Source organism: Rhinatrema bivittatum, chromosome 1 (assembly GCF_901001135.1).
Source record: "Rhinatrema bivittatum chromosome 1, aRhiBiv1.1, whole genome shotgun sequence".
Taxonomy (NCBI): Eukaryota; Metazoa; Chordata; class Amphibia; order Gymnophiona; family Rhinatrematidae; genus Rhinatrema; species Rhinatrema bivittatum.
The window spans coordinates 542,388,703-542,460,791 of record NC_042615.1 but is presented as its reverse complement, the minus strand read 5'-3'; the positions used below and the strand labels follow the sequence as shown (position 1 = coordinate 542,460,791).

Here is a 72,089-nt window from a genome sequence, read left to right as displayed (position 1 = left end):
TTTTGATTTTGTGTTCTGATCTGATATTTTATGTTTGTTTTATTGAAAGCCACCATTGAGCATTGGAGTACTGTAGATTACACATTTGTAAATAAAAACTCTTGTAAGAATCAACCAATACAGTGAATCCCCTCGCATATCTTTGTATATTTGCCTGCTTGGTGGAACACATTATAAGGCTAGCAGGATCTTAGTTACACTCCTGTGTTTTTACAGGCTTGATCTTGGTGGGGGGAAGGGGCAGGCTTAAAATGTGTTCTGTCCCCAGCAGTGGGTACATGTTTGTGTCTGTATATACTGTAGCTTAACTGCGCTTAGTGCAGTTCTTACTTTCTGTAACCCACGATAAAAACCTGTGAGCCTTGCCTTTAAGGGAACTTGCCCTTGAGAGAAGTTCCCTCCCCCTTGCTTTCTCTCACTTGGGAAGAGCTTGAATGCCCTCTCAATCTAACTTGAGTCTTCTTAAGTGCCTCATAGGCTCAAGGAGCTGTCCTTCATGCTGCCCCTGTGTCACATGGGTCCTAGGTTCATTGCCATTGGACCTTGCCCCCCCCCCCCCACCCCCCGCCTCCAGCTTCTGGAGGTGTTTCCTGTAACAGCTTTCTGGAAAACTTTCAGTCTAGTCTAGCCCATGCGGCTTCAAAGCCAGGAGCACCTGCAAGCTCTGTGAAATGATTGGCTTTTTTTACATTCCTTCTTATCGCTTTATTTCTAAAGATTAAATCAGCTTCAGAACCCCTTTTGTCTTCTCATCTTGCACCCCAAGAAACTCTGTTCTCCCCTCTCCTACCTATTTCCAGCTACAAAGATCTCTGCCTGGGGCTACATGTTTGGAATGCAACAATTGTAAGTAATAAAAAAAAAAACTACTTGTACAATAAATAATTTCAAACTTAAAGCATCTTTGTCTGAGGACTGATTGGGAAGGAAAGTTAGCTGTCTGGATGAGAAAAACTCGGATGTTTTTATTGAGCCAGCACAAAATGATTGTTGAGTTTAATTATCAAAATCTCAGGAGGGTCCCCTATGGGTCCCAACCAGAATCTTTTAAGTATTAGCAATGCTTCCCTCCACTCCTGTCCTTTTCAGGGAACAGGAGGGGAGGGGTTGAGGATGGAGTGGACAGTTAGAACAGATCAAAGCTACTCTGCTCCATAATCCAAACTCTCCCCTCCTCTCATTCTCCCTCCACCACCATGGCTACAGAAGGTGCTGCCTTATGCCTGGGGACAGGAGTGGAGGGTTTGAAGAAGACACCACAGTAGACAAAAGAGACCAAGGCCAATGTGATTAGAAAAAAAACACCCAGACTGCAAAGGTAGAGAAAAGCATTTTATTTTCAGTTTACTGATTGGAAAATATAATGAAATGATCTAGGATGACTTCTAGAGTAAACTGGATTCTTTGAGGGCTATGACAGCTTTTATTGAATCAATTTAAATATATAAAATATTGTAATGTGCTATCCAGACCACAGAGGTCCCTTCTTCAGATACAAATAATGTCTTTTAGGGGAGACCCCAATGCTTGCTGAGTAGCTAAGATGGATTCTCTGATGTCAGAAAATTGGATATTGGCCTACGTTGCTGCAGCCAATTGCAGAGATGAGAAACTGTGCCAGTTTGCTGTGCACGTGACCAGCTTGACAGATTTATGGACTCTTGACTTCTGGGAAGGTGCCCTGGGAGTATATAAGAACATGAGGACAATTGATGCTGTATGAAAATGTGAAGACAGAACACCAGGGGACTCGTTTTGTGAACAACTGGCAGATTTCAAGCTGGTCCCTGCTGAATCTGGAGGAAAGAGCATGAAAGCACAGTCAAACATTTAATTGTGTATTCACCTGACTATACATGAGGCCATTGAATATGCATAGGTGAGCCCTTAAAAGCAGCAGGGAGCAAGCGCCAGGGAGTCGATCGCCACCCATCAAGTAGAAGAAGACGACCCATCCGAGTGCTGCCTGCATGTCCCTGCATATGGGCTGAGAGAGAGACTGACCCTGGAAAAGTGCATCCAGAACTGATCCCCATCATTTATAAATATAGGAGCAATGAACGGCCGGCGCCATCTTTAAAAATGGCGCAGGCCATCCAGTGCACCTACCATGTGACAGAGGCCGACCAATGGCACCGATAGCCCCTGTCACATGGTAAGAGCAAAGGGCCATCGGCGCCATTTTGATTAGTGGCAGCCGACAGCCCGAGCGCGGGAGAATGCTCCCGGGACCCCCGCTGGACCACCAGGTATTTAAAACTTTTTTTTGGGGGGGGTGGTTGGAGGGTGGGGGGATACTAACAAACTCATTTTAAAGAGTCAGGTTGTGTTTTTAGGTTGTGTCCTTTCTTCCCGCTCCCCCCCCCCCCCCATAACGATAAGAAAAGCCACTAAATTAATCATGGGGTTTCCTATCGCTATCAGTGACCCCCCGATATCTGACGAGATTGAAAATATCGGACGATTTCAATCGTCAGATAAACGATTCACATCCCTACTGCCTACCTTCTTCCCCTAGCCCCATGCTGGCCCAGAGGAGAGAACATAAGAATATGCCATACTGGATCAGAACAAGGGTCCATCAAGCCCAGAATCCTGTTTCCAACAGTGGCCAATCCAGGCCATAAGAACCTGGCAAGTACCCAAAAACTAAGTCTATTCCATGTTACCGTTGCTAGTAATAGCGGTAGTTATTATCTAAGTCACCTTAATTAAGAGCACTTAATTAATTAATGGACTTCTCCTCCAAGAACTTATCCAATCCTTTTTTAAACACAGCTATACTAACTGCACTAACCACATCTTCTGGCAACAAATTCCAGAGTTTAATTGTGCGTTGAGTGAAAAAGAACTTTATCCGATTAGTTTTAAATGTGCCACATGCTAACTTCATGGAGTGCCCCCTAATCTTTCTATTATCCGAAAGAGTGAAAAACTGATTCACATCTACCCATTCCAGACCTCTCATGATTTTAAACACCTCTATCATATCCCCCCTCAGCCGTCTTTTCTCCAAGCTGAAAATTCCTAACCTCTTTAGTCTTTCCTCATAGGGGAGCTGTTTCCATTCCCTTTATCATTTTGGTTGCCCTTCTCTGTACCTTCTCCATCGCAATTATATCTTTTTTGAGATGGGGCGACCAGAATTGTACACAGTATTCAAGGTGCGGTCTCACCATGGAGCGATACAGAGGCATTAAGACATTTTCCGTTTTATTCACCATTCCCTTTCTAATAATTCCCAACATTCTGTTTGCTTTTTTGACTGCCGCAGTACACTGAACCGACGATTTCAATGTGTTATCCACTATGATGCCTAGATTTCTTTCTTGGGTAGTAGCACCTAATATGAAGCCTAACATTGTGTAACTATAGCATGGGTTATTTTTCCCTATATGCATCACCTTGCACTTGCCCACATTAAATTTCATCTGCCATTTTGATGCCCAATTTTCCAGCCTTACAAGGTCTTCCTTCAATTTATCACAATCTGCTTGTGATGTAACTACTCTGAACAATTTTGTATCATCTGCAAATCTGACTACCTCACTTGTCGTATTTCTTTCCAGATCATTTATAAATATAATGAAAAGTAAGGGTCCAAATACAGATCCCTAAGGCACTCCACTGTCCACTCCCTTCCACTGAGAAAATTGTCCATTTAATCTTACTCTCTGTTTCCTGTCTTTTAGCCAGTTTGTAATCCACGAAAGGACATCGCCACCTATACCATGACTTTTTATTTTTCCTAGAAGCCTCTCATGAGGAACTTTGTCAAATGCCTTCTGAAAATCCAAGAACACTACATCTACAGGTTCACCTTTATCCACATGTTTATTAACTCCTTCAAAAAAGTGAAGCAGATTTGTGAGGCAAGACTTGCCTTGGGTAAAGCCATGCTGACTTTGTTCCATTAAACCATGCCTTTCTATATGTTCTGTGATTTTGATGCTTAGAACACTTTCCACTATTTTTCCTGGCACTGAAGTCAGGCTAACCGGTCACACACTGGATTGCAAGAGGGCCCTGGCCTTCTACTTGGACTGTACAGTGGGCCATAGGCTGTTCACCCAGCTTTTTATCTCATTTGATTCCAATCAGCTGGGTAGAGCTGTTACCAAGCAGACTCTTTCCACCTGCATGGCAGACTGTATCTCTTTCTGCTATGGCCAGGTGGGCCTGCACCTGGAGTGTCCTGCTATGGCGCACTCCGTCCATGCCATGGCAACCTCTGTGGCCTACCTCTGTGCAGTTCCGATGGGAGAGATTTGCAGGGCGGCAACGGAGAGTTCCCGTCACACTTTCACTGCACATTATTGTCTGGACAGGGATGGCCAACGGGATAGCAGATTTGGCCAGTCTGTCCTGCACAACCTTTTTCAGCTGTGAACCCATCTCTTCCACTGGGGGCCCCTGGTTATTTTTGTTCAGGCTGTCTCCGAGGTCACCACCAGTGCCTATATTGTTGTGCCCGTTGGCACTAGGGATGTGCATTGTTTTTTTGATGGATGAAAATATTGTATGGTATTTTCTAATCTGTCATGTCTGAAAATGATAGGAAAACCCCACCAAATTTTCGTGAGGTTTTCTTATAGTTTTTTTTTTGGGGGGGGGAGAAAGGGCACACAAAAAAAAAAAACACCCCAAACCCACCCCGTCCCTTTAGATCTAATTATTTACAATCCCCCACCCTCCTGACTCCCCTAAAACTTTCCTAAAGTACCTGGTGGTCCAGCGAGGGTCCCGGGAGCGATCTCCCACTCTCGGGCCGTCGGCTGCCACTAATCAAAATGGTGCCAGTGGCTCTTTGCCCTTACCATGTGACAGGGGCTATTGGTGCCATTTGCCGGCCCCTGTCACATGGTAGGAGCAATGGACGGCCCGCGCCATGGGAAGGGCAAAGGGCCACCGGTGCCATTTTGTTTACTGGCAGCCGACGGCCCGAAAATGGGAGATCGCTCCTAGGACCCCCGCTGGACCACCAGGTACTTTAAGAAAGTTTTGGGGGGTCGGGAGGGTGGGAGATTGTAAATAATTAGATTTAAAGGGTCGGGGTGGAATTTTTTTTTCGGCTCAGGACAGCCGAAAAAAAAAAAAAACATCTGGACCGCGGGAAACGGAATTTCCCACGGGTCCATGATACCAAAACTGGAACCGATTCTGGCACCTGATTCACATCTCTAGTTGGCACCTGTTTTTGGTGTCTGTTGGTTCCCTTAAGTCGGGTCAGGCCTGAAGCTAGGGATTCACCCATGTGTGAGGACTACCATCCTGCTTGTTCTAGGAGAAAGCACAGTTGCTTACCTGTAACAGGTGTTCTTCTAGAACAGCAGGATGTTAGTCCTCACGAAACCCGCCTGCTGCCCCATGGAATTGGGTTCTCCTAGTTGGTTTGTTTTTATCCTAGTTGGTTTGTTTTTAACAAGAGAGACCCTGCGTGGATGCAGGGATAGTGGCATGCTGGGCATGCTCAGTGTGCTAGCCAAAGTTTCTAGAAACTTTGACAGAAGTTTTCTGTACTGGGCTCCATCTGATGATGTCACCCATGTGTGAGGACTAACATCCTGCTGCCTAGGATAACACCTGTTACAATCTTGAATGGGATACAGTACTGAAGATCCAGATTATGGAATACACAGCAGAGCAGCACGATCTCTGTGATTATGAACAGGGCATACAGTAAAAGGGCATACAGTAAGTCCCCCTATTTAGTCTAAACAGTAAAATATACTTTTAAGAACTCCAAAGGTGCATTCTTTTATGTAGCAGGTAGAAAATAAGGCCTGGTTGTACCTCTTCTCTGCTGGCAAGTTGGGAACAGTAACAGGCATGAGAAGCTAGGTCTTGCAACTGTATCCTGAATTTCCTGCAAAAAAGACAGAATGGCTGCATCATTCACATCACCATGACTTGTGCTATTGCTGCCAACCCCAAGATTGCTACTATACACTAGAAGCTAAACTCTAGCTTAACAGGAGCTTTAAAAGGGTCTTTCTGAACCCAAAGTTCATGCCGCCTTTTGCTGTGACACTATATGTGTGCTACAGCACTTGCTTATGCTGTGTTAGATCTTCCAGAATTTAAAACTGCCTGTGGGGTTCCTACACAATGTGTCCAAGTCATAACCAAGCTATTGCTACCTATTTCTAGCATTCCTCTAACACTGAAGCTGCACATCACAGCTGCCACACATGTCATTGCAGAAAGACTTCAACCTTGTGGTAAGATTGTTCATGCCCCTGGCTGTTCTGCAGTATGTCCTCCAGAGACACACATTTGTCTGACATGACATAGTAACTAGGATTGCCCCAACAGGCACAGCCCCCAGCTTCAATATATCCCCTGTACTCTGACATCCTGGCTGGCAGAGCACTAACAGGGCACACCTGACCTGGGAGTCCCTGCACTGTGGACATTTCAGCAGCTCCAAGAGGGATGATTTGAACAGCCACTTGCTTAAAGTTAACAACAAGTAGAAGGTCTATAGTGCTCGTCGATCACACACACAGCTTTGTGGTAAGTGCCTTGTTTAGGCATGCAACGTTAGCAGGACTCTCTGGCATGGAAAGAGAGAAAGCTGGGCCCTGGCATTATGGCTTGTAGCCATAACTGTGGGGTTCAGTGGATCGGGCCACAGGAATCGGTCCTTATGCAAGCACAGAGGCAAGAACATGGGGGCTTGGGAAGCACTGTGTGGAAGGTGGAATTGATGGGGTCTGACTGAACAGGTTGGGGGTGAAATTGTTGAGGGTTGTCTCCCCTGTCTAATTTGAGGTAAGACAGCCCATGAAAACCGGTCACATAATAACTGAAGATAGGGATAATAATTCAGGGAAGCTAGAGAAAAGAACATTTAAGGGCAGGGCCCCAGGGAAGAAGAACCTCCTCAGTCAACTGGCAGAGACCTTATGGGAAAAAGAAAAGTTGGAGTTTCAACTGGAGGAGGCTCTGAGCCAGTTGGAATCTGAAAGGAGACAGCGGGAGCAGTTAACCCAGTTTCTGAGAGATTTCACTGACCAGAATAAGGCAGTCTCTGAAATGCTGACAGAAGAGTTGAAGAAAACTGAAGGGAGATGCAGGAATTCCAAGCTAAACCTCAGGAGAGCAAACAAGTCCAAACAGAGCTAAAAGAGAGGGTCAGTCAGCATACTGAAGAGCTCAAAGTGATGAGAGCCAGGGGAGCTGAAGAAACTGTAGAGAAGAACCGTGCTCTTAAAAAGGTACAAGAGCTGCAAGCCCAGGTGTCAGAATTACAAGAAAGTTGATGCAGAGAAGGTTTCCTATAATAAAGATGAAGAGTAGGGAAAAACCCTGAACCAGCTAGTGGAGACACTGAAGCTAGAAATAAAGGAGAATGAGTTTGCAGAAGAAGTTGTGCAATTAAAGAAAGAGATGTGGCAGTTAAAAAAAAGCAAACCAAGGTAGTGGATCCAGAGAACACACTCCCTGGAATCCAGGCTTCTCAGAGAACTGAACGGAGGCAGCTGATGGCTGGGATGCATGAGACTGCAGCAATGACCCGGAGGCAACTCGCCAAAGAGAACACTCAATTAATGAAGGAACTGAGGAAAAACTCCCAGCCTGCCAGAGTGAAGCCAAGCAAGAGCTCAGGGCTCCTAGAAACTGAGGAAGCACAGCAGCCATCTCAATCACATGACTGATACCTTGCCCTTCAAAGGGTCAAAGCTGCAAAGGAAGAATAAAGCATCAAAAGGGGCTGAAGCCAGAGAAAAGCCTATGGACGGTGTGATAAGAAAGCCTAGAAGAGAAGCTTGACTTACAAAGACAGGCACAGCTGAGTCCAGGAAAGAGAAGAAGAGTCAGCTGATGGGTGCTGCGGTGACTATTGTGTCAGAGAGCTCAGGGAGGAGCCTTACAAAGTGCCCTGAAGACGCCAGTGTAGAGTGGCCAGTTGGAAGCCAAACAGATTGGTCGGCGGAAGCCAACATGAAGATGCCAGAGATAGGCTCTGTAAAGAGTCCAGAAAGAAGTATGGAGGAACAAGAGATTGGCATTGCAGAGTGCCCACAGAGAGGCACTGCTGAGTGCCTGGAAAGGGGGCCAAAAAAAGCCACTTGGAGGTGCTGCAGAGGAGCCAGCAAGAGGTGCTATAGGATGGCCAGAGGGACTACAGGGAGCCCAGAGTGTAGCGCTGTAGGGTGCCCAAACCAAACCACTGCAGAAGTACCAGAGGGAGGCACTGCAGGTGGAGATGGCACAGAGAAGTCGGAAGACACCTTTGGTAATGTTGAGAGAGAGTGGAAGCCTGAAGGTGGCAAGTGATGCAGCAAAGAGAATAGAAACCACCACAGGAACTCACACGTAAAGTCTATAGAGTCCAAGCTGGGAAAGAGGGGAACCCGGAGCAACGTAACATGCCATATTGCGTCAGACCAAAGATCCATCAAGCCCAGCATCCTGTTTCCAACAGTGGCCAATCCAGGCTATAAGTTCCTGGCAAGTACCCAAAAACTAAGTCTATTCCATGCTACTGTTGCTAGTAATAGCAGTGGCTATTTTCTAAGTCAGCTTAATTAATAGCAGGTAATGGACTTCTCCAAGAACTTATCTAAATCTTTTTTAAACCCAGCTACACTAACTGCACTAACCACATCCTCTGGCAACAAATTCCAGAGCTGAAAGGGACTCAGTTGAAGGACTGGGATGCCGCCACTTGTCCTAGGATGGACAGTGCAGGAAAAAACGAGGTGAGCATGAGAGGTCACAGCCGTCTGCGACCGGGTGTAACAAAGGGTCCACTAACGCAACAATTTTACTGTTCTTAAAGCTCCTACTTTTGGCTGAAACCTTGGTATCTCAGAAGGAATAGAACATCAGATCAAAAATCTAAAGACCCCGGTTCAGGCCCAAGCTGTGGTAGTAATTATTTGTTATTTGTAAAACAGCTATTCTTAAACTGTAAAAATGTTTTTTTCATTTCTTAGGAGTCTCCGTGTTTGTAGGTGGTGGGCTTTTACTTCTCTCCTTCCCTGAACTCAAAACCGCGGGACAGAAATGCTTTTGTAGCTCAGAGGTGGAGAGCATTAGATGCCTCCAGATTTGGGCAGTCCCTTTTTATTTCAAAAACTAAATAGACAGGATCCAGGCTGGATTATATTTTAACAGATGGAGAAAGGTTTTGAAGGAAAAAGGAGTAGGAGCAGAATTGTACTGTTTAATGTTAAACAGTGTTTTACCAAAAGAGAAAAACACACACTGGATTATTTTTTCCTCAAACAAGCACAACAGGCAGGGCAGGATTGCAGGAAAATATCGGCCCTTGCTGCTTCTGGTGAGTGCTATTGGCCTGGAAGGGAAAGGAGTAGGAGAGTTGCTGGAGAGGGTAAGTAAAGGCGGCTTTTTAAGTTTATTTGTCTTGATTGACTGCCATTTTAATTATTGGATATTATGCAATGTCTGCTGTTTTGAAATATTTTATAGATATTTGGACATGTTTTAATAATTTTTATGTTATTCTGTTCAGCAGCTGTTTTGTAACATTTTTAGTATAGCTTTACAATTATTTCTGTGTGGGAATCTAATTCTGTTTTCCTAATAGGAAGTGTATTAGTGTTTAGGGCCTGGTTAAATATTTGTAATGTTGCCTTTTCATAGGTAGGGTTGTTACTGTTTGGGGGGCTTAGTTTGTGTGCATTATTGCAGATCCTGGGACTATGTTAGGTGCTATATTTCTCTTTCCATTTCTCCAGGTTTGCACTGCATGCAGAGTGGCCTTTTTGGTTTTCGATTCCAGTTTCTGTCTCCATATTTATAATGTGTGGTCTTTCTGTACTTGGTGAAGGTCGGTTCTGTGTGTGTGCCCAAGGTGAGGTATTTTACTAGCATGTAGGCATTTGCATCAATCTTATTTGTTGTGTTTTCTCAATGGTACATGCATTAGTGGTAAATTACTGTCTTTTCATAAGGAGGGGTATTGTGCCTACATGTAAAGGGAATTTATTTTGCTTTTACTGAGATGTCACCAGAACATTGTTTTTATATGGTAAGTTGTATAGATAATGCCCTAGTTCTGCTCTGCACCCATTTTTGGGGGTCTAGGGGGTTCCTGAGGATGCAGAGTGCATGTTTACATTTAGCCCCGCGACGGTCACATGTTCAGTGTGGCACGCATGTGAGAACCATCTGTCAGGTGTGTCCCGGCCAAAAAAAAGGTTGAAAACCATTGCTCTATGGTAGAGAGTTAGCTTTCTTTAAGCCATCCTGTGACTCTATAAACAAAACACCTGCCCCAAACCACACAGACCCCAGTTTAAATCCAGTAAATATACTTTTTTCCCCTGACATTTTTGTACTTTCACCCCTCCACCTCCTGTAAGAGTCTGTTACAGGGTACAAAAGGACGATGCTGAATGAGATGCAGCAGAGCTGGAAGGCAGCATACGTCAGGCAGCCTGATGTCCCTAAATATTTGCTGCCCTAGGCACAGGCATAATGGGTGTCTGCTGCCCCCGGGAATACTTTCACCCTTTTTACAAACAGTGCCACAGATAAAATCTGCAGTTTATAATGCTCTCCAGCATCACCACTCATTAAACAGAAAGTATCTTTAGTGCAAGTGAGTTTAATTTCCACATGCACACTGTTGAATAGCAGTTTCTTTGGAAAAAAAACAGGTCACTGTTTAGATGCCCCAAGAGCTCCACCTTCCAGCTAGTGGCTGTAAAATCAGTTCTTTCCGAATAAGTGCTGTTACACCCTCCCAGTTCCACCTCTTTGTGGTGGCCTGTGGTGTCCTTATAGAATAGGCCACTGGTAAATTGTGTTAAGAGGGGTCCTTCGCAGTAATTCAGCAACAATTCCATAAGGGCTCTGTAGGAGTAGCAGTTGTTATTTTGGCTGATGATCCAGTCTCCTGTAAGACAGCAGATGTTGTGTTTACATCTCTGTGTTTAAATATTTTTATTGAGTTTCATCCAACAGGTACAACCAAATGTGCAATAAGGAACAATATTAAACACAAACAAACCGGGAGGTGCATTGCTTATTTTTCCCAGCACCCCTCTACAAGTAGGCACATATCCTGAAAATTCCCCCTCCAGTATTCCCCACCCACTATCCCCATCCCAGTTTTCTTAGCATTTACCAGCAATCCTCCAACCACCCAATAGGAATAATCCAATCTAATAATCATTTAAAAATAAGGCTACGTACTCTGTGCACAATGATTGAATATATACATCCCAAACATATAAAAAAAAGCTTTAGATTTGATAGTGACATCCATCTGTTCAACGTACTTTTCATTAACACACAAAAGATTTATTTAATTCCGCCAATATGTAAAATTTGGCGGATCCTTGTCCACCCAATAATAAAGAATAGATTTCTTGCAAGCAACAAGACCTTCCTAATCCAAAACCATTTAAACCTCTGCCCTAGGGCCATAACTTCGCAGCTGGTGAAAAAGAAGCACATGAGTATGCAAAGGTAGCTGAACGCCCACAACCTGATATACATATTGGACTATCGCCTGCCAAAAAGGCACAATCCTTGAGCAACCCCAAAACCTATGTCCCAGAGTGCCCGGCATTTGATGGCATTTCTCACAGGTCGGGGAGGCGGCAAGCTTCATATGGAAAGCCCGCACCTGTGAATAATAAGACCGCATCAAGAATTTATACTGGATATCCCTGAGATCCTGACCGCTGGTAAGGGATGATATGCATTTAAAACATAACGCATATTGGGAAGCATTCATGTCTAAAGGGAGTGCCTTTTTCCAATTAGATACCATGGACCCAAAATCCAAAGGTGGCTTTAAATCAGAAAGAAGCCTATAAAAGTAGGAAATTTAATGTTGAAGAGGGTCCTCCACATCAAATATATCAGACAACATTGCCCTTTTGTCCCCATCTCAATCGTTCACCTAAAGGAATTTAATATAGCTTTTAACTTGCAAATAAGCAAAAAAGTGTTTATCATCCAACCCAAACTCTTCTGCCAGGACCGAAAAAGGTTTGATCCCACCATTGTTGTTTAGAAACTGCAATCACCCGCAGTCCCTTGGCGGCCCAATAACAGAATGTCCCACTAGTTGACCCTGGTTGAAATTTCACATTACCCATCAGGAGTAAAAATTGAGAAACATTACTCTCTAAGTTTAGGGAAGCACAAAACTAGCACCATGATAAAAGCAAAGGAGTGAACAATGGACCATCTTTCAAAAGCTTTGGAACTTCCCTCAAGGAGGAGTATAAAAAATACCCTAAACTAGTGCCAGAAGAAAAAAGGTCCTGTTCCAATTCAATAGGGGTATAAAACTTAGTTTTAAGTAGCCAGTCAGCCACATGGCGAAGATTACAGACCACATTATACAACTTCAAATCGGCTAAGCCTAAGCCCCGGGCCCCCCATTTCCCACTTACATCAGAGCGCAATCCAAGAAACACGAGGTTTCTTGTTTTTCCAAATATATCGCCATACCAACTTATCTAAGTGAGACATCTCCCACTTAGAAAATTAATAAGGGATAGTTTGAAATAAATAGAGTCACTTGGGCAGAGTGACCATTTGAAATAAATGTATCCTGCCAGATAAAGAAAGTGGGAAATCTTGCCTCGTACGCAGAGTTCGCTTAGTCAACTGAAGCAATCTTTGAAAATTAATCTGACCTAAATGCACCAAATCAGTAATCAGCATAATGCCTAAGTACGTAAAAGAATCAAAGAGCCATTGTATCGGAAAGTCTCCTTCCCAAATCCACCTCAAAGCCTGGTCAATTGGGGGGAGCCTCACATTTGTCAAGTTTCAATTTGAAGCCTGCCAACTTTCCATATGTCTCCACCTCTAGTAAGAGGGCCAATATGGATTTTCGCAACTCTGAAACATGTGAAAGGATATCATCCGCGAAAACGGAATTTTAAAACAAGCTCATGCACACTCTCCTATTGGGATCCCCACAATATCTCTATTATTGCGAATCCTATAAAAAAAAAAAAGGGTTCCAAAGAGAGAATGAACAGCAGTGACAACAGGGGGCAGTCCTGCCTGATCCCCCTTCCCAAAGAGAATTCTTCCGAAATACTCCCATTGACTGATACAGAAGCCTGGGGATCATGATACAAAGTATGCACCACCCAATGGAAATATCCCAAGATGCCAAAGGTGTCCAGTGCTTTAAACAAAGTTTCATTCCAACCTATCAAATGCCTTCTCAGCATCCAGACTCAATAACATGAATGGAAGGTTATTATGTTTACTACTGATCAAGGATACCACAATTATATGCATATTCATAGTGATATAACGACCAGGGACAAAACCAATTTGCTCGGATTCAATGAGACCCGACAAATATTTTCCCAATCGGTTGGCCATAATCTTTGCCAACAATTTTACATCAAAGTTAATAAGCAAAATGGAATGAAAAGAGGCGGGAGTAGTTAAGTCACGCTCCTCTTTAGGTATTTCCGTTATCATGGCACTATTTGCAGCCAGAGGATACCTCTGTGTATCAACCAAATGCATCAGCATTTCCGCCAAGGGCACTATCAATTTTGACACCAATAATTTATAAAATTTGGCGGGAAGGCCATCCTGCCCTGGCACCTTGAGGAGCTTAGCTGTCTTAATTTCCTGTGTGATCTCTTGCGATTAAATAGGTCGATTAAGCTGCTGCAGCTGGTCCTCGGACAACCAAGGTAGCCCTATAGAACCCAAATAATCAGAAATTTCTGTTTCAGAGCCTGGGGCCGCTGTGTAGAGGTCTTGGTAGATGTCCCTAAAGATTTTACTAATGTCCGACCCGGAGTTTACCAAAGACCAACTCTATCACGCATGGCGGTGATATTCTTAGCTCCCCCCCCCCCCCCCCCCCCCAAGGTCTGGTCAAATTCACCTTACTATCATACCGGAAAAACTTCCCCTTATAATACATCAGTCCCTTCTTCTTCCTTTGGCATAATAGCAAGTTTAAAGCTACTTATATGTAAAAAATCTAACACCGTGTACTGACACTCCGGTGGAGATCATATCTTTTTTTTTTTTGCGTCATAAAGATGCTTTCCCAGAGAAAAAATTTCGAATGTTAAAGACCTCTTCTTAGCTGCCAAGTAGGAAATAATGTCCTCCCATAACACCGCATTTGCGGTTTCCCCAGAATAATAGCAGGGATGCTTGGAGTTCCTGGTTAAAAGTGACATAATCATCCTACTTTTTTCTGTAGAGAGGAGTGGAACTGCATGTCATGGTATAGGAATTGTGGAAAACACCATTTATTACTTATCAAAACTGGCCTGAAGCCATCCAAATCAAGACAAACAGGCACATGGTTGGATATTATCAGGGGCCCAATTTGTGCCTCTATCACCCTCAAAAATGTTCCCTTGTCTGTCAACAAGTAATCAATCCTGGATTGGGTGTTATGCGCCCTAGAAATGTGTGTGAATTCCCTATCTAAAAGGTGCAGTGCTTGCCAACTATCAACTAAATCCAGGGCAAAGCATAAATAAGGGATCCCCTTATTTAAGGCCTGTGGCGGTGAATGCGTCTTTTGCAATCTAAGCTGGCGTCCATTACACAGTTGAAATCCCCCAACAACTACCATTGGGATATATAGGAGTGGCACCAGAAGGTGCACCACGTTCTGGAAAAATACATGATCATAGTTGTTAGGAGCATATATGTTACACAATACCACTGGCTTCCCATACAAATCACCCTCAACTATCACATAGCGACCGTCAGGGTCTGTGGTGACCCGCGACTCTTGAAAGGTACAGACTTCCCAACTAATTCCGCCACCCCCGCTTTCTTGGAATCTGATTGAGCAGAATATACCTTCCCCACCCATTGCCTACATAATTTTTGTTGTTCAGCAGCATCAAGGCGGGTCTCTTGCAGCAATGCGATTTGTACTTTCCACATCTGCAAGGCTTGTAATACTTTGAAGTGCTTAGTCACAGATCCTAAGCTTCAAACATTCCATGTAGCACATCTCGGGGTTGTAGCCATTTATCCCCCTCTGAGCAGGCCTAGGATATAATAAAGCTGTTGTCCTAATATACAAAAGAAAAACCTGGCAGGGCCCCCCAGCCTAGGCCCTAACCAGGATGTACACTCCCTCTGAGCAATTCTAAGCTTTGGAGTCTGCATGGACAGCGGGACAACTCAAAACCTATGCAATACAGCCCCTAATCCCCTTCTTCCCCCATCCCTCACCTGCTCCCCCACAAAACATATCCCCTTGTAACATCAGAAGCTCAACTATGAGCAACAAGGAAGTCACCTTATCTCATGCAGTAGGGCCCCACTCCCTACTTAAAGAGAAAATACAATCATGAATAACCCCCATCACCCTTTCTCCCCCCCCCCCCAGTCAGGAACCCCAAGCGACCCTCACTATAGGGCCCCAGTAAACCAATAGTGCTGTCCAGTCCAAAAACTGGATACTAGCACATAGAAAACTCCATAACGAGAGTCTGTTGTAACAAATCACCAGGCCAACTCCAATCTCAGGAAACGCCAACTGCTGGCCCTTCTGTTTCCTTCAGCTTGGCATGAAAGAAAGCTTGTGCCTCCAACGTTGAATCATAAAAGTAGACTTTGTTGTCATAAGGCACCTTAAGCCGTGCTGGATACTGAAGAACAAATTTGACCTGATGCTGCACCAACTTAGAGCACAGGGCGCAAATGTTCTCCGTCATGCTGATACCGCTAGAGAATAATCAGGAAACATTTAAATTTTGTGCCCCTCGTAATCCAGCAAACGATGCTGTCGGAACATACTTAAAAGTTCTTCCTTATGGCGAAAATTTAAGATTTTTGCCAATACAGGCCGCAGCTTGCCTTGTTCTCCAGAGCGGTTTCCCACGTGGTGCGCACGCTCAATCCGCAGTCCAGCCAGCGTGTCCGGGGAACTCAGAAAGTACGACAGCCATTCCTCTAAACGATTTCTCAGGTCACACTCCGGAATAGCCTTGGGGAGCCTGATAACCCGGAGATTACTCCGGCGTGAGCGGTTCTCCAGGTTTTCTAATTTATGCTCGTGCTTTACCAGTTCCGCCCTGGCCACAGTCAGATTGCGTCCGAGGGTCCTGTATCCTGTCCTCCGCCTCAGTTTGTCATCCATTGCCACTAGGATCACTGCCACCAGGCTGTCTGACTCTCCCGCTGTCTTCGGCGGCGAGGAAGGGGCACTGGGTTGAGTCGCCATATTGGAAGCTGTCCCGGATTTCTGCCTTTCCTTTTGAATTGATTTAGCTGCCATTTGCCACTTTCAAAAGCACAAAAAAATAAACCAGGCAGTCCCCAGCTACTAAATTAGACGGCACGGGTAGGAAAAAGAAAACCTTCTAACCGTCCCAAGGGGGGTGGGTCGATGGTCACCGATAACGGGAATGGAGCCCTGGAGCAACACAGAACACATCTGAACTCCCTCACTGTATTGCGTGATCCCCCATCATGAATACCTCTCTAAACAAACCCCTGCTGTAGCCATTGATCCTGACAACATGCTGAGAATACCTACTCTGCTCCAGGTTGTAGCTAGCTGGTCAGAGGACAAGTGCAGGGAAATCCTGAATGATTTATTTCCCCTTCACTGTAAAGCTGAAACCCCCCTGTGGAATTTGTTTGGGTTTTTTTTTGTTGTTGGTTTGGGTTAATGAGAAAAACTTCAGTTAAGTTTAATTAGTGCTCTGACAGAGCTAGGATTTTATGAGGCCTTTGTATGTAGTGCAAGAGAGAGAATGCATAGGTGGGAGTGAATTAGGCTGCAGCCAACGTGCTTAGGAATGCTGCCTAAAGCAACCACCAACCACACCCTGCAAGCTGAGCTGTTTACAAGCACTGCTGCAACTCTTGACTCTACACCAGTCCTAGTTTTATGCTGGAATAATACTGCTTTCAAACGGAAACAAACTATGACTTTTGTGACAAGGCACTCAACTACAGGTCCCTGTCCCCATGTGCATGCTGTTGGAGCAGTGCAAGGACATTTGAGTGATACTGAACTGTTTTACTGTCTCTTAAGCCACCTATAGTGAGGCACTCACAATCAGCTGGCAGTCTACGACTCCAATAACTAGAAACAAAAATAAAGGAACTGTCTGTGAGTGTTATGGATGTGTTTCACTGCTCTGCTGAAAATACAATAGATCAATAAGACGCCACTGGATTGCACGGGAAGAGAGGAAACTTTTTGCCCAGTCAGGAAGGAGAAAGCTAGAAATGTGGGCTTCTGTCTGTGGTTTTATGATTAAGACTACAGAGGGAGAGAAAAAAAAAAAAAAAGAAAAGAAACAATGGCTGTTCTAAGGCTGAGGAAGGAAAGGAGCTGGGATTTATGTAAACAATGAACACTAACCCTAGGAAGGGCAGGGTTTGGGGAAGAAATGCCAGCGAGAGAGAAGTGTTGGAACTGGGGCTGGAGTCAACCTGCCATGGGGCTCCTCCTTATTTACCCTCAGGCTTGTCTGGAGATGTTGGTTGCAGCCACACAGTGAGGAGTCTACTTCTGCTGCACCAGGGAGCAAGCTGAGATAAGTAAATCAATCTACATCCAGACACAGGAGTGCAGAGGAGAAAGATTTCCCCTATACATGTTTCCTGGCACTGATTCCCTACATCGCTCTATATATTATACACAGCCTTAATAACTTTTAACTGTGCCAACTGTCTACACTTTACTTTGAATACTGCAGCATTTATAGACTAACTACAGTCCATCCCTGCATCAACGATATTTGCTTTTAATAACTGGGACATCTAGTTGGCACTTGCTTCAGAACATGTTCATATACAGTTAAAAGCATATACCGGTACCCAGGAGGGCCCTCCTCTATTAACCCACTGCAGCATTTGTGGGCAGTTTTGTTTTTCAAGGAAGTCTGGGGTCCTGCATTGTTTTGTTCATAATTTTTGTATGGTGTATATACACAACCTGGACTGAGGACTGTGGTGGGCAGATTGGAATACCTGTTCAGTGCATCCATGCAAAAGTTACATCAGTGTTGGGGTAAATGTTGAATGCTTTTAGGATATAACAGGTTACACTGGTCATCTTGCAGATTAGTTACATTATAGGGATGTGCATTCGTTGATATTTGTGCATCTGTTTGTTTTCATTCATTTTGTGGTTAAGCGCGTATATAACAAATGGATGAATGTGCGCACAAAATGAACGGTGCTTACATTCATCCATTCATTACATACACACTTAACCACGAAACAAATGGGGCAGGTGGGGTCTTCTGTCACAGCCCACCTCCCTCTATTAGTGGCAGGCTTTCCCCCATCACCTGAGAGAGGCACTACACTTTCTAAACTGATACATATAATTTGCTTTCAAGACTGTTAGGGCCATGCCCTGAAGTGAAAATCATAGGATGTGGGGATGGTGATCTCCCTTCAGCCCCAACGAGCTTTAGGGCATTCCCAAGGAATTACAGGCCTTTGTTGATGAGTGCTGCTAGAGATGTGAATCATGTGCCCGATCGTTTTAACGATCAGGCTCGGATGGTGGGAGAAAAAAATCGGATCGTTAGAGATGTGAATTGGAATCGGTTCCGATTCCAATTCACATTGTTAATTTTTTAGTGAGGCCTGAGCAGATAAAAAAAAACAAACCCCACCCCGACCCTTTACAAATGACCCCTTTGCTCTCCCACCCTCCCCAACCCCCCCCCCAAAATGTTAAATTACCTGGTGGTCCAGTGGGGGGGGGGGGTCCCGGCGCGATCTCCCGCTCTCAGGCCATCGGTGCCATTTTGGCTACCACTGATAAAAATGGCGCCGATGGCCCGATAAAAAAACCCCCACCCCGACCCTTTACAAATTACCCCTTTGCTTCTCCCACCCTCCCGACCCCCCAAAAAAACCTTTTACATGTACCTGGTGGTCTAGCGGGGGTTCCGGGAGCCATCCAATCATACCCTCGGTGCCGGAGTTTTCAAAATGGCGCCGATCGCCTTTGCCCTCACTATGTCACAGGGAGTGACTGTCGCTCCCTGTGACAAAATGAGGGCAAAGGCGATCGGCGCCATTTTGAAAACTCCGGCACCGAGGGTATGATTGGATGGCTCCCGGACCCCCCGCAAGACCACCAGGTACATGTAAAAGGTTTTTGGGGGGGGGGGGGGGCCGGGAGGGTGGGAGAAGCAAAGGGGTAATTTGTAAAGGGTCGGGGTGGGTTTTTTTTTAATTGGGCCATCGGCACCATTTTTATCAGTGGTAGCCAAAATGGCACCGATGGCCCGAGAGCGGGAGATCATGCCGGGACCCCCCCCCCCCCCCCCCACTGGACCACCAGGTAACTTAACATTTTGGGGGGGTTCGGGAGGGTGGGGGAGGGTAAGGAATTGGTTTTAAAGGGTCGGGGTGGGTTTAGGGGTTGTTTTGGTGTGCCGGTTTTCCCACCCTCCCTCAAATAATTCCCGTGCCCTATTTAACGATACAATACAAATGCCCCTGATGATAAATAGGGGGCATTTGTATTGTATCGTGCATTCTAACGATTTAGAATGATTCTAAAATTATCTGACGATAATTTTAATCATTCAAAAACGATTCACATCCCTAGCTGCTACTGGTACTGTGAAAGCATGTTTGCTGTGACAATGTATACAGAGGCAGCTAAAAGAACCCATATTTGCCATAACCTCTAGGGAGAAGAGCAAAGTTTATCCAGGAATGGTTCCAGATAACACCTGCAAGGGGATCCCAGGGCCTTTCTGAAGGCATTGGAAAAGAGATTTTAAGAAATCTTGCCCAAGCCAGCTTCTGTTACAGCCCCTACAAGGGAACTGGCATCCATTACCAGCAAGATCCAGACTATTGCCTTATCCAAGACTGTGTCTCTCAATACCCTGAGCCTTTTGATAGCGCTAGAGATCAACTATTTATTTTATTTATTAGTTTTTCTGTACCGTCATTTGACAATGCCATCATAATGGATCACAATTAGTGCATCAATAGTACTGCATTTAAAAGTTAATGTAAAACTATGTGGTGTTTGATAGAGAGATAAGATTAACCTAAAACAATTCATCAAGGCAAAATGCACATCTGGGAAATACAGTAACATTTCTTAAAATATACAAACCAGGTTTAACAATAATAAAAGCATCTTAAAATAAACATTACAAAAGTACAGATATCGCTTGCCAGCTTGGGGCTGGCAAGCGATATTGCACGCTCGCGTACTTGAATGAGTTGAGCTGAACGGACAGAAGGTATTGTTAGTAGTCCTTTGTTTGCTGAGTGGAGATTTCTTTGTGGAATGTGGAGTCTAACTGCTGCATTCAACCAGTCGGTTCGCGCTTCGTATATGATTTTATGTACCAAAGTAAGGGTTCTGTATTCTATTCTTGATTTCATTGGTAAACAATGGAGGGATAGTAATGTGGAGGTGATGTGTTCGTGTTTTCTGGTTCCGGTTAAGATTCTTGCTGCTGTGTTCTTCAGGATTTGAAGGGGGCAGATGGTAGAGAGGGGTAGGCCAAGGTGAAGGGAGTTGCAATAGTCTATATTTGCAAAGTTGAATAATTGTAACACTGTCCTGAAGTCAGTAGGATTTAAGAATGGTTTAAGTCAATGGAGAGTTAATTTGTGGAAGCTGTCTTTTATTTTTGTTGCGATGTGCACTTTGAAATTCAGTTCGTTATCTATAATAACGCCCAGGTCACGAGCATGGTTACTGGGATGAGTTCTGAAATTTGGCATCAAGTTTCAGGGGGGGAAACATTGTTAAATTGGATTTTCTCTGTAGGGGTATAACAATTGTTTTTTCCATGTTGATAACAAGTCTCATATGATTAAGTAGTTGTTATATGAGCAAAAGGTACATTGATGTTTTCTTGTAGGTTGAATCTATGGTGTCATGGATCGGTATTAATATCTATGTCATGTATATGAATATCATGTATATGAAGGAGGGATTGTGTGTATGAGGGTGCTAGCCTGTATGAAGGGGTGCATGAGAGAGACATAGGTAGCCCTGTGTGAGGGTGTATGTGTGAAAGAGAAAGGGAGCTTGTGAGGGTGTGTATGCAAGAAAGAGGGTCCTGTCTGAGAGGATGTGTGCACGCACAAGAGTGAGGGAGCCTGTATGAGGGTATGTTTGTAAGGGGCAGTACTGAGAATGGGGTTAAACTCTGGGAGTGGCGAGAGTGGAAAGGGTTGCACCTAGAGGAGGCAGGAAGCGATACTGGCAGGTGGAGGAGTTGAGGCCTGAGAGGGCAAAGGGGTCAGGAGAGTAAAGAGAGCAGTGGCAGGGACATTTGTGAATTTCTAGAGAAATTCTGCTCAAAATATTTAAAATTCCTCAACTTTAATTAACATTTCTGTATTAATTTAAAATGTATTAAAGACTGTGACATAAATTGTGTTATTTTGACCAATATAAAGCTTGCAGAATTTTGTGGGCAGAATTCCCCCAGGAGTAGGCAGGAGTTGTATTTGCATCTCTAAATAAAAGCCCTTGCTACCTTCATGCATCTGTCTGTTGTTCCTGACAAACGTGCCTAGGGGAAGCAAAATCCTAAGTCCTTCGCTGTTGGGGGTATATTTGCTGCTGAAGGCCCACATCCAATATGCCATGGACTATGGAGGGATAAAGGTGTTTTAGCAGCCTGGCCAGAACTCATGTTACCAACCAAGAACATTTTTGGGGGGCAGTTGCCCATGCACATTTTCCTAGGCTTTGTGAACCATGATGCTTTTAGTGGGCCTTGCACAAAATCTCCTTCCCATTTAAGGATTACAACATAAACTGTGCTGTACCTGGCCAGCAGACAAGTACCAGGCAAGCCTTTACAGCTGGACTAGTGCTGCCCCCAACAAGAGATTTAATAGAATTGACCTGTAGAGCTGATTGAAAAGTAATATGTAAAGCCACTCAATAAGTAGCTTACTCTGAATGCTAATAATTTCCAATCCATATCAATTCAACTCTTTTAGTTTAAAAAGTAAAGAGCAAAAGTCTAATAGTTAGATCATGTCCCTTGAGAAGTATGCCTGAACAGAAAACCAACATGGAGAAGGAAAATCCCCAGAAGCCTCTGCTATTCTTTAGCCTGCCTGGACTGAATGAACTGAGTGACTTTGAGCATGACGTTGCAGAATGTCCCTGAACAGGCAGACAAACTGGCACCAGAAAGGCGAGGCCTATTCATTGGGTCACAAAGAAGAAACTAACGGCAGGAGCTTCAGGCACTATTCTGTTAATTATCTTGTCCAGTGAGATTTTAACAGAACAAAGGATTATTTGGAGAGTGAGGGCAAATGGGCCACACCTGTGTAAACTAATCAGGGCAGTTCAGAGATAGGTTGTCATGTCAACAGCATGATGTGACTCTGTAAATGATTCTTTGGGCAGTCACGTAAGTCTAGAAGCTTCCACAATATTGTATGTTTATCTATAAAAGAAGGGTCACTTCCTGTATACAGGGAGATGCTGGTCAGTTTGTAAGACTAAGGGCATCCAGTACCCAGCATCTCCCAAGAACACTTATATTGCCTAACAAAAATACTTTACCTTTTACTGAGTCTAAGTGTTCTTGTGTCCCTGGCCCTAAGCATAGAGTAATATTTACACCCTCCATCTATGACCTCATGACAGGAGGCACACCAGCAGCCAGACTGACATGATGCAGGTAACAGGAGTGGAGAGCTAGTATAGTTGAATCTGATAGGTGTAAAGGTTTTTCCAGTTGGGGCTTGCTTTAAGTTTTGGCCCATTCCATTTCAGGCAGAGTAATGGATTTAGTGTGTGCTATTCCATTGTACATGTTAAAACCTGTTAATGGCTGGGAAAGTGCACATTGTATAGAAGAGAGTGTGTATGTCCTGCCATATGAAACACTTCCTGGACAAACACAGCCACCATTCCCACCTATGTACAGCTCGGCATTTATCCTTTTGATTGTTACTATAGAACTGAAATCATAGTAGCACTATACCTTCTTTATGAAGGTCTAAATGCCACTTCACCTTATGGTTAATATAGATTAGGAAATTGCACCAAAAACTGCTGCAAGTCTCTTGACTTCTTCCACCTCCCTAAAAAAATTCAAGGTAGCATGGACACTATTTTAAACCCACTTATTTTTAGCCATAACTTACATTTTCATGCAGGGTTAAAAAGCTGTGCAGGAAACACTGCACCATATAGAACAGGAGTTCTCAGCCAGGGATACAGGACATCGTAAGGATTTGCAAGTGTTTAAGGGTTTACCAAACCTAACAGAAATATGCACATTAAGCTAATTTATATACAGAAAAAATAACTGTTAGAGTGGTGGGGGAAGGGGATAAATAATTTTAACAAATGAGGGGTCCTTAAGGCAAAATGTTGAGAACTCCTGCAGAATAGCACTTCGATGCAAACTAATTTCTACCAGCAAGTTTGCACATTCTCTTCTTTGGGCAACCCCATTATAATCTGGATCAGGTTCCCTCTTCATCTGTCACTTAAGCAAGCTAATAAAACCTCAGTCTCAAAGGCCACTATTCAAGCCTGCAGCTGGATAACTCACATGCTATCTGGCTACATTTTTGAATACTGGGCCACTTGTGTACCTAAAAATCTAGCTGGATTAAAAAAACAAATTCAGGACAACACTTGAATGCATTTATCTAGCTCACTTAGCCAGATATGATTCAGAACAGGTCTTTAGTTATAAAGTCTTGGTAATCTGAAAACTTTCCATGTAACCATATATCTTTAACCCTATCCAGTTAAGTGGCCTGAGACCCAATTCCCTACCCCCCCCCCCATGTATCAAATTGCTCTACCAAGCAAGCCATGGCCCCCACCCCTATAGAGAAATATGGCAAAGTGTTAGATTGGGCAAGAACATTGGTGGGGGCCATTGTTTTAACATTTAAATCAAACTAGCAAATGCAGCCCCCCCCCCCTTGCAAGCTCATTCCTCAAGCCCCACCCTCTGGGAACACAGGCAGGAGTGAGGCGGCTTATGCTTTCTGCACTGCAGCAGGCAAGTGAATACCTTACTGCTGGCTGGTGTTTTCAGGGTCCAGGGGGAAACAGCTGAGTGAGGATATAGCCTGACTTAAGACATGGGGGCAGGTGGAGCTGTACAACCGTAAAGTTATTTGTGGGAATTAGGCACCAGGCCCAAACAGGTTTGTTTGGTTTTTTTTTTTTTGGGGGTGGGGGGGGGGTTCCTCCACTGCACCACTTAACGCTGGATTAAAAAACAAAAAGCTGGTTATGTTTTAAATATAATCTGAGTATATGTAGCCAGATAACTTCAGGCAAGTATTTGTAATGGGCATTTATCCCATGCAATATCAGGGATGATTTTTCCCCACATTCAATAAGCTATGGCCCCACCCCCTGAAACTAAAGGAATAAGAGGCTACATTGTTTAAAGAATTTTATTTTACCATTTTATACCTAGCTCCAAAAATAGGAAGCCAAAAAAATGCAGGCTGCAGCCCTACTTAGAAGTAGGTTACAAGCAACCAGTATTCATAAATAGAAAAAGTGTTACAAGCTATTATACATGGTGACTAGCATCTCATTAACAATGTTCACTATAGAGTCCACATTCATGTCAACATTTCAGCTCCTCAATCTTGGCCTTCAGTGCTGCTTCATTGGCTCCCTTAAGTTCAGCTACCTGCCAAACAAGAAAACATCACATGTTTACTAAAAGAAAGCAAGCATGCATGAGAGGAAAAAATGGAGTCTCTGCAGGCTGCAAAAACACATCTCAATCTACAGATTAAGAGGGCCATGAGCTTTCTAGGCCACATAGCTCCTCTTCCGATGGCCTTGGAAGCTCATGTGCCACAACATCTTTGGCTTAGTTCAATACCTTCTTTTAGATTGATGTGAGTTTACCAAATCTAGTCTGCCATGGTTACTGCTGCCTTGACAGAGACCCTGAAGGCAAGGCAGCAACACAGTATAAGGAAATTCATTTCAAACCAAAAACGTGACCGATGTGGCAGTGAGCACAGACTAGCAGCTTGGGTTGGATGCAGGTCAGGGGCTTCCCTTCAAGCTCAGACACAGGCAGGTAGGATCTGCATTGTATCCAAAGTGAATTACCCATCTCTAGCACTTCTTAGGCCCAGTCCAAAGCAGTCTGGCTTGGGTTCTATTGTCAGCTGGGATCTTCGGTCAGAAATCATAACCTGAGACTGCAACATGTCATTGCCTTCCAGGTCCTAGCAAGCCTACTTCTTTCAGAAATAGTTAACAGATGTTATTGCAGTGGTCCTCCCACTTTTATTACTGTAGGATCTGCTCAGTTTGTCAGGTTGCATTGGAGTTCTGCGATACTGGTTTTATGCATTTCTGCATGCACAGCCCACTCTCTCAGCTTTTTCACAGAGCTGAAAGTATAAAACTAGCACTGGTAAATTTCCAAATTTTGTTGAGACGAACTGGTGATCAAGGGGCAAGCACAGTATGGCCATGCAGAAGATCTGGATTCAGTTCCTGGGCCATATTCACAGCTCCTAGGAGGGTGTGAATCCCATCATTGGTCACTATGTTTCACTATAGTGCAAACTGGGTTGCCAACTGGCTCCAGATTTTCAGGACAGGTTGATTCAGTCCTGTTTTACTCCCCTGCATGCAGGTACTTATAGCCTTGCTTATCTTAGGAATGCAATAAGGAAATCAGAATAAGTCCCAGCTTGCAATTGGGTAAAACCAGGACTGGATCAATTGTGTCCTGGAAATCTGAAGCCAGTTGGCAACCCTACTCAGGGTCTACAAAGTTTGTTCCAGAGGAAGCTGCAATTTGTGGCTTTGGTTGCTAGCTTGCTGCATTGGCTGGACTAAGTGAGGAGGGAGTTATAAAATAGGGGAAAAGGTCTAGGTGATTGTGATTAAAGGCTCACGGTACTAAAGAGTCAGACTAAGAGGCTGGTTCTGACTGAACTGGAATCCCAAATAAGAAAAAGGTACATCACAGGTTCCTGCATAATGCTGCAGAACCCACTTCAAGAGTCTAGACACTTGCAGTCAAACAACCTTATTCCAGACATCTGTGTTAGAGTCACTTGAAGATTCAGTTCTTTTCCAGAGACAGCAGGAACACGGCCATTAGCCGAGGGCTATCCCAATCCCCCAGGACTCTAGCCAACCTCTCAAGAGGTAGCTTTTGCAGATTCAAATCCCGACCCAAAGGCTATGGGCATTGTCTGCTTCTTCGGGGTCTGGGTGAGCTTTCTTTCCTGGCTCCCCACATGGTTCTCCTTTTCTGAAAAGCAATCCTCTTAGAGGGATGCTGACAAACCTGGTAGCTTTGTAATTTGCCCCTGCTGTTTCTCCCAATTAGTACACCTTTCTGTAGCATTTAGCCTAATTGGGTCTCTGCCAGGAGTTTCCAAACTACATTTTTCAGCAACCCAGTGCTTCCTGTCCCCTCTGGCTTTACAATCACTTAGCCAACTTTGGTTTACTATTTAGTTTTTCCCCTTGAAAGTGTTCCCCCAGCCTTCTGGAGTCTCAAATTCTCCTGTCTCTAGGCTTCAGTGTGTGAATCCCCTGCTTCATCAAAATAGATAGATATATATGCAGATATGATATATACATTGTCTATACTGTATCTCTGCTTAAAGAGAGATGGTATTTTGGCCAGCAGATCTGAATATGACATTTTCAGTAGTGTGCACACAAAACAGACTATTTGGAAGCATAAGAAACACAAACAAGTTGACATTGAAGATTGTGCACACCTGTAACTGCATAGCAGCCTGTTGCCCGTTGCTAAACAGGAAGCAAAGCCATAAGTGAGTTGCTGACTTCATAGAACTTTTGGGAGTTTCAGGTATACTTTAACACAACCCAAAAAAGCATTCACCACCTCCCCCCACCCATAATGGAAGTGTATGCACATAAGTGTCATACATTTTAGGTGAAAGTCAATCCACATTGCAGGCATAGAGCAGAGTTATATCTATTTTTTTTTTAATTAAATGTAGGTATTAGTATTTCAGCATCTTTCATGCTCATACCTTCTTGCCTTTCTTGAAGAAAATGAATGTTGGCACGGATGAGATTTTCCAGGCTTCTGCTAGATCCTATAAATGAGATACATAGGGTGAGTAAGAGAAAGCAATCCAGTGCTCTGCAGGTTCTGTTGCTGAAGCCACCATGCCCCAGTGTCAGTGCCCCTGGATGTAGTCTGACAGATTTAGGATTTTTGCTGCCCCCCTCCCACCCCCAATATAAAAGGTCAGACAACAGGGAGCAGAAGGTGTAAAGCACAGCCCCATGGCTTCCTGCTCAGAAGTCCTCTGGAAACGTTTGATGAAGCACATTAATTTTAGTGTGTAAAATGAATGCTGGAAGTGTTGGAAAAATGACTAACATTGTTGTATGTAAGTTTTCTTTTTAGTAGAGGAGGAAAAAAAAATGATCTCAGGTATCAGTACAGGGATGGGGAAAATAAAGAAGACGACTTGGAATGGGGTGATGAGAGTATGGGAAGTCTCAATCTTACAGTTTTGGAAAGCTGCTATTGTAAAGGAGTTTTGCTTTTTCCTCTTCTCATGAACTAAGGGGAGTGGAGACCTCTGGCTGTTTCTCTATGCCACTCTCCCTCAGTTGCAGCTACAGTGAAAGGGTTTGGCTGCCTTCATTTTCTTCACTCTTAAGTCATAGCTCCACACCATTGGTGATCCCCTTGCAAAGAGTCACTGGTAAATAAATCCCTGAAGTTTGCTTGCTGATCCAGCTGCAGAGCATCTTACATTGGGAATGGTAGTAATGAGGGCCATTTTCAAGAGGTATTTCTATGGGTAAATAATCTTTACCACCCAGAACTGGCTTGTTGCAAAATTGTCTGCCTATAGCCCGAATACTCCTACATTTATCAAGACTGAGGGCAGACATTCCCAGGGTCAGGATTTGATCTGCATGCCAACTTTTGGTAAAAAGTTTCAGATTATCCCAATTACATCTTAATTTGTGTGCAGGATGGTTAGTGGGATTGTTTTCAAGTTGAACTTAGGCACTTATGAAAGCTGTAGTAACTTATGCAAGTCTTTCCTGGTACATGCATGAGGGTTCTTACAGAAATACCCCCTAAACATATGTCTTTACATCAGATGCTCAAAGCAAAACAATTAAGTCAAGAATAGAGATATTTGTATGGATATATTACACAGGGTAGGGTGAAGCAGTGTGCTACTTTGACATAGCACAAAAATATTCCCCATATGACTATTCATGTTGAAGTGTTTCATACCTAAACACCATAATCTACAGCAGAAAGTTTCCTGCTCTGGCCAGCACCATATCCACTTATTCAGGATGTCTTACAGCAGTGTTTCTCAACTTTGTTGTACCAGGAACTGGCTAGCTACCTTAAATTGACCAGGTACAAGGCTCACCCATTAAAGTGACCAGCAAGGATTCCCCCCCCCCCCCCAACCCCTCAAATACAGACCAATACTGGGGATGTGAGTCAGGGCTTCAGACTATTGAAAATAGTCAGAAATCAGGGGCTCCCGGTGGGGAGGGTGGGAAAAATGGCACAAAGATAACCCCTAAACCCACCCCGACCCTTTAAAAAAAACTTGCTTCCCCCAAAATGTTTTACAGGTACCTGGTGGTCCAGTGGGGGTCCTGGGAGCCATCTCCTGCTATGTCGGCTGCCACTAATCAAAATGGCGCCGATTGTCCTTTGCCCTTACCATGTGACAGGGGCATCCGTGCCATCCAGCGCTCCCTCCATGTGACAGGGGCATCCGTGCCATCCAGCGCTCCCTCCATGTGACAGGGGTATGCGTGCCATCCAGCGCTCCTTCCATGTGACAGGGGCATCCGTGCCATCCAGCGCTCCCTCCATGTGACAGGGGCATCCGTGCCATCCAGCGCTCCCTCCATGTGACAGGGGCATCCGTGCCATCCAGCGCTCCCATGTGACAGGGTATCCGTGCCATCCAGCGCTCCCATGTGACAGGGTATCCGTGCCATCCAGCGCTCCCTCCATGTGACAGGGTATGCGTGCCATCCAGCGCTCCCTCCATGTGACAGGGTATGCGTGCCATCCAGCGCTCCCTCCATGTTACAGGGTATGCGTGCCATCCAGCGCTCCCTCCATGTGACAGGGGCACCATTTTGATTAGTGGCAGCTGACGGCCCGGGAGTGGGAGATCGCTCCCGGGACCCCCACTGGACCACCAGGTACCTGTAAAATGTTTGGGGGGGGGTGGGTGTTTGTCGGCTCAGGTCCGATGAAAAAACCCACATGTGAATCGGAACCCAAACCAATTCTGGTTCCAATTCACATCTCTAACCAATACCAAACTGGGAAAGAGGGGAGCCCCCTCCAATCCCATATAAAGAAAAAAAAGGCTTCTTTTATACCGATTTCAGGTTTAAAATGTCTGGCTCTCCCTCCCCTCAACCATTTTTCCCCTCTGTTTTGGGTTTGGGTTTTTTTTTAGTTAAATACTTGGCTCTCCCTTCCTCTAATCCTGGCCATCTTTTTTTACACCCCCCCCCCCAACAAACCATGATGGCATGAGATGTGCATGCCCTGCACACTCGCCCCTTCTCCCAGCGATCTTGTCTGGCAGGTTTATGGTCTAAAGAGACTCCAGCAGCTTAATAGCAGCTGTCAGAGGACCCTAGATTTATGCCTCATCTCTCTATCAAGCAACTACGTTTGTCCAACTTAAGTAGAAGCAAAAGCAATACTAAAAAAAAAAAAAAAAAAAAAAAAAAAAAAAAAAAGAGAAACTGTAGATCTTGTTTCTATTGAAAGAAAAGAATTAGAAATCTCATGGCAATGGCCTCTGTTTTTGTAAAGCTTACATGGGGCTATTTCTTGTTTCTCATTAATAGGTTATATAACCAATCAAATGCATTATTTGACAAGCTTCCTTTCACCACATTTTTTTCCTAATATACAATTTTGTCCAATCATGGATCTAATCAAAGATCTGTACCCAATTGCTTATTGCCCCATGTTCCGAAGTAACACCCCCTTCTCTTCATTATGGACTTCAGTCATTTCATGCAATACTGTGTCATACTTTCATGTTTTTCCACAATACAAGGTTTGTTTTAGGACCAGATCTAAAAATAAGCCTACTTCTAAGATAACAGCAACTTTGATGTTTTAATTCTTACTTGTTAAGCTTTGCAAAAAATAAAAGTGGATGTATGTTCCACTATATAGTTGACCTATAAAAAAAATGAGGCTTCGGGGAGGGGAGTGAGAATGGGCTACTTTCTATTCTAAATTCACACTACCTCTGCACAAGATCACACAGGCAGAGACAGCTAGAGGGTCACTTGTGCATGGCTATTGGCTCCTCTGCTTATGTGGGGTCCCCACCAGCTACACTCCGCTTCTCGTCAAAGCAGCTCCTCTGATGGGCCTCAGGATCTCTATCCACCATACTATGCAGAATGATCATGGCCTGCTCTGGCAGTCTTTTCTTAACTCCCCCAGCCATTTTTCTGGTACCCAAGTCTTGGCCAGGTGTCTGTCATCGCTGCAACTTTTTTTTTTAAAGCAAAGTTATCCTACCAAAAGAAACACACACACCCAATAAGAGGGGAGGGGAGAAGAGAGAAACAAGAGTCCCACACCCCGGAATAAACATGCACATCTCAGGTGGGCAATTTATAAAACCCATTATGTCCAGAATGGTTTGAAAATTACCTCCATAAATAAGTTTCCAAGAGAGGACCTCAACTTTTCTCCCTGCCACTTAAGCTGTGGGAACCTCCTCCCTCTCAATGGGCAGAACATTAATGAAACCAGGGTTCAAATCCCACTTGGGCAAGCCATTCTCTCCCTTTGCTTCAGATAACCACAGATCATAAGCTCTCTGCCCCTCCACAAATACGACAGAAAAGGTAACAAAACACCATGGTTAACTGTAGCATTTAATAAACTTACCCCCACTTCATCCACATCAACTTTAAGGAACACTACTTCTGTATACTGTTTGCATAATGCCTAAAAAGAAAAACATTTTGAAACATGAGTTTGGAAATCTGAATGCTTCAGGAGCATTTTAAACAGTTGAAACAAAGCAATAACTTAGGTTTTGGCAGAAACCTTGTATCTTCAGTTACAGCTCTGGCTTCTGCCATTAAAAAGAAATGGCAAAGTCTCAGACCACCTATGAGTTATATGAATGAGAGAACCCAGGAAGCAACAAGCAAGTCTTCCTTATCCTAACCCTTTCCATGCACTCCCTCCAGCTGATAAGTAGACGTATTTTGGTTTATATTTTCTGATGAATGGAGAGCTCCTAAATGGTGTCACATTAACAGCAGTGGAAACAGAAGTCTCATTTATCCTCAGCAGAGGTACCAGATGGAGAGTGACAATGCAAGCCCACACTGGCCCCCTGACCCTTCTCTGAAGGGATACTTCTAAGGGTAAGAGGGTAATTTGATTATTGTGCTTACTCACTGCCAACACAAGTGCCACTTCCTGTCAGTGTGCTGATGGCTAGTGATCTGGACACCTGACCAGGGGGGGGGGGGGGGGGGGGGAGGGAACAGGGCTGAGACCACCACCTGATTTCCTGTTGGTTGCCCACACAACTTTCAGGCAGTGATGACTTTCCGTCACTGCTGACGGAAATGTGATTTGCAAAAGGCTCTGCATTTCTCCTGCCAGTCTCTAGAATCAGCTGATGCCATGATGCATCTTCTATGGTTGCCAACAGGCAGACAGACCATAGGAAGCATGCATCATTTTGAGAAGATAGCCACTTTCCAGACAGGACAAAATGGAGAAAGGACTATAGTAGGCAGAAATAGAACAAATAGCATGCAACAAATCCAGTAAGAGAATAAGCCAGGGGTCCCCAAACTTACGGCCTGTGGGCCACATGCGGCCCCCCGCCGCACTTCCGAAGGGGCACATCTTTCCATTGGTGGTCAGTGAGAGGAGCACAGGAGCATCCACATCCTGTGCTCCTGGAGTACTGTATGTGGCGGCGCTGCAAAGCACGGTGTCGCTCATGTACAGTACTACTTCCGGTGACGTAGGATGCACACGTCATGGCTCCGGAAGTGCGACATATGATGCACATCTGGTCTGCGACTGTGGCGCCCCACATCACCGCACCAGTGTGAGCCTGAGGTAAAAGTGGAGTTCCACCACTATGGCCACTGGTGAGGCTGAAATGTGGACTGGGAAGGCTGCATTGATGGGCAGTGCAGTCTGTATGCCTCTGTGTGGGCAAAATTCTTGTTGGTATATTGTTTTTGTAGGGCTGTATATATCTATTGGTATTTTACTAATAGCAATTTTGAATCCCTAGGAAACAATGATGTCAAGAAAGAAAAATGGACTCTGAATGTAGAATATTCAAAGAACAGTGGACTTATGATTACTTTTTCATGCAGTACAAGGAAAGAGCTGTGTTGATACCAGAATATATGTCTGTTCAAAGAATACAATTTGCGTCGACACTATCAAACTCAATATAAAGATAATATGATTGTTTGGTCGGAGATGTGAGAAAAGATAATTAAAACTGAAAAACACATTGACAACTCAGCAAAATACTTTTGTGAAACAGAAGCAGCTAAATATTTCATCACTGCGAGCAAGTTTTCAAGTTGCCAAGCTAATAGCGTGCACTGGCAGACCATTCGTGGAGGGAGAATTTGTTAAAGAGTGCCTTCTTTCTGTTGCCAAAGAGATGTGTCCAGAAAAGGCAGATTTAGTACAGTTAGTCTTTCAGGATCTACAATTACACGAAGGATTGAAGAAATGGGAGACAATTTGCATCAGCATTTGCAAAACTGCGAAAAAACTTTCCTATTTTTCCTTGGCACTCGACGAGAGCAATGATGTTCGTGATTCTGCACAACTTCTAATTTTTATTCGGGGCGAATGACAATTTCGAAGTCACAGAAGAGCTTGCTGCACTGCAAAGTAAGGAACAACTACAGGAGAGGATATCTATGAAAAGGTTTCCCCAAAATGTGAAGGATTTGGAGTTGGACTGGGCTAAACTAGCCAGTGTGACAACTGATGGTGCTCCTAGCATGGTGGGGCCCAAGAAAGGAGTAATTGCTTGCATTAACCAAGAGATGGACAAACGTAACCATTTTCATCCAATAGCCATACACTGCCTCATCCACCAACAAGCGCTATGTAGTAAATCACTGAAGTGGGACGGTTATGAAAATTGTGGTATCTTGTGTTTAACTTCATTCGCGCTAATGCACTAAACCACAATTTCAGGAATTTCTGTCTGAGCTAAATGTTGCCTATGAAGATGTTCTGTACCACACAGAAGTCCGTTGGCTGAGTTTTGAGACAAAGTTGCAAAAGGAGTGCCAATTCAGATTTAAAGAGCTTCATCTCCATGAACAGGACATACAGCTTTTCCGTAACCCATTTTCTATTGACATTGAAAAGTGGATACAATTTACCAAATGGAACTGGCTGAACTGCAGAATTGTGACTCTGAAAGATGCATTCAAGTCAAGCAGCTTGCCTAATTTCTATGCATCTCTCCCCTCTGAGACATATCCTAATCTCAGGAACCATGCACTCAAAATGGCAACCATCTTTGGCAGCACTTATGTCCGTGAACAGACTTTTTCCCCAGAATGAAACATCTGAAATCTCCAACCAGATCTAGACTAACTGATGCACACTTGCATCACTTGTTACGGCTAGCAGTGACAAATATGGAACCGGACATTGACCATCTCATTAGCCAAAAGCAGGCCCATAGTTCCCATTGAAATACTGGTCAGTTTGTTGATTTAAATTTACAATACTTAAAATAAAGAACAAGTATTTGTTCCCATTTTGTTTACTTTAAAATAAGATATGTGCAGTGTGCATAGGGATTTGGTCAGTTTTTTTTTATAGTCCGGCCCTCTAACGGTCTGAGGGACAGTGAACTGGCCCCCTGTGTAAAAAGTTTGGGGACCCCTGGAATAAGCCATAAAAGACTTACTACAACCTGATGCTGGACTGTATCCCATGATCAAAATGTTTTGTGCTGTTGTGGTCTTAGTACCTGATGGGTGGGCAGATCCCACCCATGGATTGATCAGAATGTGGTTAACACCTTGCCTTTTCCAAAAAAAGGCTGGTTGCAGGAAGAGGCCAGCCTTGATTGGTAGCCACAGGTGAGACAGTTAAGGCTCTAGAGCAGGGGTGGGCAATTCCGGGCCGCAAACCGGTCGGGTTTTCAAGATATCCCTAATGAATATGCACGAGAGATTTGCATGCACTCTGCCTCAGTCATATGTAAAATCATTTTCATGCATATTCATTAGGGATATCTTGAAAACCCGACCGGTTTGCGGCCCTCGAGGCCCGGAATTGCCCACCCCTGCTCTAGAGGATCTTTTCCATGGTGGGAGGGTCTTGGAAAAATGTCCCTACAATCATGCTGGGAGAGGTCAGGATGCTTCAGTGGAAGTGCTGTGAAAGTCTACACCACCTTGTTAAGCTTCCCCGATGCTGTAATGTTGGAAAGAACTATAAAAAAGGCAGATGAGGTTTATACTTCTGGCATCACTGTTAGCATATAGTACCATCAGAGCAATGCTAGATGCCAAAAGAACAGTAAGTCTCTACTGCCTCCAGGCTTGGGGGGGGGGGGGGGGTGTCCTGGTACCCCAAATTCTGTATCTCATGGGGGAAAATTGTTGGGCCCTCTGCATTAAACTAAACTGACAGGCAATATTCAGTAACATAGCCAGTGGCAAAGTTACCCAGAATGGATAAAAAGAAAAAAAAACAAAACCCTTAGCCATGTGTATCCAGTGAAGCAATCGTCTGGATACATTATCCAGTTGACTTTTCTGCTCCCCTGCTTACTCAATGTTACTTATTTTTGGGATTGTTTTTCCTCTAGTATTTTCCTCCTGGCAAGGTAACTGTGGCTTCTGCTCTGGCCCATGATAGTAGTTCCTCTTTTTAACTTGCAGTAGAGTAGAGTTTGCAGCTGGGCTAGAGCTGCAGCTCATGTCCTTTGAGGCCCAGAATCTAATTTTAATCTCCAGAGCATGCAGGCAGCTGGGATTCTTCTTCCCCAGTTAAGTAGACCGTCAGTTTTTGAAACTGAATTTAGTCCTGGTGCTGGATGGACAGTACTGGAAATTGACATTTTTATCCACAGTACAAGCTTCTTTAATGTGTCCCATTCTCTCTGGAGGGACCACCTCCAAGGATGAAATGTTCATTCAGACTCCATGCCTGTGCAGTCCCTGGCTATTCTGCTGAGCATGCCAACAACGGGGATTATTAGAATCAAAGTTGTAGTGGTGCCTATCCACTAGAAACTGAATGAAGGCAACCAGCTCATTTCACCTAGTTTGCCAAACAGCTTTAAGATAGGTTGGTGGTGACAAAGTCAATACTAGATCAGGTTTGAACTAGTGGCATAAATGCAAGTAGTTCTTAAACTCTATGCAGTTCCTGTCAGCCATCCAGTATCACTAAAAAGTACTTTACCTTTTCACTTAAGCAACCAGGAACAAAATAAGTGTGCTACTAGCCCATGCCTCTTGATAATGAAATCCACATTTAGCAGGGTTCTAAATAAATGAAGGTTCTAAACAGAGCTGTGAAATTAAGTTTTGACATAATAAGTAGGAGGTTATCCATATAGTGAGATTTTGAGATACCTGACATCAAGGAGTTTAAGTGTTTAGAAAGGAAAGACATCCATCACAATCTGACCCCAAGGGAACATTTGTCATCTATGGAACCATTATAGGCAAGACTGTCCAGTTCTTCCCCACCCCCCCCCCCCCCCCCCATCTTTTAGATTGTGGTGATATAACATCTACTTCAGAATAAGAACTGGATATTACAGGGGCCTATGTTAAAGTTGCTAACCAGTTCCAGGTTTTCAGGACAGGTTGATCCAGTCCTGTTTTACCCCATTGCATGCTGAGACTTATTCTGATTTTTGTTTTCTGAGGGAATGCAATAGGTAAAAGACTAAGGTACTTGTGTGCAGGGAGTAAAACCAGGACTGGATGAACCTGTACTGAAAGTCTGGAACCAGTCGGCAACCCTGGGCTAAATGGAGGAGAGGTAGGGGGTTAATCTCTAAACTGTTATGTATTAAAGGATTTCTAGATGAGAGTGGGAAGATCTATGGGAGGTATTTACCAATGCCTACATCCCAAACGACTTAGTAAAACAGAATTGCCTGTTTGAGAAAATGTGTTCAGGTGAGATCAGTTTTCCCATTCATGGTGGAAAAGCACAACAGTCCAGATTTGACAAAATACATACCAGTGTCAAAGATACAGAAAAATGTCATACTTATTCCCCTTCTGTGTCTGGGGAAGAAAGCTTGGTGAACCAGGCCCTTTGTTGCCTAAGGAGCTGAGACACTCCTCTAAAGTCAAAACCAAAGCATGAATCGCTTTAGACAAGGCACAGTGCTCAAACTCAGGGCCCATGACTGAAGGGTTCCAGAAGAAACTGATGCATGGTCCCCAGCTGAGAACTGTTTGTGCAGTGACCAGGCTACAAAGCGGGGAGGAGATACTAGAGCAGTTATGAATAAAGGGTCTTGGCACTGGGATTCTCAGTGCTCATTCTGACTGAGCTGGAAGCTGCTTGTGAAAATTATGTTTCCCCTCATTTCGCTGGATTGTCCTATATAAAATCTTTAACTATAGCTCCCTAATGTGCATCTGTGTTTAGATTCCCCACATATTGTAATTTCATACCAGATGGCATCTCCTGCCAAAACCCAGGAAAAAGACTTTTAGGTAATGCCATCTCTGCTCCTTCCTTCAAGCTGTGGAACATCTATGAACTTTCCTGCTGTACAATCTGAGGTCAATATTCAGAGGGTTTGCCCAGTTAATTTTGGAGTTAGCTGGCCAAGCACGGAGGTTTGGAATTTTTTTCCCTACATAGACAATTTTATCTAGTCAAATCTTTAGCCACACAAATGTATCCATGTAAAATGAAACTGTGCTGTGGAGCTTCAAAACTTATCCATGTAAGTGTGGCTGGATATAAACAGGCCTAAAGTTATGCAGGTATATATGTGCACGTGTTTCAAACTAGTTAGGAAAACTAGACAAAATGGGGCCAATTTAATTCTGGGCTCCCCAGAACAAAAAAAAAAAAAAAAAAAAAAAAGTTACCAGTTGAGCCTAGGCCCAAGGCCAGAGCTTCACCTAGGGAGTGACCCAAGACAGATGTCAGAGCCTATACCAGAGCACACCAGGTCCTCTAGCTAGACCAAGGCCTTACCTAATAGAGATTAGGTTTTTTTTGTATCTGACGCTTCGGAGTAAGTTTGTTTTTTGGAAAAAATGGGGCACAAACTGGCCCAAAAAATGATGTGGGAAAAAGTTCAAAAAACCACCCCAAGCATTAAAATTCACTTTAATACATTACAACACCCATCCCACCATCCCAATCCCTCCCCAAGAGTTAACATCCCTGGTGGTCCAGTGGGGTGCCGTGAGTGATCTCCCCATGCTGACTGTCGGGCCTGCCTCGATCAAAATGGCACAGATAACCTTTGCCCATACATGTCACAGGGGCTACTGGTGCCATTGGTCAGCCCCTGTCACATGGCTGTAGGAGCACAGATGGCCATGTGACAGGGGCTGACCAATGGCACCAGTAGCCCCTGTGACATGTATGGGCAAAGGTTATCTGTGCCATTTTGATCGAGGCAGGCCCGACAGTCAGCATGGGGAGATCACTCACGGCACCCCACGGACCACCAGGGATGTTAAGTCTTGGGGTGGATTGGGGATGGGGATGGGGTTGTAATGTTTAAAGTGAATTTTAATGCTTGGGGTATTTTTTTTATTTAAAAAAGTGTCCCTCCCCCTGTACAAACCTGAAAAACTAATTTTCCTCGTAGTTCGGGGAAAATCAGTCTCAGGGTTTGGGCCCCCGACCCATGATGAATTAGGCAATTGTTGAAATTTCCTTATTCGTGAAAAACGAACACACATCTCTATTACCTAACCCCTAGGCTGCGGCCCAACACAGGTACCATGGCCTACGCACAACACCAGGGTCTCTGCCTGTGCAAACATTTTGCAGGGGGTTGTAAAATTTGAAACCCACTTACCAATGGAGTGGCCAAGCACAACTCTCAACCCAAAGCCCAGGCACAGGTTGTCAGAGCCCAGCCTAGAGCCTAGTCCTGATGCTGGGTTTTGCCACCTGAGCCTTGACCTAGGTCAAGGCTCAACACTAGGGTCCAGCCTAGAGGCCAGTTCCAGGCCTCAGAGTCCTCCGTCTCTCTTCTTGAAGTGACACCATATCTTAGTGATGTGCCAGAGTAAGCTTCACACATCCTCCTCACTGGAGGGTACTATTTTGCTGTACGGCAAGCTATACAGCCAGCCACACAGTGAAATAGTGCCCTCTGAGGCGGATGCACCAGAGTTTATTTACTTTGCTGCTTTCCTAGTGGACAGCATCATTTAAATAAGACAAGACTGAAGAATCCAAGGCCTGGGCCCTGTGCTTGGTCACAGGCTTAAGGTGAGGCCCAAGAGTCAGAACCTGGCCTCTGGGCAGAGCCCTGATGTTGGGCCTGGGACCATTCCCCCAAGCACCATGACTTAGCATCTGGGCATGTTCCAGGCTTAAGTGTAGGCCAAGGCCCAATCATTGGAACCCAAATTAAAGGCAGAGTCCTTAGTCTGGGCTCTGGCATTGGTCAAGTCCAAGGAGTTCGTACCCAGCAAAGGCTGAAGCAGAGGCCCAGACATCCAGCCTATGGCAAGGTATGAGGACCAAGCCTTGGCCTTGTGTATGGCCTAGGTACAGGTTGCCATAATCTATTGCAGCCTAGGTCTCTTGAAGCATAAGGCTTCAGCCTGGGTCTAGAATCCCCAGCACATACCCTCCCAGACTGGGTAAGGAGGATCCTGACCCCAGAATGTTTCCAGATAGGAGGGATTGTGTTGAGACTGAAAGCCTCGAGAAGCATGGTGTATTTTTTTTTACCCTGCACACCCTAAAATACAATGGTTCTTTTAGCCAGATAAGTACTGCTGACTATCTAGATAAAGTTATTTGTAAGCTTACCCTCTGTGGCATTTTGAATATGGACCTCTGACAAGCAGCCTATTACTAATTCCTTCTCAAATGTTATGTTACAGCTCAGGAACATTAAAATGAAGTTATCTATACACAATCTGCTCAGTATACTATTTTGTGTGTTTTACAAAGAAAAATCAGACACTAGAATTGTAACTAAATTTCAAAACTATGGGTTCTTTTTATATTAGTTTCCAGTCAGTAGCACAAGTTCTTCTGGGGACATAGCATGTAAATGCACATACCCTACTGATTTAATATTGTCTTTCCTTGAAATCAGATTATGAAACAGACACCTTGATTTGTTTCTCTTCATTTCTCTGCAAGTTCTACAGTGAAAAAAAGGAGGCATACTAGTTAGACAATATTCACATTTTCCCTAAAAATCTTTCCAACTTACTTCATAATATGGAGCAATCTTTTTGCACGGTCCACACCATGAAGCTGTGAAGTCTGTCACTACAAGTTTGTCAGACGACTCAATTAGTTGGTCAAACTCCTCCTGTAAACATAAATGCCAGAAGTTGTAGATCAGTTACAGTACACAGGAATATAACATGAGAAATGCCATACTGGGTCAAACAGGGTCCAAGCAGCTCAGTATCCTGTTTTCAGTAGTGCCAATCCAGGTCACAAGTACCAGAAAGATCAAACCATGAATAGATCCCATGTTGCTATCATAGCAAGCAAATCAGAAAAGCCAAGAAAAAAAGAAAAATGGTAGTTTGAGTTGAAAAGCTTCCATCTTCAGAAATAAAATCCAGAAGGGGTGTAGGGCAAAAAGAATGAACCAAACAAAAAAAAAAAGTTGAATTTTGGGACAGAGAGAAAGTCACATTCCAATTAGTTTTCAGAATTTATGCAATCTCACCCCTAAAATTTGATTTTATGGAATCAACATTTCTGTGCACAAAAGTGTTACACAAACTTCCAAAGAATAAATGAATGCACATCCCTAAATTCCTGGTGTTTGTCATGTTTGAGCCACTGTTTTCAGGCGAATGGACCCTCCTTTCTCTCTCCTGTATTATCAGTCTGAGTGCCTTCATATTTACCATTTCCATACCATAGCTGCACCCTCTGCTGATCCTCCCAGGTAGTCAACTCCTTTAGAGCCTTATCAATTAGCATTTACCAAACTTTTTCCAGGCATCTGGAATACTCTACTCTGTAGGTCTTATCCATGGCAAAGGTCAAACAATAGGGAAACCTCACCTGCTTTTAATGCTCTCCTTTTTTAGAATTGATACTAACTCCTTCACCTCTTTCTAGAGCACAATGCCAAGAGATCATTGTGAATCTTTATATATATATGCCAAACAAAAAAAACCCAACTTTCTCTTAATTTTTGTAGGGATTTTCACTTCTGAAATGCATACAGGATTACATAATTTCTAGGATGCTCTCCGAATCTGGCTCTAGGAATCCTGTGGTTTTGAGCATTTCTTGTTACTCCAATTAATTTGATATTTGTAAATAAGATGTAAGCTATTACCGAAAGGAAAAAAAAATACAAATTGAACTCTAATATAAAACCAAAGAGCATGTTATTTTCCAATTTTCAGTGTATCCACAGGAGAGGGCTTCCAGGAAAAATACTAATATATAAATCTGAAAAGCTAAGCAGCAAATAGATATGACCAAATCACCTCCCATATAAAAATAAAGGAAAATAGACTATTGTTAGGGATGTGCATTTGTTTTTCCCCGAATTAGGCAATTTCATTGAAATTGCTTAATTCAGTATGGTTTGAGAGAACCAAAAAATGAATTTGACATTTCAAAAAAAAAATCATTCTGGTTAGTGTGCACTAACCTGAAATAATCGGGGCCCCCAAAAAACCCCAAACCACGGGAAAATGAAATTCCTGTGGGGGCCCCCCCAAAACGATAGTAAAATCCGAAGCACATCTCTAAATACCTAAATAATGCAAACACTTGAGTATTGCTTTAATTACTTAAAGCCCTAAATACAGCTTCATGCTAGGGACTGAGCATTGAAAGAGCTGTTTTAGATGAAAAACAAAAAAAAACCACATTATCTTTAATCAGAAATTGTATTTACGCTAAAGGGCCAAGATTTATGCAGATATTAGCAGAATAAAACTATTCAAAGTATTCAGAGGCAGGATCTTGCAGTGCTTTGAATAATTTATATTCAATCCAAAGTGGGCAAATAGAGTGGTTGGTTTGTCCAAGTTTAACTGTAGTTACAGGAATTCTCCCCTTGCATTTATGTTATCTGAAATGGTTCCCTTCTTCCAAGCTTTCCTGAACAATGTGAAGGTGATTTAAAATATATTCACATCTTGTGATTTGGACAGCATGGGAATGGCTCTTGCTGTCCAAGTTACCTTCCATAATACTCAGACTGGATAACATTACATAAAGTCTGACTGAACAACATCCTGATAAGTACAAAGATATCTTGAAGATACTTATAAAACGTGAATAATGGCGAGTCAGTAGTGTGGGGAATTATGAGCTTTGCTCCTGATGGCCAGCAGGCCATGTCAGGGGTTAACTAACTTCCCTTCTCTCTGACCTTTGCACTGAATGCAGCAAGACTAGTACATCTTAAATCTCTAGCTTATAATTAACCCTCACTGCCTAGGGAGAGGATACCTAGCTGCCACGTATTCAGCTGCAGGCAAAAAAGACACATATATGGTCTAGGCTTCAGCAGCCAATGAAATGATCTGTACGCACCCCCTGAGCCAATGGTCTAATGACACATCTGTATGCTATGGCCAGGAGAGCCAATGATATAATGACATGCCTGTATGCTATGGAGAGGGGAGCCAATGATGTGAGGGCACATTTGTATGCTATGGATGTATGTACAATAAAAAGGGACCCACGGGAGTGGTCAGCCCTTCCTTTTCCTTTTTGCCATGAATCCTGCCTGATGTGTCTTCATTGCTGCAACAAAGTAGATGTAATATATTTGCATTTTCAGAAAATTAGTGACCCCATCTTTGGCCAGGCCACTAACTTAATCACTGATTGGGCCATAAAAGTATTTAGCATCTCTTCAGGTCTGGAACCACTCCTAACTAGTTGACAGTTTTTCTCCAGGGCTGGGATTCTTAGGGGCTGGTGCAAAATAGTTGCGCTGAAAGCATGCCTTGTGTTCACAGTGCCTTTCATAATATGCCCCAGGCCCTTCTCCCGGGGGTGCGATGCAATATTTAGGATTAGGGCTCACGCTGTCAAGGAGGCGCTAGGGGTGTGCAGAGGTCTGCTGGTTAAGAAAACCAAATGCTGAATGTGTGTCCTGTTTCCTAACCAGTGTCTTAACCCCTGCATGTGCACTGAATTTATCAGCATCCATTCTCAGAACCTGACTACTGGCACCAGAAGGAGTGTATAAATCAATATTAAACGTGTCTGGCACTTAATTTATTCACTCTACCTATTGCTGAACGGTCCCTTTACTGTCACATGTCAGTGAAAGGGCCAATCACCTTTCAGAAGGCTGTCCTGAAAGGTGATTGGCCCTTTCACTGACATGTGACAGTAAAGGGACCGTTCAGCAATAGGTAGAGTGAATAAATTAAGTGCCAGACACGTTTAATATTGATTTATACACTCCTTCTGGTGCCAGTAGTCAGGTTCTGAGAATGGATGTTGATAAATTCAGTGTCTATTTTCTTCACCCCTGCCAGAGTGGGTTTTGGTTTTTTTTTTTGAGTTGTTCCTTCTACTTAATATCCCAATGATATTAAGTAGGAGGCAGTACAGAAAAGCAGTTCTATGCTAGTTTTAGTAGCACTCAGCAATTAACACCTGCTCTGGGCAAGCATTAATTTCTGATTGCTAAAGTGTCCTAGATGCATTTTTTTTTTTGCATAGGGAGTAAATAGCTAATAGCCTCATTCTCATGCTATGAGCACTTAAGTTTCACTCCACATTGGACATGCATTGCAGAAGCACTAATCCCCTTAAGGTACAAGGAGATTAGTTAGTGCCTTTACAACCCACATCCAACTGTGGGTTATACAGTGTGCTGCACTAAGCACACTATGGCATTGGCCCCTTTGTTAGTGGGAGCAAAAATTTAGCTTTCAGGACCTGATGTGAAAAGGGTGACTTTTTAGCTTTCCCTTCACTGTGTGAATTTTAAGTACCAAAAGCCACTGATTGATTATCCAAAATAAAGTCTTTACTAATGGATAAGTTGGTGCAATATAGTGCAATTAACTCAGTCCTCAGCACCACAAATGTACTCTTAAATAACAGTTTTTCCCTCTGTGCACAGCAAAGAAGACACCCACCCTCCAAAGCTTGGCTAAATGGATTTCCCAGGATTTCCAATACCAGCAAATAAGGACGCAACAGTCTATGGAGAGTTAAACATCCCCCCCCCCCCCCTCCCTCCAGAGGTGACTACTCCAGACGAAGTCCTCAAAATTAGGTGATTTTTCTTTCAAATCCCTGATGAGAGGGATGCTCTGGACAAGCAGCTTTTAATGTTCCCCAGAAGGTAGGAAGAAGGAAACACTCTCCCTGGGATCTTCAAAATAAAATCTTCATCCCAAAATGAACACTGGAGTTTGTTCCTTGCTTCAGGTCACAGTATCCCCTCCCTCCTCGAGTACAGAGGGGCAGGTCTTCCCTACCCTTGGGCAGCCCAGAAACAGGGTTCTCCATGCCCTGGACACAGGAGATACCAGGGAAGTGTCACAAGGCTCCTATCAGGGAAAATGCAAAGGTCCACCCTCCCCCAAAAAAAGCCAAATGAAAGCCTCAGCCAGCTAGTTGATGGACTAGTAGGAACCACCCTCCTGACCCTGCTTGGTATCACCCAGGCAGAGTTTGCCTGGATCCTCCAAGGTGGCCTGAAAATTCAATGAAACAATCTTTACTACCACCTAACTCCAATAATCTAAAGGCACTGCCCACAGAATTTCAGTAGAGAGCTGCTTATAAAACCTATCCCAGGACGACGGGCATTCCAAACACTCTCAGAGGGAGAAGCTGCCTATGAATTGCTCCTCTCCTATTCTTATCCCTAGCTAAGGGAGTTACTAAGGCCACCAACAGTAATGAGCCCAGAAGGGCATTACACATTTGGCAAAAGTTAAATCATGAGAAACTCCTGAGAAAGGAAGCAAAGTCCTTTTCTTGATTGCAAACTGGTTAACAGATAACAGGACTAAATGGTCAATTCTCACTGGAGAGAGGTAAACAGTGGAGTGCCTCAGAGACCCAGTGATTAATCTACTAGATAAATGAAGCTTGACCGACGTGCCGCAAATGCGCAGTACGTTGGTCAGAACTTGCCAGTAACAAAAATGGTGCGGCAAGGTGCAAGTAGCGGCGTGCGAGGGAGCTCCCCCGGAGATCTTCCGTCTGCGCCATCCGGAGGGGGAGGGAGGAGAGATGAGGGGTTAAGGAAATGGGACTGAAAAAAAAAATGTTAAATGTAGCCCATTACGGGCTTAACGGCTAGTATTTTTATAAATTACCTGGAAGGGCACTGAGCTAGGGATGTGAAATCTTTGACGATTTAAAATATCAGTCCGATATATTTAAATCAAAAATCGTTAGAGGCAATATTTAATAGGAATTTCCCGATTTATCATCAAAAATCGTAAATCGGGGAAGGGGGGAAACCTGGCACACTAAAACAACCCTAAAAAAACCCACCCCTTTAAAATAAATCCCCCCCACCCTCCCGAACACCCCCCCCCCCCCAAATGCCTTAAATTACCTGGGGGTCCAGAGGGGGGGGTCCCAGTGTGATCTTTTACTCTCTGGGCCTCCGGTGCGTTGTAGAAATTGTGCCGGCGCTATTTTGATTTTTGTCCCCCAACGTCAGGAGCGTAGGAGATCAGCTCCCGACCCCCAGGGACTTTTGGCCAGCTTGGGGGGCCCTCCTGACCCCACAAGACTTGCCGGCCATACGGTGTATGGCCGGCACCATTTTGTACAGCAAAACGATGCGAGTGCAGGAGGGTCGCTCCGGACCCCTGCTGGACTTTGGGCAAGTCTTGTGGGGGTCAGGAGGCCCCCCCCCCAAGCTGGCCAAAAGTCCCTGGGGGTCCAGGAGCGATCTCCTTCGCTCCTGACATCGGGGGACAAAAAACAAAATGGCGCCAGCGCCATTTCTACAACGCACCAGAGGCCCGAGAGTAAAAGATCACACTGGGACCCCCCCCCTCTGGACCCCAGGTAATTTAAGGCATTTGGGGGGGGGGGGTTTCGGGAGGGTGGGGGATTTATTTTAAAGGGGTGGGTTTTAGGGTTGTTTTAGTGCCGGTTTTCCCACCCTCCCCCGATTTACACGATATTTAAAAAAAACAAAACCGCGACGATCCGATTCCCTCCCCCCCCCCCCCCCCCCCCCCCCCGCCGAAATCGATTGTTAAGACGATCGATCACACAATTCACATCTCTACACTGAGCAAGGAGATCAAATTTGCAGATGGCAATTTTACTTCTCAATGTCAGCAGAACTGGATCAGCTGGTCATATCAAAAGCCATAATCCAGAACTCTTGTAAAACCCATTTGGATAGAAATTTACAAGCATTTTGACTTTTGATATGACAAGCTGATCCAAGTCTGACACTGAGAAAATTGTACATATTTGCAGATAAAATAAAATAAGACATTGCCATTAAAATTAAGAGATGTGATTGTATTTAATCAGGACTGAGGATATGGAAAAAGGGCATAGTGATCAGTTGCCTCATGAGCCATTGCAATGTAGTGAGCCTGAAGAATGATGGTCTTACAAATTAAGTCATCCAAGGTATGTGATATTAAGCTGGAGTGTAAAGATTTTTTTTCTGCAATAAAAAAAAAGTTAGTGTGGAGGTTGTGATTTAAACTTTCTCTGTGACTGTTTCAATTAAGAGGGATTGGTTAGATTGACCTTTACTGTGTTCCACTGCTTCCTTTTGTCTATCTGGTCTGAGACATCACAGGAAGGAGAATGCTGCTACTCTTTGGTGTTTTATTCATGGTGCCCTGACCACCTAGGACTGATCTTCAGAATCAAAATATAAGCATATATTAGTGACTTTGGAACCTTCAAGCCTTTTTGCCTCTGCTGGAGCAGACTGCCTGAAGCAGTTTCATCTGGTTTGAAGATCTGTTCTATTCACAGAAAAGCTGGTCAGCCCTGTCGTACATGGACCTCCTGAGGTGATCTACTAGACTACCTGCTATACCATGATCACAGAAGGGACCCAGTACCCAGACAGATTAGACTAGCCTACACCACAAATATGTGCCATAATTATGAGAAATATAACTTAAGTCTGTGCAGAGAAGAGATCTTGTTGCACTGATACCTATAGTTAAGAATATAGGAGACATCTTTTTAGAGCTTTGGAAAGCAGTTATGGTTGAGGTTAGAATGTTAGCATAAAGTACTGAAAACAAGAGCATCCTGGAAAGATGAAGTTAGAATGGGGGGGATCTAAATATTCTGGAGATTTCACATATTGTGCAGCTGCTTAACAACTAAAAGGCATCTTATGAGATCAATAAATCACAAAGTTATGACAGCTGAAAAGAACAGCAATTAGGGGAAAGAATGCTACAGAAGCAGAGATGCATTCCTCAAAAACAGGCTGCAGCACGATTTGCAGAATATGATTAAAGTCTCAGTTTGAGAGATCATATATAGAAACCAAAGTGCATCAGCCATTATTGATCATTAAGCTCCCATTAATTATGTATATGGCCAACTGGGCCTCACTATAGGTTAACATGGAAATGTCCAGCAATGGGAGGCTCCATCCCACCAGGAGGATCTTTCCCTGAAGTCTATACAGGCGACACCACAAGGCACAGGGGGGGGGGGGGGAATGTGATGCCCATTAGAGGCAGCAAGGCTGTTTCTCTGAAAGGGGAAGGGAATTTGCTTCTCCCCCCCCCCCCCCCACACAGGAGGTGTCCTGAGAGTGATGTGTTAAGAGGTCCACTTTTTAGATCAAAGGATAAACTGGATTGTCCAAACTGATTTTCTACAGCCAGATATTGTGACCAAACTTTCTGCATGGGAGAAGAGAACTTTAAGGGAGCAAGACTAAGCCAAGCGGAGGTCCCAATTTTGCACTGTACTCATGCAAGAGGAACAGATTTTTGTATATCACTTTGTGCTACTGAAGTGTGTTTTCAAAATGTCCCTGGCATTTTTTTTTTCCAAGTGGGGTTTACCATATTTATATTCCTGTATGTGATTTGCAGCAAAGAAATAAGGTTTTATTTTTGAAGTATGTTTTAAATTTGAATGTTTGTTTATTGTTCTTATGCTTAACTTATAAATTGAGAGCCACCTAGAAATTGTTTAATATTACTTCTACCAACTTCATGCTTTTGTTCTGTGTGTGATCTCTGCTTTTGCAATGTCCATTAATATGCAAAGGGATCATTTCTCAGCAGTAGAAAAGTCAGCAGGGTGCAGTTAACTTTTTTTTGCGTATTTGTAATGCTTGTTCTTAATTAATTGCACAAATAGATATGCTAATGGAGTAATGATTGCAAAACAGCTTAAGTGTGTTACAGCTGTTGTGATCTAACATGTTAAAGTGATTGCATGCACAAAAGTATATTAGCTTTATAGATGTCTGGTCAGATATGCAGTTTACCTAGGCCAGATGCAATAAACAAATTTATAATATTAGATCAATAAAATGCCTACATTCAAGAGTATATGCATTAGGGCCTGATATTCCCTATAGAACTAGTATATAAATGCATGAATGTATTTAGTGCCAGTTTTGAGGTAATTTTCAAAATCATTTGAGTAAGGCAATATATAAATTAAGTATGAAAACAATGCCCCCACACCTACCCACACTATCACTCCTTCCCATCCCCTACCCCCTCAGGAGCACATTTCCCAAATTGGAAAATAGCCTACATTTTTTTTTTTAGTCTCCCTCCTTTATTTTTTCCTAATTTATCAGAACCCCACCATAGGAAAACACAGTAAGACCAAATCTGTCATTGATAGCCAACATCTACAGAAGATTGTTTCTACATTTTCTCTCAAAAAAGGGAGCATTTCTTCCAAATTGATAGACAGGCAAATCTTTCCATGTTTGTAGTTTGCAGACCTACCTGTCCAATAAATCCCTAAAGTTGGTCTCAGAGACATTAAGTCCTGAGGTATCCAGACTCCAGATATTTAATTCTGTGTATGTTCCACAAATGGGAAGGGCCCTGCCATTTGTCAGATTCCAAATTTAAAGGCATAGCTTCTGGACTTAAAGATTTATAGTAAGACATGCACACATTTGTAGAAAATCTCATAAACAGGTCCCATAGCTTGTGTGGCATTGTCCAACAAGAGCAGATCTGCAAACAGACATTTTAGCTCTTTACTGACTTAAAGCTGCTGCTTGCCAAATTCCAATGGCTAAAGGTTCTATAGTTAATATAAAGACGACAAGAGGCAGCCCTCTCTCACCCCCCCCCCCCCCCCCCCCCCTCTAATGGGAACTCCTCAGAGCCCCATTGGCCAAAATGCATGCTTTAGGATTAGCAATTTAACCCAATTGAAAAAACCCTCTATGCCTTACTTAGCCAACATAAGACAATTAAACTAATACTTTCTCTGCATCTAGAAAGATGCATGCTTAGCTCTTGAGATGACCTCTTCTTACCCAGTATTCAACACTTTTGCAAGCATTAATGCCATATCTACCTGGCACAAACTCCATCTGATCTGGACCTACTAATGATTAGGACCACCTAAGTGCATCACTAAAATAGAGGCCAGCATCTTGGTATCTACATTTAAAAGCAATATTGGGCAGTATGATGTAGGACTTTCCAAATCCCTCTCCTTCTTAGGTATGACTATAACAGCTTGGTTCATAGAAAGGAAGCAAAACCATGGAGAGCCTAATTATATAGGCTGTAAAGGTTGCAATAATTGGAACTTAAGAATTTTATTAAAAAAAAATGTCAGTCCAAATCCATCTGCTTTTCCTCCTTGCAAGAAAAAGATGGCCCTGAATATTTCCATTTCAGATATTTGTATATTTAACTCTGCAATTTGTTCCTGGGAAGCCCTTAAAAAGAATGTATCCCTTTCCGACTGATCAGTACTATACAATTTCTGATAATAGGTCTGAAAAACTTCCAGAATCAGAAAGAGGACGTTTGATGTTATCTTTAATACCTCTGAAATTATTTTTTTTTTTATGAACACCCTTTATCAAATATGACCTCAACTTCCCCACCTTACCAAGTTTATAAAATTCAAATGTAAAAACAAGTTAATGGAACAGCTAGCTTTGAGATACAAATTTAGGGATGGGCTTGCAACAGCCATGTTTTTCCTATGACTGACACTGAAGATAGGAACATATAAAAGACAAAATACATAAGTCATGTAGTCTCCTCTTTTTAACCACATACACCAATATTTCTCCCTGCTTCCCATAAAATTGTTGGGGTAACTGACAATATTCCTTCCATTTGGTTCTTAACTCAAAATTTAAGATTCTTTGCAATCCCTGGACTCATTTGTGAAAGTGTTTCATCTTTCCCCCACCTAAAAAAAACAAAACAATAGACTATTCCAGAGTAAATTGTATGTGGTTAGAAAAATATGAAAGCCTTCTCACCCAGATGCAAAGTTCTTCAGATATAAATAACTCCAGACTCCTGCACCAAGATTAATCCCCCCTGTGATTTAAATTGTCTGGCTGGTCTACAGTTTTCTTTGCTGTTTTGCCACCAGATTAAAAAAAAAGAAGTCACCTTCCAGCACCAAATGGTAATCAGAATACCACAGAACAATTGTAATTAGAGAAGGGGGAAAAAGCCACACAAACTAAGGAGTACTTACTAGGAGCATAAGTATTAGCAAAAATGTATTTCACACCATATGTCTTTTTATGGAGCAGTTTATATCTGCCATCTGCATTCTTTATGCTGTTTTCAAAAGAAAATGGCAAAATGTTCGTGAATGAGAATAGCCACACCTGTGCACGAATATGAAGTAGAACAGGAACCCATCCAGTCTAGTTTAGCATGTTCCTCATCCAAAAGAGGTGTCTCAAATGCACTAGCTCACTTTGTCCCTTTAAAATGTTAAGTAATTTAGCTCTTCACAGGAGTGCATCCCATCTAAATTATCCCAAGAGTAGGGATATCGTGAGATCTAGTGTGATCCCCATGTAACTAATTCCCTGTACATCCCAGCTAAGGCAGATTCCTAAAAAATGTTTTCCTCCCAAATTGTCTTAAGAGAAAAAACCCCTCAGTGTCCTCCTGTCTGATCTGCTTACTACAAAATGTGGGCCCTCCCCCAAATTCTATTTGCTTCTCCAATCCCTCCCTCTTATACATCTATACCCTCACCTGTCTTCCCACATATTCAGTTCCCCATGCTCAAGGACTGCCATCCCCTCAACTACATACAATCCTGTTCTTCTCAGTCAAGAGATGGACCCAGATTTTTTTGTGCTGATTTCGGTTCTCTACCTTTGATTAACTCATTTTCTTTCAGCACTAGTATTTATACATCAACTTGAGTTGCATAATTATCCTGCTCAGAGATGAGTTGCATGGTCTTCCCACTCAGACCAAGTTGCTCAATTTCCATCAGCTGCTGGGTCTGCATTCTAGCCCCTCAGTTTTCTCAATTGTCTACTGTATTTTAACATAATAAATGCCATGCTGGGTCATCAAGCCCAGCATCCTGTTTCCAACAGTGGCCAATCCAGGTCATAAGAAACCTGGCAAGTACCCAAAAAACTAAGTTTATTCCATGTTACCGTTGCTAGTAATACCAGTGGCTATTTTCTAAGTCAACTTAATAGCAGGTAATGGACTTCTCCAAGAACTTTTTTTTTTTTTTTTTTTTTTTTAAAACACAGCTATACTAACTGCACTAACCATATGGCTGATCTTCCAAAGCTGCTGAGACATTTTTGATAAAGCCTGTATCATCTCAGACATTCACTACGACCTTCTCAAATTCAGCTTTTGCAGAATCTGGCACCATTTTAGATTCTGTATCCAACCTCTCCATCACCGATTGGACCATTTTTTTTCACTTTTTGTTTATGCAATTTTAATTATACATACCAGAATTCCTTGCATGGAATAATGGAGGTATACAGAAATAAAATAGGAAATTGTTTACACAAAAAATTTACCTCATTTAGAAAAAAAGGGGGGCAAAGGAGTAAAGAAAAAAGAAATATTGAGAAACAGCCAGTTACTTGACTCTCTACCTTAATAACTAGCTATATAAGAAGTAAGACCCTTAGTTGCAATGGTTAAAAAAGGTAGTTTACATTATTAATTTTAATAGAACGTTTACAGGGATAACAAAGCAAGAAATGACCCCCTTAAGTTATCACTTGATTGCATAACACGAAACTTTTTACAATGAAGTTGTGTGACCCTGGTTAAATCTGGATACATCCAGAGCTTATGATAGAACAGCATTGTATGGTTACACAGGAAAAAAAACAAAAAAAAACACAAAGTAGTATCATGCTCCACAAGAAAAGCAAATGTCACCAGTAAAGTTCCCCCGATATTTAATCTCTGTAAGTGAATCTTGAAGTTACATTTAATGACTACTCCAAAGGCATATCTCTGGATACCTCTTCATTTTGAGCTTGAGGCAAATAGTATGCCTTAGTTAAGATAGGTATTGCAGAGAAGGAACCTTAATATTCTGGATGACATTGCTCTGAGAATTATTCCAGAGTTATCTTCTGTATGATAGGAAAATTAAGGACTCAAATTGAGACTGTATCCTATTCCCAATATTCTCTAAGCTGTTATTTCATATTGTACCAATTGTTTCTGTACCTGATCTAGCAAATCCACTTGAGACTAAATTCTTTATCTTAATTTTTTTTGAGTCATTTTACCGAACACTGTCCTGAGACAGTAGTATCCATAACAGCTGCGATAACCTCACAATCGATGCTTCCAGTTTTACCAATAGCATTGCAGAGTATCTAACATTATGACTGGTGGTTTAGACAAACAAGTTCTCAACCTGGTCTTAACCTCTCCACCAAGGACAGCTCTAGTCAGTGTATCAGGTCCCACCATGGCTTGGGCTGAGACTAGAGTAACTGGAACAGCAGATTCTTCACTTTATGGGGAGTTTGTGCCACAGCTGAAGTTTCCCCATACTAGATCATTCAAAATAGAAGCCTCAGCCTCTTCCCCAGTATTCCCCCCCGATTCACTTACAACTCTGCATTTCCTCTATTCAGCCTGTCGCAAACCTGGGGCTGTAGAGGCAGAGATGGTGTGGCCAGCACTCCCAGGCTTAGGGAGACCTCATTGACCTGCATGGGAGACTTCCGCTCTGTGTGTCGCTGCGGCCATCTCACCGGGAGTAAAACCTGGCATAGACAAAAAGCTCCAGAATTCACAGCTGAGCAGGACCAGGTAAGGGAGAACTGGTAGCTATCTCCCTGTGTTTGGTATGAGGCATTTTTCAACAGGAAACAAAAATTCTGAGGAAAACCAAGGAGAGGATTCTTTTGATGCATCTCAACAGGCAGCCATCTTGTCCCCTGATTGGACCATTCTAATGCTCACTTCTTTTTGCTATCAATAGTGGTCTTTCCAGTCCACTCACTCAGTGGCTATCACGCTGCAGAGGGTATAAATATTAACTCAGTGGGCACATGGTGGCCGGGGGAATTATGGAGCTCATTTTCTATACATCCTCTGTGTGCCACCATGAGTCTGAGGTACTTAATTTTAAAGTCTAAAGCCTTCCTTCCTTTTATAGGATCACCATGTCAGTTATTCCTAAGCAGAGCTGGCTTTAAGACTTTGGTACCCAAAGACATCTGTGGAGGGAAAGGGGAATTTCGATTTTTAGCCCACCTTTTTCAAAGTAAGGCTCAAGGAAAATTTACAGCAGTTTTAGAATTCAGGTACAATAATTCCCTGCCCTAGAGAGCTTACAGTCTATATGGGCACCTGAGGGAGTAGGAGACAAAGTGACTTGCTCAGATCACAATGAATTTCAGGAGAAGGATTAGCACATTGGTTTCCCTGGTTCATAAATGGATGCTCTAACCATTAGGCCACTCCACACTTAAAGGGGAGAGGGATACTCACCTCTACACAGCCTCCCCTTCAATGACCTTTTCCCAGGTCCTCCCCCCTCCCCTGGCTGATGCTGCCGCCAAGATCATCAAGAATTACTAAGCAAAAAATAAAGTCCACATGGTCTTGTAAGCCAGCATGCACTTAAGGCTCTGTTAGTAAGGAACTCCACTGTAATGCCCCTCACCTCTAGTGTCATACTGCAGCCGAAGAACATGGCTGAACTTTCTATAGCTCTTAACTCTTTATAGGTCCTCCAGCCAGGACTGCCTACGGTGCTGGCTGAGGACATCCGCCTAAGTATTTAAGAAATTCATTTGCAGCCAGCACTTCTGTAACCTTCTCCCTGCTCTGCAGTCTGTTATCCCAATCCTGCTCCTGCATTTCCTTGTCTGAGCCCCCTTGCTGTGTTCTCTTCCTCCCTTTACTTGTGCCCTCATCTCCCTCAGTCTGACCTCCTGTACTAGACTTCTGCTTGGTATCTGACTCCCCACACACTGCCAGCCCAAGTCCCACCAACCCCAAGAACTCAAGTCTGCAGGGAAAGGGGCAGCCACAGGTTGTGTGTACACTGCCTCACAGACCCTAGGATAGTTCTCTTACTAATGCTGCTATGGGCGTGGTGCCACCTGGATCCCAGCTGGTGTACTTTAATGACTTCTGGAGTGGTAGAGGAATGAGTTCTAAATCCATTGTGCCAGCACTGGTCTAATGGAATTCAATTCTCCCCGAGCTGAGAAGAGCTCCGACCAGTACTACATTTTGTAGTTGTAGAGAAGGATTTAGATTCTCTCATTCAGCACACAAAGCCATCACCTGATGCTTCCAGTATTCCCCCGCCCCATTTTCTCCTTCATCTGCTTGGCTCCCAGATACAGACTCATGGCTGTGAGCAGGTTACATCTCCCACTTCCAAATCTTAGACTTCTGCTGCAGGGTGGTGAATGCTAAAGCAGGTGGTCACAGCTGCGGACACCTGAGGATCATGACCCAATGGAGTTTGGGCTTCTGCCACCCCACACTCCTTTAACCAAGGCCCAGAAGGCAAAGGCTATGGAATCAACCGAGCAGCACATCCTAGTTACATAAATTTCAATCCAACAAGACATTCTGGCTACCTCAGATCAGCAGTTTTTCTTCTGTCCTGTTTCTTCTATACTTTCTCTTGCTGATATATTCCAGACATCAAGTCCACTACCGCCACCTCTCTAGCCATTCTTTCTTCCTTCTTGTTTACTGCCTTTGAGCTTCAATAGTTCCTCATCCAGCCATCACCACCACACTCGAGGCATATCATTCTAGTCACTGTCACCCCTCCATTTTTCCTCTATGTACTCTCAGCTGGAAGAGGAAATCCAATCCTTCAAGTCAGCTCACATCAATGTTACCCATCCAACTGTATCCCTCCATGTTCCCACTATTTCCATCAAGCTAAACTAAAAATTTGTTACCTCTAACTTATTGCCAGAGATCTGATTTTTCTCTTGAGGTTTTTGCTTCGGTACCTGCTGTCTGTCATGGAGATGATCTTTTTCCCCTGCAAGCCAGGCTGTTGTGGCATTGAGGGGCAGCTACACTTCCCCTCCTGCAGGTATCAACTTCTGTCTCCTTAATCCCACTCCATCTTCCTAGTCACCCCTCTGTCTCTTCAGGTAACTGCCATCAAATCAGCCCCTGATAAAACCATTCTCCTTCCCCACCTACTTCAGACTTTCCATCTTCCCCTTTTATTCTCAGAGATATTCCATGCTGCTGGTTCTTCTGAGTCTTACAGCTCAAAGCTCCTTGCACCTCTAAATATGCTCTACCATCCCCCACTCAGACATGGTTACTGCTTTGACCTAGTCCTCTCCACTTACATTATTCCCTTTTCTGACCATTTATTTTATTGTATTTCTATAACATTTGCTTTACTAGCAATGGATGCCCCAAATTATTAAAATACAATACAAAAACAAATACCCAACAAGAAAAAAAATACATATTATATGATCAGAAGCCTGATCTTACACTCTGCAGATAAAGCCAAATTTATAATTTTCCTGAAAGCCTGATAGTTCAACGCAAATCTAATATCTAGAGGGAATTTGTTTCACAACGGGAGGTAAGCTAGCATGTCGAACCTCCTTATGAGTCAGAATTTCTAGCAGAAGAGAATGTGAAGAGCACAACGCTCTGCCAGGAATGTACCAGTGCATTTTATGTAAAAAGAGAATTTTAAACTGGTTCCTGCATATCACTGGCACCCAGTGCATATGATGCAGCAAATGTCTTGACACTGTATGGAGAAAACACCAAATCACCCTCGCTGAAATGTTTATCTGGAATCTATATATCAACTACAATGGAGGACCAGTAAGTAATCTAGGTGACAGAACATATGCTTGCACCACAACCCTAAACTAACTAAGTTCTAAAACAAGGATGCCAATTTTTGTTAGCTGGGAAATATGAGTCTTCAAAAGAGCCAAGTTTAAACATCCAGAAACATGACTGTACAATAGGGGCCTCTTTATTAAGCCCGATATCTACCAATTTCTTAAATACTGGTGTAAGAGGCCCCGTCACATAAGACCAATAGCTCAGTTTTGAACTCATAGGAAAGTATTCTCATCTTCGCAATCTTAGGATTTCTCAGAAAAAAAAATTTAGGAATGGAAAGCTTCAGACTTGCTTTCCCTTCCTTAACTCTCCGAAAATAGAGAGGCCTGTCCTAGGTCTACCTATTTTCCCCACTTACAGACTGCTGCCTGTATACCTCCCTGCTTCATACTGCAGAGAGAGACTGATCTTTCTCCCCACCACTCCATAACAAGATTCCTTCCAGAAAACACGAGGCCTCTGAACTGACAGCACGATCCATCCTGGCAGCCTCCCAAAGGAAGGCTCTCATAAATGGGCCTTAACTTTTTACTTAAAAAAGTTCCTAGCAAAATTAAAGTTTTAATGGGAAATCCCTACTGTTGGATAACTGTCACACCTAATCACACTGTCCCAAAGTCTCAATTCAGTCACCAACACCTTTAGGAATCTCATCTGCTGCACAACCTTTTCTTTGGAAACTCTTATCCATCTTGAAAAGCATGCCAAACTCCCAACTTGCACTCTCAGGCCTCCCAAACCATCTCTCTCCACTACAGTCTATTCAAACTAATTTCTTCCAGTGATATTAAAACCAAGGTATTCCTGAAGTCACTGTATGTGCTCTCATGCACATAGTTCAAGCTTCTCCTACTCACCTGTATCATTCTCTGTTCTCCCCTACACCTATCCTCATGATCTCTTAATCAGGTGAGCTGTTCTCATCCTCCACAGCCAACTCGATGCTTTCCAACTTACTAAACTGTATACCTAGAATAGCCTTCCTGAGTTAATGCATTTTACCACCCTCTCTTGCCAAGTTCAAATTCATCCTAAAAACCCACCTATTTTAAGCTGCTTTTAAATCATAAGTACTCTTGTTGATTTAACAATATTCTGTTTTAACTGTATCTTGACTAGATTTTAAGCTCTATGGAGCAAGGACTCTTGTGTGTATCTGTACAATGCTACATAGGTCTAGTAGTGCTGCAGAACCGATTAGTAGTAGTAACTTATTGCCATCTCAGTCCCTCCCTTTTGAAAAATATGACATTTACCTGCAGCAAACAAATGCCAGTAGATCCTGTTTTTCAAGTGCCTGTCTAAGCCCAGCACTCTCCTAAGCCATGCCCTACCCTCCTGGCAGCAGTACACAGCAACCACCAGCAATTGCTGCAAAGAGGAGCCATGAGGTAGATGTATATTAAATCTTTGGGTATTCTAAGGACATACTTATTTGCATGTTTAATTCTGTATTGTATAGTTAGAAAACCATTTCACATAATTTCCAATATGAGAAGTGCTGTACATGGCAGCTTTATGGCCTACTTCCTTGGCTCAGGCTATAGGACTGCACTGCAGCAGACTTGAGTTGGAATCTGCTGTTCCAAGGCGGGCTCAGGAAGACTGCCAAGACCAGGAAGTGAGGGAAGAGAGCGACCCCTGCTGGCAACACAGGGGAGGTGAGGAATAGTCTTGAAGGTTCCTGCCTCACCCAGGCATGCCTTCTGGTAGGTTGAAGGAAGGGAGGGAGAGGAAATAAGAGGTAAGATTCAGCTGTTAATATAGCAAACAGCACCAGTAAGATTCACCTGGGGAATCCTGTGATTCTACTCAAAGTGCTACAGGAAACAAAAAAAAAAAAGTCACCACCCTCAATCCCTCCCGAGTACTGGCAGCTTTCCTCAGTCTTAGGCAACACCACAGTTTAATAATCGGTGTCCAGCCTTTAGAATGGAAAGTGTTTGTGACCTGCAGCAGTCTTTAATTCCACACAAATGCACAGAGAACCTAGCCCAACGCATTAAATGGAGTTCCGAGTCATAAATAACTGTTATAGAACATAAAAAAGATGGCTGAAATTCAAGTTACGAGGTAAATTTACCAATTCACGACGCCGAGAAGTCTGATCCCTTCTAGTTGCGTAACAGAAGACCTTAACCAGAACTACTCACTCAGCCTAAAACCTCTGGATCTGTTGTAGCAGGAGGGGAAAAAAATCACTCACCACCAGCACATCCCCATGCACGCACAAGATCTGCCATTAGCAAACACAGCCGTTTACATAAGCCTTCTCCAAACAGCCAATTTCAACTCTTATCCAAAGCAACTTTATATTTGAGCTGAGAATCAAAAAATGCTGGTGTAGTAGCTTAGGTTCCCTGAGAGTTTATATCTTTGAATCAGGGATTTTTGAGAAAGTATTCAAAACAGGCAGCGGGAAGCGGGATAAAGGGTGGAGTGTGCGTCTTAAGCCTGCTTCTTCCACTACCTAAGCTCTAGGAATGCACAAAACTCCCTAGCATTCCGTACACCTGCAGTAACAATTCCCCAGGCGCTTTTCTCCGGGATTGCTCACAGCAGAGTCCTATTGGTTAACCATTAATATCTGAAGATCCCAGCACAAGCCTAGAAACCTGACAGTTTGGCACTGTATTTGTTTCTAGGGGAGATGCAACCCTTTCTGGAGGCTAAAGTCCTGTAAAAAGTAGTAAGGGATTGCTTTTAGGGAAGGTAGTTACTAGTCAGTCACACTTTATACTTCAGAAATAATAATAATAAAGTGTCTACCATGGGGAAAAGGGAACTGCTGTTCTTCTCCCCCGCCCGCTTACACACGCTGGACCATCTACTAAGGAACTCTCAGACATGATAATCTGCCAAACCCCATCTGTTCAAGCCTCAGTCACAGAGGATCAAGACACATGAATAGAACGAAATCTACCCAACCTTCCTCGGGACGCAGGCTTACCTTTGATTTGATTGTCTGCACCATGGCGAACCTTTGCTTCCTTTAGTAACAGCCGCGAAAACTCCCCCAGGGGATCACAACTGGCACGCAAAAGAGGCAGCAGACCTACTGGTCAAAGACCGCTCTGGTGCACTGTTATAAACAACAAGGACGCCACACCCAGCCCTCCTACCTCTGCGCAAACAGCAGTGACACCCGCCCAGCCCTCCTACTCCCGCACTTCCTAGCAGTCCGTCTGGATGGATGGCTTTTACCGTAACTCCCTGCGGTTTCAGAGGAAATGAAATCACTCAGTTGCTGCAGAGGGGAACTTTACAGCTAGAGCTACGTTATTTTTTTTTAAAGGAAGCAATTGAGGAAGTGCTGGGACCGTCCTTGTCTGTACCCATGTGGAAACCAGCCTAAAGCTGTTGGAAATTACTTTCTGTATCCAGCCCTCAGTGGTTCAGAAACTCACTCTGGGACAATGCTTAACAGGAAACTCCTGCCCAATGATTTGATTTTTTTTTTTTTTTTGTAGCTTCCATGCCTGTTACTCCTGGTATTTGTTGTCCTGCTTTATCCATTTGTAATCTGGACTATAAATACCACAATATATCAGGAAAAGAAGACATCAAAAAGTTAGGAGGGTCAAAAAAAAAATCCCCTCAATAAATGGAGTCACAGCTCATCCCTGCTGGTGTGAAGCTGTACCTAGCAGCAGGCTTCTGGAGAGATACACTGCCAGGACATCACTGAGTGTGTAGGAAGAGGCTCAAAACAAGTCCCTGGGCACTAGGAGGGGTGCAGTGGGCAGGAATGTGAAAGGTTTCCCTGGCAGAAGCAAGACATTGAAGTTTTGTAAGAGTTGGGCTACTGTGGCTGCTGCACTTGCAATGATTGCACTCGGCTCCCTGAAGAAAGAGGAAGAAGAAGTCAAACTTTATTTTTTGGGGAAATCATTGTTTTTTTAGCATACCTGGGAACTTTCTGGGTTTCTCTGGAAACTTGGGCCTTTTTGCTTAAATTTGTGGCTCTCCAGAGACACCCGGAAAATCTCCAGATGCCAGCACTGCTCCCTTAGATGAGCTGATGTGAGGAGCCTGCACATGTGTTGGCCATGTGGCCTGTAAGATGACAAGTGATGGCCCCTGGAAGCCACAAGAAGGCAGAGCATCGGCCTGCCCGGGCCGGAGGAAGCTGCAATAATGGTGGCTAAATCAGCTCGTGGGGGCCAGAGGAAGTAGTGGCAGTGGCCAAATCAGCCCACAAGAGGCCAAAGGAAGTGCAGGTGGTGGTGGACATATCAGAGGTGGGAGGTTGAAGTGGAGAATGCTGGAAAAGGAAGGGGGGAGGGCAGTGCTGGCGTCAGGTCTGGGAACTGGAGTAAGAAGAATGCTGGGGTTATATTTGGGTCTGAAGGAGAGTTCTGGGGGCCAGAAAAGGGAGCGTGCTGAACTGGGGAGGAAGAAGAGAAGGGGAGAGCACTGGGATCAGAGAGGGGAAGGAAAAGAGGGTTATGGGGGATCTGGGATCAGAGGGGTTGGGAAGGAAAAGAGAACTGACGTGGGACTTGGGTATGGAGAAGGAGAGCACCTGGGAGGGAAGGGGATCATCCCTGGAAGGGGGAAAGAGAGAGAGAGAGGGTGAAATGTATGTGCATGTCGGGGGTGGAGGGTTTTGAATAGATAAATTTGACTCCCAACGTCCACGACAATCTCAGGATGGCACAACTCATAAACTCCAGGCATGTACTTTAGTAATCCGGAAAGCCAGGGTTTTCGGTATTGACTTCAGAGAGACAAAGGTGGAGAACCATTTATGGCACGCAAAGCAGAACCGTCATGCCACACCCTTTCCCCCAACCCTTCTAGCTAAAATGTTGCCAAAAATAGCATTTAATGCATTTAAATTACGTGTACTAAGTAATGAAATAATGGTACCAGGAGTGGACCACTGCAACTTGTCAGGTCTGGCAGGTAAAAGTTTTAAAATAAATTATACGTATAATCTACAATTTAATAGTACAAAGTCACACGTTCCACATATTTTACCTCTGCTTTGGTGCGGCGGACTTTGTGATCTGAGCAGAGCTCCTCACTGGTTCTAAAAAAAGATTCACTTAAACAAGCCCCAGGGAAGAGAAGAACTAGTTGGGTAGGAATATTTTAAAGAATCAAAGTTGGCTGAAAAAAAAAAAAAGTTAAAGGGTCCCTGGGGTGAAGTTCCTGGAAGAGAAGGATCTGGACCCAGCCCTGGATTTCTCAATAGGCGCCCATTATACCTGAGCCTGTGGCGGCAAACGTGTGGGAGCAGCAGGCTGGGCTAGGATTTGTTACCATCCAGCTCTGCAGAGAAAAGCCTTCCACTACCCTGCAACGTATCCTTACAGGAGGTGGGGGAGTGAAAACACAAGAAGTGCCCAGGGGCGGCAAAAGTCCAAAATCCATCCCTGCCCGGACCTCAGCCAGGCCTCAGCTGAGCCCAAGAAGTCACCAGACCCACGAAGCCAGAGGAAGAAACGAGAGGCTGAGAAGTCATGAGACAGCGAGACTTGTGCGCAGGACTTATTGCTGTACAAACAGTGGCAGAGAGACAAACAGCGGCTGACAAAAAAGTCTTTTTGCCCCAGGCGAGTGCCTTTGCGTGTAGAACTGTTTGGATTCTGGATTGCGCATTAACTGGCGAATGGCACTAAGGAGCCAGGGAACCCCTGCTTGTCTGAAACATAATTAAAGGTCTGAAGAAACTTTTTTTTTTCACCTGCTGAAACGAATGTGAGATTCCTGTTTAGAAGACACTGTACTTCCTGTTGTGACAATACGGCATCTGCCTGAATCCGGTTAGACCAGAGGTGCCTATTTTCCTTGATGTGTGATAATCCTTCTCTAGCACCCTCCCTCGAAAAAGCACAGTCATGCTTGCTTCAGCAAACTTCTCCTTCCCTTATCACACTGTTAACGTCTCTCCACTGCTTGTCCTCTTCTGTCTTCTTACTTCTTTTCATGGTTTTCCTGTCTTCATTTCTCCCCATGTCTTGGGGACCTACCCTTTCAGGTAGGTCCCAAAGAGCACCTACCTGTAAGGGGCACTAAAACCTTAATTGGAGAAGTATAAATTGGTCCCACTACTGCCAACAGTGCCCTGAAGAATGGAGCACTTCATGCCAGCGCTGCCCTATCTCTGTGCAGTACATACCCCTGTAATGGCGACCATTCAAGTAATCTTCCCAATGTGCTTCCCCTTCCACAGTGGTAACACCACGATGAGTGGCACTCACAGATGGTCTGCCCACTGTGGCCTTTTCCTATTTATGCCACCTCCCCCATGGCCATCATAGCCTGAGTGCCTCAGTTCCCGCATCTCATGTGGGCTGTTGACACGCCACAGTCATGGCCCTTCCCTGGATTACCCTCCTCAAAAGAGGAACTGCTCTGAGAATCATTGCTGCAAGGAACTCAGGCAGCACTAGGACCCACATCCACAGCTACAAGTACTACGGGTGAAGATGGCTGCCTGCCAGTGGGGGCAGGAACTGACTCATATGTCAGAATTGTGCTCTTTTACGTTCCCCCAGTGATTAGCTGCATGCTGAATGCAGAAGGGTGAAAGCTTTCATCGGCCTCCCAAGTTCCTGAGCCCATCTGGGATAGATTCATTTCCTGCCAGCAAAACAGCCTTTGCCTTCTAAAACAGCTCTGTAACCTCGGCTGGTCGCAGGATATCCCGCAACTGACCGCACTCACTCTTGGATGCTCCCGCAAGCTGAGAAGGCTGCCAAGCGCATCATGTGGCATGCACTCTGCCAGCCCTCCTTCCTCCATCAGGCCACGCCAGCCCCTAGGTGCACGCGCACCTGCAGTGCACCAAGTCTTAAGTGCCCCGCAGTGGAAAAACACAATGTCAGCGCCTCTTGATGACATCATGCGGCAGGGGTATTTAAACCCAACCATTACGCCATCAGTTTGCCTCAGCCACGGGTTTCCCTGGCTAGTGCAGCACGTATTATTCGTGTTCCCGTTCTTCCTTGCTCCGTCTCATCCAGCCTGCCGAGCCTTGCCTCTCCAGCCTGCCGAGCCTTGACTCATTTGACTTGCTTTACACTGCCTTTCTAGCCTTTCTTGCCCTGACTATCCAGTCTGCCTTGCTCTCGTCTCACCCAGCCTGCCCTGCCTAGTTCAGACCCCCTTGCCTTGTTCTCGCCTTCTCCTTGGACTGACTTTTCGATCTGATCCTTGCCTGGCCCTTGACTACTCTTGCTTGCCACCTGCTACCGATCCTTGTCTAGAATCAGACCTCGTTGCTTGCTGCCTGCCCCGACCCAATTTGGCACCAGTATCTATTCGCCTTACCCCGTAGGACTATTGCCTAAGTCCTGCCAGCTCCAGGAACCCAAGGGCTCAACCTGCAGGGAAAGGGGTTGATAAAGGTGAAGCTCCTGACTAGTTTCGTTGGCAACTGTCAGTGTGGGCCTTGGGGGTTTGTTCCATAGGCTGTGATAACCACACCACAGCACTAAGGGTCCATCTTCCTTACAAATTGCTAAGGCCAGGGATCCAGCAGAGCTGTCCACACTTCAAGCCTTTCCAGGGCTCGCCCAGCAACTACAACAGCAGCACGCCATCCTGGATCAATTAACCAGCATGCTTGAGAGATTTCTGTAAAAATGGACACCTTACAGTCCCCACCTCCAGTGCTGGTTCCACCTTCCACGACTCTGAGGCCCACTCTGCAGTTGCTGCCATCTCCCCATTATCACAGGGAACATAAGTAATGACTTATTTGCTAAGTAGAGGAAACCCGCACCAGATAGCCGGATATATACTGACTTATCCAGCTAAGTGGCAGCAGCAAAATTCACCAGATAGCCAAATAAATAAGTTATCCGCAAAGTGTATTGGACAATTTTTTAAATATTTTTCTGTTTTTGTTTTTTTTTTTAAATCTATTTTAAGTGCCAACGAAGTAATGCTGGAAACTTAACTCCATCTCTGACCCTGGAGTTAAGTTTCCAGCCCTAAGAAAATCCTGGCTGGGCCAAAGTATCTCTCTGCATCAAGGAGTAATATTTAATGCCCTCATTTGCAAGGGATTTCCATGAGAGGGCGCTAAATATTACTTGCATTTTAGAATGCTCATTTTGTGAGTGTAAAACATCTTGCTGCATTGGCAATAAAGTTTACGCTCACAAAATGAGCGTTAAATTACAGGTAATGGTGTGCGTTGGCCAGAACGCACCTTTCTGCATTGGTCTGTCAGGCTTTCCACATGTTGCGTCCATCGGTCTCAGATGGCTTCGCCCGACATGCCTCCCCTCTATTTCAGCCTTCTCCACCAGCCTTGGGAGAATGGCGTCTGTAGCGTCTCCTTGCCGTACCCTCCGGCTTCCCCAGAGCGGCTCTGGTGCGGCGTCCCACCATGTTGACCTGAGGCCTCCTAGGGTGCGCGCGCGCGCACGCCTCACATCTTGTAGCAGTGTTGGCGCGAACCTCGGGGACATCCCCCTCGAGTGACGTCACTGCTTCCATATTCAAAAGGTTGCCCATTTGCTGACTCTCGCCAAGTTAGCAACAGATTGGATTCGCTCCGGTCTGAAGCTACTCTGCCGGAAGCCATCTTCACCCTCTGGGGTTCTACTAACCTGGGTACCCGCTCCTCGGGGACCCTTTGCTTATTTCCAGGTGCCTATCCTAAATATTTTTTAAATATGAGCAGTAGAGAGAGGATAGGTATTAACAGTCTGTCATCCTCGACAGAGGAGACCCGTTCCACAATGGTGGTGTATGGCCCGAAGCAGATGAGCAGCGAGGAGCTGTAGATGGACAGACTGGGAGAAATTGTACTCACTCTCTGTAGCTGACAGGTAGTGTTCCAGCAGGTTGAAGAATTGGTAGCAGGCATCAGGATAGACAAACAGAGAGAGATTGATAAGATAAAGAAACTGACAGTATTACAAGCTTGGGCCTGTGGTGAGAAACTTTTCATTTTTTCTTTTTGGTATTTTTACAAACATATTAGTGTATAAATATGTCTGTTATGAAAGAAAATACTGTCATATAGTTATAATGATTGTATGTAGTCTTAAGCTTCATAGCTTTCACTTTTCCCTCAGTATTATAGGGAGTTCTCCATATTTTTTAACACAGACACACAGTTTCCTCCACCAGCACTCCTTCTTCTAACATGAAGTTTGCAAAGCTTCAAGGTCACACCTGGCAATTGCTCAGGATGGAATGTGTTAGGTTTAAATCTAGTGATTATAATAAGGTGATTATAAACAGTGGATAAAAAAATTAGAGATGTGAATCGTGTCCTCGATCGTCTTAACGATCGATTTTGGCTGGGAGGGGGAGGGAATCATATTGTTGCCGTTTGGGTGTGTAAACTATCGTGAAAAATCGTTAAAATCGTGAGCCAACCCCCTAAAACCCACCCCCGACCCTTTAAATTAAATCCCCCACCCTCCCGAACCCCCCCCCAAATGCTTTAAATTACCTGGGGATCCAGCGGTGGTCCAGAACGGCGGCGGTCCGGAACGGCCCCCTCAATTGAATCCTGTTGTCTTCAGCCGGCGCCATTTTGCAAAATGGCCACCGCAAAATGGCGGCGGCCATAGACAAAAACGATTCGACGAAGGAGGTCGTTCCGGACCCCCGCTGGACTTTTGGCAAGTCTTGTGGGGGTCAGGAGGCCCCCCCAAGCTGGCCAAAAGTTTCTGGGAGTCCAGCGGGGTTCAGGAAGCGATTTCTTGCCGCGAATCGTTTTCCGTACGGAAAATGGCGCCGGCAGGAGATCGACTGCAGGAGGTCATTCAGCGGGGGTTCCGGACCGCCGCTGAACGACCTCCTGCACTCGATCTCCTGCCGGCGCCATTTTCCGTACGGAAAACGATTCGCGGCAAGAAATCGCTTCCTGAACCCCGCTGGACTCCCAGAAACTTTTGGCCAGCTTGGGGGGGCCTCCTGACCCCCACAAGACTTGCCAAAAGTCCAGCGGGGGTCCGGAACGACCTCCTTCGTCGAATCGTTTTTGTCTATGGCCGCTGCCATTTTGCGGCGGCCATTTTGCAAAATGGCACCGGCTGAAGACAACAGGATTCAATTGAGGGGGCCGTTCCGGACCGCCGCCGTTCTGGACCACCGCTGGATCCCCAGGTAATTTAAAGCATTTGGGGGGGGGTTCGGGAGGGTGGGGGATTTAATTTAAAGGGTCGGGGGTGGGTTTTAGGGGGTTTTAGTGTGCCGGTTTTCCTGCCCTCCCCCTTCCCCCGATTTACGATTTTTTAACGATAAATCGGGGGAATTGGTATTGTATCGTGGCCCTAACGATTTTTGACGATTTAAAATATATCGGACGATATTTTAAATCGTCAAAAAACGATTCACATCCCTAAAAAAAATACAAGAAGTCCACCATTTTAGAGTACATACGCAGTAAAGATTTTCTTATCAGTAGTTTGGCAATATATCAAGAAAGGCTACACAAAGAAGTCCAGACTGTGCATGTCCTATCCAAAGGGCATAAAAGCCCCATCACCTCAAGAGACAGATCAGCGCTGGAGATCCCTATCACAAGTTCTCTGCAGAGAATCTGTCTGAAGTTTGAGATGCTGTGGGTTTTATGCCCTTTGGGATAGGCCATGCGCAGTCTGGACTTCTTTGTGTAGCCTTTCTTGCTATATTGCCAAATAGCCTTTCTTGCTATATTGCCAAACCACTGATAAGAAAATCTGTACTGTGTATGTACTCTAAAAGATGAATATATATATAATATATATATATATATAATATAATATATATCTTTAATACAGACAATTATAGCAATTCATTATTTCACATAAGACATATAGTAATTCTTGTTATTTTCTTAGTCTGACTATGTGATACAGACCACAGGACAAATACAGAGCAGAACCCACTACTACAACACTCTCTCACACATATACACAAAAGCTCTCACGCCCACATGCTCTCCCACACATATACACACAAGTTCTCACTTACATGCTCTGCTACACAAGCTTACACATGCTGTTCCATAAACACACACAAAAACTCTCACTCACATGCTCTTTACACACAACATACAAATTCACATTCTTCCATATTCACACAAAGTTAAATTCTCACATGCTCTCCCACAATCACACACAAGCTCTCTCACACACACACAAGCTCTCTCACACATGCTGTCCCATAAACCAGCTCTCATATGCTCTCACCACACACATATACACAAGCTCTCACTTCCACATGCTCTGCCATACACATAAGCTTGCACTCTCACATTCTCTCACATTCTCACACACAAGCTCTCACACACACTAGCTCTCTTGCATGTTGTCCCACACATAAACTCTCACTCACATGCTCCCACACATACATATATACAAACTCTTGTATGCTCTCCTACACATGCTCCCTCTCTCTCACACACACCTCCCCCTCTTCAGATCTGTTTTAATTCTCTTCACTTTGGGCCTGTGGTGGGTTGGGCTCTGCCAGGTGGGCATGCAGCATCCTCCCATCTTTAGCCATGGGCAGGTTGTGTTTCACCAGTGGCCCTGTAGTCTCCTCCTATCTTCAGTCGCCAGTGAGTTGGACTCCATTGGCAGCTCTGCGGCCCTCTCCTATCTTCCCCTGCTGGCTCTTCCACAATGGAGAAGCAGGATGGGGGTAACCAGCACCCTATTGGCTAGCACCTTGGGTTATTACCCAGTTGGCCCATCTCTTAATCCAGCCCTGATGGTATCGATAAGATTTTAGAATTAAAAGAAAAGGAAGTGAACAAAAGGTGCTTAGTGTGGAAATATAATATCCACACACATGGGATAACATTAAGCACGACCAAATGTATATCTTTTTTGTTAATGGAGACCATGATCAGAAATGTATGCTATGGAAAGACTACTAGCTAACCATGGAAGCGTTAACAGAGAACAAGAATTAAGACATGGGCAGGTTCTATAAAATCACCCCGTCAAATTGTGTATGACTCCATCACATGAAGAATATAAGTGAAAGATGGAAGTGGAAAATTGCTAATCTATATGTGGGATGATCTAGCTACCATTTTGAAGTTAAAACCTAGCACTGTACATAGATATCAAAGAATATCAATTAGTAGGAGACCTTTTCACCCCTCTGCTACACTGCATCCCTGTCAAAGGCCATAGGGATGAGTTTATCACTCTCACTTATGATAAGCCTCATTATGTCCCTGTGGAAAAATAGCACATCGATACCACCTTTGAAATAAAGAATTGGAACACACACATTTATTTATTTATTTATTTATTTATTTATAGTTTTTTATATACCGCCGCTCATCAGAGATATCACGTCGGTGTACAGAGAACAGGAACTTACACATCTCATTGGAAGGTGATCCTTAAACTTCAGCTTCATCAAACTTCATCTACAACCCTGCAAAGTTGACATTTTTTTAACATGATTGTGTTTTAAAGACTATGGAGATCCCATGGCTCCTCGAAAGAATTATACAGCCTAGGCAGGATGCAGGCTTCCAGTGTATCATGGGCACCCAGGAATAGGTGGTGTATTTCATAATCTCTTTAGCAAAGAAATGCCACTTTTCAGAAGGGGTTTGAGATCATTGAGCTGCATGTGATAAGCATGGCCAAAAACGTATTCTGTGATATAATGGGGTTTGTGACCACAACAGTTCTAAATAAGATAAATAATGATGTGGACCAGATAAGGTTAGGGCTGGCTGTAATTTGAAGAGCTGTGAAAAGAAAAAGAGCAAAGCAGCAGATACAAGGGTATCCCAAACCTTGTAAAAGAAAGAAGTTTGGGGGTATCATGTCTCAGAAGCATAAGCGTAAGGCTAAGAAGAAAATGGATATCTCAGAGAAGAAAGATATATTTTAACAAAGCGCCATGGCATTTGTGCACCAAAGGTTGGAAGAATGTGTGAAATCGGAGCAGATCCTGTTTCAATTATCGCCCATCCAAACCAATATTGAAAAAAGCATTTATGTAGAAATACTTCCACTATCAGATTTACTGGAAACCGTGCCCTTGAATTTTTAAATCAACAGCCCACAGTGAAGATTATTTAGATTTAAATAATAAGCTGCTGTACCTGACCTGTAACATTGTGAAGCAGAATGATTCAGACCTTGATGAGGGAGCCAAAGCAAGTTTGGTGAACTACTGCGTTACCTCTCTTTTCAGCCAGCTGGATGTCATCCTCGGAGACTGGTTGATCAGCAGAGCAACTGCTACCCCTACAGAGCCCTCATAGAATTGCTGCTGAATTACTGTGAAGGACCCCTCAAAACACAAGTTACCAGTGGTCTGTTCTATAAATACACCACAGGGCACCATGAAGTGGTGGAACTGGGAGGGTGTAACACCAGTTATATGGAAAGGGCTGATTTTACGCAACTAGCTGGAAGGTGGAGCTCTTGGGGCATCTACACAGTATCCTGTTTTTTCAGTGTGGATGTGAAAATTAAGCTCACTTGCACTAAAGATACTTTCTGTTTAATGAGTGGTGATGCTGGAGAGCATTATAAACTCCATATTTTATCTGTGGCGCTGTTCATAAAAAGGGTGAAAGTGATCCTGGGGGCAGCCCTGATTTATCAATAGGCACCCATTATGCCTGTGCCTAGGGCAGCAAACATTTAAGGACATCAGGCTGCCTGATGTATGCTGCTTTCGAGCTCTGCTGCATCTCATTCAGCAGAGAATAGTCCTTTAGTATCCTGCAACAGACCCTTATAAGAGGAGGAAGGGTGAAAGTACAAAAGTGTCAGGGGAAAAAAGTATATTTACTGGTTTTGAACTGGGGTCTGCCTGGTTTGGGGCAGATGTTTTGCTTATAGAGTCACAGGATAGCTCAAAGAGAGCTAACTCTCTACTATAGAGAGAGCCTCCTATATGGCCCTGCCCCTGAGAATCCGGAGTGGACTCAAAAGGATCCCTCACAAGTTTTTCCAGAGTTTAGATGATTCAGTGGCCAGAACAATAGAGTGTGGGATTCTGGAGGAGACCCTTGAGTTAACCAAGCAATGTGTTAATGTTATTGTGAAGTTGGTAGTCTGCTATTTTGCTGTATTGTCATTGGACAGAAGCAAAAGTTAAAAGACCTGGACAGTCTCGCTGGATGAGATGCAAGCCTTATCCTTTTATTGTGAAAACCTCTTTTGTTACCTGCAATGCTGTAAGACAGGAGTTGTTGTATTTGCATCTCTAAATAAAATCCCTTGCTACCTTCATCCTGTGTCCATGGGTTGCAGGGTCTGTTGTTCCTGACACAAAAGTACCTAGGGACAGCAAAATCCTAAATCTGTCCCTGCCCAGGGATATGGTTGGTCGCTGAAGGCCAACATCAAGAATGCCTTGGCTGACATGGGGCTGAAGGTGTTTGGCAGCCTGGGCAGAGCTCACATTACCAACCAGGAAGATCTCTTAGGGGCAGTAGCACATGCTTGTTGTCCTGGTCTTCGTGGGTCTTGCACTATAAATTCCTTCCATTTTAAGCATTTCAACATTAATTTTGCTGTGCTGTACATGAATGGCAAACAAGCACCAGGCAAACCATTATAGCTGGACATGTGCTGCTCCACCATGACATTCAGATGATTGACCAAGCATTTAAATCATTTGTTAGAGCTGATTTAAAAGTAACAGGTTTATTCACTCAAAACATATGTTGTTTCTTTCTCTAAATGCTAATGACAATTTCCAATCCTTATCAGATCAATTCTTTTTTTTTTTATTATTATTATTAGATGTTCATTTACAAAGTAAAGCACAAACATCTAATAGATCACATTCATTCATCTATGACCATATTTCAGGAGGCACACCAGAGAACGGATTGACTTGATGCAGGTCACAGGAGTGGGGAACTAGTATAGTCGAATATGACAGTTGTAAATGTTTTTTCCAGTTGGGGATGCTTTAACTTTTTACTTTTTACTGTGTGCTCTTCTATTGTTGTTAGTCCTGTTAGTGGCTGGAGAAGTGCACATTACATGGAAGATGCAACACTTCCTGGACAAACAAACACCACTCCCACCTATGTACAGCTCCTTGGAGTATATCCTTTAAATCGTTACTTACTGTAGAACTGAAATATCTCTTTAGCACTATGTCTTATGAAAATGTACATTCCACTTCATCTTAATGTAACTCCTGGGTGGGACAGATCCTGTAGCTGGCACCCAGGGGCACATACAAAAGAGAAATGAATGGACCCTTTATGCACACAACTCGTGACTCACTGGACAGATAACTTAACTCTCTTGAGTTCCAGGATTCCCAGTAGAGAAAGTACAATAGTTCCAATTCTTGGGAGGGGAGGGGAGGGGTTGTAGCACAGGTCCTGCTCTGTCCTCTGTGCACTGCATTAATAATTATCACAGACTTTCAGCCACAGAACACTAAAAAGCAGGGTGATTTCCACCTTCTTTTACTGATAGTAGATTAGATGGACTGAAAATATTTACAGCTTCATTTCCTGTTCAAATAAAGTCAATAACTGATAAGAAAGATTAATAAGCTTGTGACCTCATTTCTGTAGCAAGTCTCTTAATTCTTTGGACATATACTAGTTAATATATGATCTCTTTCTTTTTCCCAGTTACTCAGATTACTAAATTTTCACAGATGGAAGATAGATAAATGCTCCTTTGTAGTCTTAAATTTATCCCAGCCTCTTCGCACTGTAGATGGTTAGAACAGAGTCCCAATTTATTATTAGAACATAAGTCCCAGTTCCCATCTCTCTCTTAAAGTACTTTAGCTTTTCTGGTTAGTACCTGATTGGCGCTCTCCTCTCAAATTCCTCTTCCTTGAGTCACAGCTGACACATTCTTTTCTTTACTACCTTTGCCTCCTTTTGTTTCCTGCAATTGGGCAGAACTCCCTCTTATGATGTTTCCTCTAATCTTCACTTCTTTCTAACTGAAAGATACCTCTATCCTTAGAGTTTGGTAACCGAGTCCCAGGATCCAAGGGCCATCAGCTCCCAGTAGAACAAAAGTAATCTTTGAACCCAAAAGGGGGGAAATCAAGTAAGAAACAGGATGGGTAGAATAAAACTTCCTTGCCTCAAAATAGCGAAGACAGTCCAAAAAGACTGCCAATTTAAAGCTGATCCTCTGAGGGAGGGAGAGAGCGCTCTGCAGGTCTTCCCTACCCTGTGATATGCACTAAATTATCTGGCCAACTTAGCTTGATACCACTGAAAATCAGTTAAGTTAGTCAGATAACTTTAGATCTGCTTTATGACAGGCCTAAAGTTATCCAGCCTTGTGTAGCCAGGTAACTTTCCATGTAATAACCAGACATCTTCAAAGATATCCAGTTACATAGGACGGTAAAATGAATAACAAAAAAAAAAAAAAATAGCCATTCTGGCCTCCCTCAATATCTCATAAATGGCCCTGCCAAGCCAGGCACCCCCTGACCCCCCCCCCCCCCCCACCCCCTTATAGAGAAATAGATTGGCGCCCACCAACCCTCTTCCCCATTGGTTTTTAACATTTAAATCAGGCCAGCAAATGCAGCCCCACCCTTCACTCGCCTGCCACCTCATTCTCAGGAGCCACCTCCCAGCCCCCCAGGCTCTGAACACAGCAGCCGGCAGCAAGGTGGCTTTATGCGTCCTGCGCTGCTGTTGTCAGAGCAGTGCTGGAAGCACCCGGGAGTGGGGGACTGTGTGAATGCCTTGCTG

The 72,089-nt window shown here is 43.9% G+C and overlaps 1 protein-coding gene across 1 annotated transcript; it reads right to left on the bottom strand.

The window, feature by feature from the left end:
* Positions 1-24,344: 24,344 nt before the first annotated feature.
* LOC115098530 (thioredoxin-2-like) lies at positions 24,345-58,553 on the bottom strand. The gene is made up of 5 exons (XM_029615124.1): positions 58,398-58,553; positions 39,400-39,501; positions 30,864-30,923; positions 26,959-27,024; positions 24,345-24,605 (listed from the first exon to the last, which is right to left on the bottom strand). The coding sequence occupies exons 1-5, from the start codon at positions 58,419-58,421 to the stop codon at positions 24,540-24,542; spliced, it is 318 nt and encodes a 105-aa protein (XP_029470984.1). The 5' UTR covers positions 58,422-58,553; the 3' UTR covers positions 24,345-24,539.
* Between the last annotated feature and the right edge of the window lie 13,536 nt (positions 58,554-72,089).

Excerpts from the sequence above, each read along its gene's own strand:
- LOC115098530 (XM_029615124.1), bottom strand. The coding sequence starts at position 58,421 with ATGGTGCAGACAATCAAATCAAAG. Across the intron at positions 39,502-58,397 it reads TGCAGACAATCAAATCAAAG|GAGGAGTTTGACCAACTAAT; the intron begins GTAAGCCTGCGT and ends TTATGTTTACAG. Across the intron at positions 27,025-30,863 it reads TTGATGTGGATGAAGTGGGG|GATCTAGCAGAAGCCTGGAA; the intron begins GTAAGTTTATTA and ends TCTCATTTATAG.